The 72089-nt window shown below is 39.9% G+C and overlaps 2 protein-coding genes across 2 annotated transcripts; one reads left to right on the forward strand and one right to left on the reverse strand.

The window, feature by feature from the left end:
• Window positions 1-7045: 7045 nt before the first annotated feature.
• On the forward strand, window positions 7046-54364 carry lingo3a (leucine rich repeat and Ig domain containing 3a). Its single transcript, XM_042483815.1, has 2 exons — window positions 7046-7145; window positions 51684-54364. The coding sequence occupies exon 2, from the start codon at window positions 51735-51737 to the stop codon at window positions 53565-53567; it is 1833 nt and encodes a 610-aa protein (XP_042339749.1). The 5' UTR covers window positions 7046-7145; window positions 51684-51734; the 3' UTR covers window positions 53568-54364.
• Window positions 54365-66222: 11858 nt separating this feature from the next.
• On the reverse strand, window positions 66223-72003 carry nfil3-4 (nuclear factor, interleukin 3 regulated, member 4). The gene is made up of 2 exons (XM_042483952.1): window positions 71905-72003; window positions 66223-67047 (listed from the first exon to the last, which is right to left on the reverse strand). The coding sequence occupies exon 2, from the start codon at window positions 67011-67013 to the stop codon at window positions 66264-66266; it is 750 nt and encodes a 249-aa protein (XP_042339886.1). The 5' UTR covers window positions 67014-67047; window positions 71905-72003; the 3' UTR covers window positions 66223-66263.
• Between the last annotated feature and the right edge of the window lie 86 nt (window positions 72004-72089).

The following is a 72089-nucleotide window of genomic DNA, read 5'->3' on the forward strand; positions in this document are numbered from 1 at the left end:
TAAATGTCTTTCACTCAGAATTGATAAGGGTCTGCTTGTAACAACTGCAGTTTTTTTGTTGTTGTTTTTTAGCAGGCTGCAGTTGTTCAGTAAAAATGACACACTCTGTGCTGCTGATTGGTATTCAGCTTAATATGACTCACTTTTGTAGCTGCATTTGTAATTGTAATTTACTGATGTTGCTGCCTCGAGTGATGGTGCACCAGTTGCAAACACTGCAAGATTAATATTCTAAGAGGACGATATTTTACGAAGACTACAAACTGCTGTGGACTGTGACAAGCAGCAAACATAAAATTCTTTTTCTTTAAATATTTTCTTCTTTAGACAAAATATATTCCACGTACTTCCACGTAAACTGTGTTTCAGCTATTTACTGAAGTATATTTTGGGGCCAGTAATATACTTTTGCTTTGGACCATTTATATCTTTATTACGACTAGTTTGCTCTAAATGCAGGGCGTGAGAGTAGGTGGGGAGAGCGTGAGGAGCTCCTCCACTGCAGATGCAAAGTTACCAGCTGCCTGGAAGGAAAAGAAGCACCACCTGTCTTTTGACCACAATGTGAGCAAAACACGAAGCAGCCTCCAGCGGCAATCCCTGGCCACATCTGGCCATACTTTTTATACCAAAACCTAAATTAGACAACATTCATGAAGTGCTTGCAGTGGCTCCTGAAAATCACAGAGATCTCTGCTTTTAAAAACTTGTTTAACCATCACAAGCACATTGAACCTAAGTTGCAAATACTGTATGTGAAAATATAGTTAGCTAGCTCATGTAAAGTACGAGTTTCATTGATGACATTAACTTAAATATTAGCAAGTGGATTTTGGGCTTTTAAAATTCATTAATCATGATTAAAGGGGTTGGGTGTATTTATTCTTTAAAAAAAAGAAAGTTTTATCAACAATCACTGTTATTATTTTGCATTGGCCTGCAAACCCTAAAAAATATTAAAATGGAAAGTAACTTGCACTGTTTATTTATCGAGACTGCAAACACATATATTTTGTTATAAGTATTCACAGCAAATATAAAGTATCAAAAGTGGATTTAAATTTGTGTTTTTTTATTATGTTGTGCCTCCACGCTGGTAACTGCCATGTCTAAAGGCAATATGTTTTGGGTTTTTTTGCTCGCCTGTCCATACGTATTTTTGTATGTCACATTGTCTTAAATGGGATACCTTAAGGATGCTCTTAGGGATTTTCTTCACATATTTTTTAAAGAATATTTTGGGGGCTTTTTTTGCCTTTATTTGATAGGACAGCTTGAGTGTGAAAGGGGGAGAGAGAGGGGATGACATGCAGCAAAGGGCAGAGGTTGGAATTGAACCTGCGGCTGCTGCCTCAAGGATGTAGCCCCTGTACATGGGGCACCCGCTCTACCAACTGAGCTACTGGGCGCCTCAGAATTTCTTCATATTGAACATAAATGTCCTCTTGGACTCAGCGATGTACTGACTAGACTTCGGTGGTAAAAGGTCAAGGTCACTGTGACCTTGTCTGTTGCATTTGTGTGAATGCGATATCTCATTTACAGCATCAGAGAAATTTGGCACAAACATCCACTTGGACTCAAGAATGAACTGATTAAAATTTGGTGTTCGAACGTCAAAGATCGAGGTCACTGTGACTTTGCAAAACAAGTTCTGGTCCATAAGTCAGAAATTCATGTGCTAATTATGACAAAATATCAACAAAATGTCTTATTAGATGAAATTAATTGATGACATTTTATATCCAAAAGATCAAAGGTCAACTTTACTGTGACATCATAATGTTAAATATCACTCAGTGTGGTAACTTGGTAACAAAAGGGGAGATATTTGATAAAAATACTGACTCGGTGACTCTAATCTTGGGTGTCCACCTTGAAACCGTGTTGGCTGTACAGATCTTCTGAGCTGCCGGAGGGAAGATGTTTGTGAAACATTCACGTTTTCACAGACATCGATGTGAGCTCTAACTGCAGCTTGACTGGTGGCATACAGCTGTGAGGCAGTATTTCTTGTTTTGCGATTTTTACCTCCAGGTACCAGTTAGCAATTACATTAACCATGACAAGTGACCTTTATCAGGTAAAATTAGTAATATCAGCGAGCATAAACTGTAAGTGATGGTGTTTGATTATATGAATATTACTTAATGACTGTCTTTGAAATTAAATGTTATTTATAAAATAAGCACAAGTGATCAGTTGTGCAGTGTGAAATGTTCAGGACTAAATGCAGTAAATACCACAAAGTAAGTGCCATTACTGCTAAACTGTATTTAATGGTCGCACTTCCATAAATGCACCAAATTGCTTTAGATGTCTGCCTGAGTACCACAGCGTTCACTGTACCACGACTGTAATTTTTTTTGGGTACTCAGCCCCTCACACCCACACAGAAAGCAAGTGTAAGCAGTGCTTTCAATTTGACAAATGACTATAGAGCCCTAGAGTTGATGTACAGCCTTTTCAACCTGCACAGTAGGCAGGTACATTGCCTTCATGTTTTATGTATAACGTATTTATCAACACCCACCCCCTCAATACTTCTGCAGAAACCCTCGAAAATATTCAGCCAGAAAAGCCCCTGGAATCCAGAGCCGACTTGGTTTCACAGCTTTCCTGCAGTTTGAAGCATGAAGGGAGGCACGGTGATTATTACTGTGCTGTGGTATTATTGTAAAGCTGCTTCAGAGCTACTCAGCCAAGTAACGTCAAATCGTCCCCCTCACAGCAAAGCTTTTACCTGGAAATGGTGGAGGGGCGAAATGACATTCATGAAGGTCATTGTACCACAGGCTGTTGCAGTCCAACACTTCGGGCTTAAAAAATGCAATAACGAGTGGCAACACTCAGATCCTACAATAAAAATCCACCCATGCGTTTTAATTTTCCACTCGGAGAGTGACACTGTAGCGCTCAGAGACCACACATGCACACAGACTGCAGCACAGGAAAGCTCCATTGTGTATTTTGAGGACAGCAACGCAGACTGCAGATAGGATGAAACATGGCACAGCCTCCATTTTCACCTGGATATGACACCCCTGCACCGCCTCGGGCTCCGATTTATTCTCTGTTAAAAAGCGGCAGTGAAATGTAAAAGATGTGTGAGGATGCCTCGAGGAAGAGTACGAGTCTCCCCGTCCTTGTCGGCATCTGAGCCCATTAAAGAGTAAAATGGGACTTCCTAGCACTTAAGTTAAGAATGAATGGTGTGGGAAAAGTGCCCAGTCTGCTTAAAACTGTAAATATATCTATACGTCTTTTTAGCTCACACATACTTAATATGGTAATGTGATCATATTGTCTCTTCCTGTAGGCTGTGGTATATTTTCTGCGGTCGATAATTTTATTTAATTTTTTTTTCTTGCATGAAAATGTATGTTTGAGTCATGTCTTGTGTAAATAATTCTACATTAATGTTCCAACATAAATCATCCTTGGAATAAAATGCAAATGACTTCGATTAAAAACAACTTCTTGCAAATGTTTATCTAAACGTCCAAGTTTTATCCTGTAATTGTGTTTCAAAGATAGAATTATTTTGGCTTCAGTCCCATCTAAGAGCTTCTTTCTAAACTCACCATGAAATGAAATACAATCTACCCTTCAACGCTGTACACCGACCTCCACTGTCACTGTAGGAAGGGCAGCTGTTGCTTGGTTATGAGTTTGGCTGTAGAGTTGTTGGTTTGATCTGCGACTCTTCTTTTATGTCCCGGAGTCATAGACTGTATAAAAGATGTGGACACTGCAGATGGAAAATGAGGCCATTTTTCTTTTTTCTTTGAGAAAATGACCCTACCTCTCGCTTTATTCATTACATCAGTAATATTCCTAGTGCTTTTATGGTCTCTATTGCTAGTTCCAAGTACAGCATGATGTCTGTTTTGTAAATTTGGTGCCATTTAGGGCAAAATAGCAGCCTGTTCTCACTCCGAACTCATCAAACAGCGCTGCTTTGTCAGTGCTTTTGCCGCATGATCGTTACATCAAAAACCATCTTCCACATCCTGGCGTCAGATGAGAACGCACTTGAACAGAACTGGTGGTGTTGTTATTATACACCTGCAAAAGGCAGGATGGCACCGGGCACGCCCACATGCAACGCAAATGGGCGGTGTCACTTGAGAACACGGCTGGATGGAGCCGGTTCATCAAACAGCTGACTTTCGTGTGGGACTCTGGAGTTCATTTACAGTGTATGTGTGTGTTTTTTTTGTACGTCTTACCATGCGCCTCTGTGACTTTGTTGCCAAATCCTAACCACGGTCCGTGCTGTTGTGTAAACACAAGGTCCATGCTGGTTCATCCGACCGTGTGCATGTGTTGGCATCACTGTAACGGCGCGTAAACGGCTGACGCAGACGTATACCTAAAACGTTAAAAGAAGACGCTGAAGGTCACTGACAAAGTGGCGCCATGTGACGAGTTCGGCTGAGAACGTGTTGATAATAGACAGTGAAATGGGGTGTGCTTTAAGGCGCGTCTATCTTGTGATTGACAAGTCACTTCCACTGAATAATGCCCTAAAATGTAATTTTTAACATATTCTTTTAGATTACTCAGAGCAATATTCTACATACTTTTGATACTTTTGGAATATTTAAAAATTATCTCACTGAGCTCATTTGTATCATTATATTTCCATTCCAAAAACACTCTTCAGTGTCTTGGCTGTGCGTCTCCTCTGCTACTGTCTTGTGGCAGGTGGACTGCGAACACTTTTCTAATATCTGTAAATGAGAAATGCATGCCTCATATGTATTAACACCGTGTCCAGCAAGTGAGTGTCACTCTTTGTCCACACAGAATCCAATAAATATACATTTCTCTATATCATGTAAACAAACGTACGCTACCTATCAGCTGTCCATGGACAAGGTGTTTTTTTTTTTTATCAGTCTGTGTTTGCACTTTTTAAACAGAAAGGTTTTGTGTTGTGATATTTGCTGGAAATTATAAAATATTACCAATAGCAAGTAGCCTAGGTTGTAATTAGCAATCGTCATCTACCAGAAATTTCTGCTTCTTTGCAGTCAGCCACATGCCTCCTTTTTGCAGTTAAAGAGGAGGTATGATACAGATAACTCCTCATTTTAACTTCATGAATCAGTCAAAACGGGGCATTTGACAAAAGCACTTTGTTGCTCGCAGCCAGTGAGAACATTACTTGAGATGCAGTCAAACTAACACTCGTTAGGACACGGTGACCGAGCAAATAAAAACAAAACAAATACAGTAATCCCTTCAAGTAATCTATTTATAAAGATAGTAACTATATTCTTAATATCCCCAGTATAAACTGTAACTTTAACCAAACGTGGTTACTCATACTTTGTATTTTAAACACCTTTTAAACATAGTTACTTGTGTTCCGTTACTCCTCGGCCCGGCTCGTCCAAACACGGTCTCTTCTAGCTCCGAAAAAACAAGATGTCAGCAGCTGCAGTCCCAAAGTCAAGGTCTCAAAAACAGTAGACCACAGGCCAATAGGTGACATCACGTTGGCTTTGTTCACCTCTTCCATACAGTCTATGCCTGGAGCTCCTCGTGGGTTTCTATCTTCAAAAAACGTCTGCTAAAAGAATATAATATTTATATCGTTTACTCTACAGAGACATCCTTTCTCAGATGGTTGTTTAAAGGAAAGTTGGACCAGGTAGGTTGCAGAGAATGTGGGCTGAACACTTCCAAATTCCCCTCAGCTCTGAGAAGCATTTAGCATCTTGTTTTTGGTTTTACAGCCCACAACTTTACTATTTTGCTTCATTCTCACAGCCGCAGGCAGCTGTTTTCAGTGGGGGAAAAATAAAAATTAAAAAGCCAACTGTTCAGTACCTGCCCAGCAGCACACAGGGAACAGGCAATGTGAACAACTAGCTGGTGAAGAAAGTGGGCTCTTCAGCTGTTAAATAACCAGATATTTCCCCTCAGGAGTTCATGGAGAGCAAACCAGAACTACATGAAGAGTGTTCCCCTGAAACACAACTTGACATGAATGCTGTTGTTTGTCCGTGTTATTTGTATAAATAGCCAACAGTTTCACTCCAACAACTTTGTAAAGTGATGATTATTATTAATAATAACAATAATGATAAATCCTTTCTAAAAAGCCAGGTTTGAGATAAAATCTGCAGTTAAATAACAGAGAAAATAAAAATTGTGAAACAATGTTTTAGAATAATCTGTTGAGATAGAATTGCATTATTAGTATTAGTATTATTTGTTCTTTGTACATATTGTACATATCTTTATTGTTGTTATTATTCTATTCTATTCTATTCTATTCTATTCTAGTAAATCAATACATTTATTTATATTTATTTGCATTATTTTAGAATATCATATTTAATACATTTTTCCCACTTGGGTTTCCATACAGTGTGTCCCTGTAGAATATTGTTAGTAGCCTCCACACACCTCCTGAAAGCTAAAGTGAGCTGAATTTTTAAGAGGAAAACTCATTTTCCGTTTTCTCCCCACAGGACGTGAATGCAACACAAAACAGCCCGAGTACGAGAGAGAGCATGAGAGAGAGGGAGAGAAGAAGAGAGAGAGAGAGAGTGGCAACAGCGCAGATGAGCCCCAATGAGCAGCAGCCGGGTCCTCTTTCAAACCGACACACACACACACACACTGACACACACCACGCTCCACATCCCACACACACAAATGCCAGGACACTCATACACATGCAATCCAATAACAAGAGCACCGTCAGTCCGAGCTGCCTGCCGCCGCCGGTGGCAGCCCTCACCGCTTCCCCGAGACACAAAGCTGGCAGCCCGCTGTGAGAGGAGCTCCTGCTGCCTTCTGAGCACAAAGGAGAGGAGAGCGAGGAGCCGGCCACTTCATTTGGGAGGCGGTAGATAATTCAACAGCAGGGAGAGGAGGAGAAGAAACAGAGAGGAGGGAAGGAGAGTGAATGCAGTCCAGTCCAGCTGCTGTTGCTGCCACTGCTGCTGCTGCTGCTGGAGGAGGAAGAAGAGGAGGAGGAGGAGGAGGAGGAGGAAGCTCAGTGTCTTGAGAGGCTGGAGGAGCAACATTATCCTGCACACAGACCCACAGAGAGAGCCAGCAGTGATCAGAGCACCTCCAGGCTTGCAGATGTGGAAGGAGCGCTGTGCAAGTTCCAGTCCTGGGTGAGCCAACTTCACACACACGCACACACACACACACACACACACACACACACACACACACACACTCATCCGGTGGTCCACTTGATGTGCTGACACTTTTACTACCAATCAGAGCGTAGAGATCATGCACACTGGGATAAATTTGTGCTCTTTCACTGTGCTGCTACTGCCTGTCCTCCTCCAGATTTCACTGGTCAAGACTCACTTAATCAGATGACCTGCAGAGCGTGAGATCCCCCCTGTGATCATCGTGACACTAGTTTACCCCCTCAGCCTCCTCTCACACTGTCATGGTGCAGTCCCGGCTGATCGATTTGCTCCCTAACTCAGATGGACATCAGCTTTTATTATCTCAGGCTGCCCGTGCTTTTTTCTCTCGCCATCCTTGAGATTTTGTATCCATGCAAGCAAAGCCACTCTGTGCCCGCGTGTGCGTATGGTGTGTGTGTCTTTGGTTACCAGTTCTCAATTAGGTTTTAATGATCTAAACGGGGGGCAGAAAGGGAAGGCAGCCTTTGATCGATCCCTGCAGTCATCTCAGTGTGAGAGGCTCGGTGCCTGTCGTCAGTGTGACACATCTAAGCCTCTGCCTGTGTTTGTTCAGCCCTCTCCCAGCTCTGCTCCTGCCTTTATTGTGGCTCTGTTCAGCTCTTAGTGCAGTTCTGGAAATAAGCTGTTTTTTTAAGCAGGTCTGAATACAGTTTTGCTTTAATCTTGTTCCCTGTCTGTCATGGTTTGCTACAATCTCGGCAGTTCTTGCATATATTAGCCTACATAAATTACAGAAACGTCTAACTAAATGCAAACTATAATTGAGATTGCACCGCCGACAACTGGAAAAGAGAAATTCACTTGCTGCGCATTTGATGATGGCCAAAAGTGATTTTGAGGGCATTATTGGAAAAATGGCAGCAAGCAGGTGACGAGAAATTAGGGGAGTGATTTATGAGGAGTGACATGCAACAAAGGTCCCTGGCAGGATTCGAACCATTACAATTCATTACAATTCAGGCTCATCGCCTTAAACCCTTTGACAACCATACATTGCAAATACATGCTACTAAATGCAAAATATAATTGAAATTGTACAGTTGTCTTTGTGTTTCTAAGACAATAGAAAAATGAGAAGGGGACAGGAATTCAGCAGTGTAATTCATGGTCAGCTACCCAGATACATTATGAAATCATGCAACTATACATGCAAATTACAATGGAGGTTGCACAGCTTGTCTTTGTGTCTCTAAGACAACTGAAAAAGAGAAATACACTTGCTGCGCATTTGATGATGGCAACAAACTGTAATGGGTTTTTCTTCATGTAATTTTGGGGGAATTATTAGTAAGTTGGCAGTAGGTAGGTGACAGGAAATTAGAGGAGTGATTAATAGGCCGTGACATACAACAAACGTCCCTGGCCTAATTCAAATAGGGGACAATTTAGGCTCAACGGATTTAAACCTTTTGTCCACTGGGACACCTCTTAAATGGGTTCTCTATAATGATTCATTACAAAAACATGTAAATAAATGCAAACTAAAATTGAGTTTGTACAGTTGTCTTTGTGTTTCTAAGACAGTTGAACAATAGAAATACACTCGCTGTGCATTTGATGATAACCACAAATGTAATGGACTTTGTGTAATAGTTAATTTTTAAGTGAGAGATCACAGGAAATTCTGGTCGTGATTAATGGGGAGGGACATGCAACAATGTCCCTGGCAGGATTCACACTGCAGTGATTTTAAGTCATGGTCAACACCTAACAACCCTTAATGAGGGTTTCTAACCTGATTTTAGTCTCTGGAGTCGATGAGTTTCCTTTGAACATTAGAGAGGACACGTGTATTTGGACGTCTCCCATGGTCATCATCGTGCTAAGGACTTGAAATCTCTTATTTGTCATTAATTTTCCAGAACAGGTATTTATATGATAGTCAGGGACTTCAGTCAAAAATGTTCCTCATGGATAGAGAAAAATGGTAGATGATATATGGTATAAACCAAAATTACGAACTTATTGTCTCAGAAAGAACGGCTACAGTGCGGAACCTCACAGTGAAGTATAATTTCAACAAAAGACAAAGATCCCTTTGTGCACAGTTTGGCTCAGGGACGTTACCATTCGCCTTGGAGACCGGTCAATTTAATGATAGGAGGACAGGCTGGGTTTGTTGTGTGACACCGGAGAAATTGAGATTGTGGTTCTTCTTTTTGTGTTTTACTGTCCTGCTTACAAAGATATCAGGGACGTGCTGTCAGTAAAATGACCTCCATTTATGTTGATTTTGTTTTTGTTCGATGACTAATAAAACTGAGTTATGTTTTCGAAGGATAACCTGCGTTTGTGATAGAAGGCGGAGTATTAGGTCTGTTGACTGAGCGGTAAGATAATGTATTTTGAATTGATCACCACAACAGTATTGTAACGGTGTCCCGCAAACCCATGAGGGTTGGGCACATGTTGGTGTGCAGGACACAAAATAAAGAACTCTATCATATATAACGGGTTGGAAGGTCCCACAACAGGAAATTTTGAGCGTCAAACACTAATTTCCTGCATTCTGGTGAAATTTTGTGCACCAATTTGTGCTTTCTTTGCATTAATTTGTGGTGTATATGTCCTTCATTTTTCAAAAGATAAGTCCTCTGCTAAAGTTTTTACTGGGAGGAGATAATTGCATATTCTAGTTATTGAGGAGGATTTGTCCTCTGCAGGACGCAGAGGACAAATCCTCCTCAATAAATCTGAAAATCTAAATCTACACCTAAGCATAAGTCGCAACCAGGCGGTACTTTTAGCATTTTATGTGGCATTTGCCCTCTTTAGATTTTTTCTAACATCACTGGCGTCTTGAACTGATTGGTGAGTGTTGCACCAATCACAGTAATGCATAAATCCACACACCAGCTGGATTGTGCATCTTTTAATATTTGATTGCCGCTGCAGTTCTGTAATTAAAACCCCGACACTTCATCCCCACTGTGCTGCTCTCTTCTTGTGTGCAGTGACTGAGGCATTAGCAGGTTTGTTTACCATCCAATTAAACATTTCAGACTTTTATCCTGCGAGAAGGTTCCGTTAAAAGTTGGTGTGTGCGCCTCATGGGGGCTGGATCTATAGATTTTTTGGTAGATGTTGCTCAGGAGGTAGAGAAAGTCATCCATTAATTGTGGGGTTGTTCGATCCGCGGCTCCTTTTGTCTTGTTGAAGTGTTCTTGAGCAACTGAATCACAAATTGTTTAGCCTACGTGGACACCACTGGTGTATGAAATAAGGGGTTAACCCTTAAAAACCAGAGCAAGTTGGTTTGATTTCTTGAAAATCATGGAGAGAAAGCAACAAGCAACCTGGCAAGATATGGAACAAAAATAAGCAAGAAAATAACCTGAAAATAAGATAAAGACCCAGAAATTGATAAAATATGTGTATTTTTTTTCTGTAACATAATTTTAAATATATTATAATTATTCTGAATGTAGTTTTCTGGATAGTTTAAAAAATTACATCTTTAAAAAATAATTTTCAGGTTTTTTCACCTTTTACTCTTTTTTGCACTTTGCCAAGTTGCTCACTCCCTTTCAACCATGTTTTAAAGTAAATAAATAAAACTGATTTGCTCATGTTTGGAAAGGGTGAAAGAGCTTTTAAAAGGCATCTGAGCGCAGCACAAGAAAACTGATGTTGATCCACTTTTCAAAGGGTTAACGAAGAGCATATTTCCATTTCAATTACCATTTTTAAAATTCTTTGTCTGATTAAATCTCCATTAGTCACGGACTTGTATTTTTCTTGTCTATCACATGTCGTTGTCTCGTGGACCTTCTTGTCGAGAGCCACAGTAGCTGCTTCTGACTAAAAATCAACAGGAGAAAAGCAGCACTGAAGTGAATGCAATTATACAACAGCACTTAATGGTACCCGAGGTGCCACTTAGCCTCCCTATCTGACAGATTTATGTGTCAGTAATGAAATGTCTGCTGACAGGTCTATGTGGCCCTCTGAGTGCATTGTTGAATCAGGCCTGTTAGTCTACTCCTACACTTACCTTCTCATTTCGATGCTTTCTGTTGCACGTAAAGCTGTCAGCCGTGCTCAATAGTGACATTACCTCAGCTTAACACTGCCAATGCCTAGTCTCATTGTTTTCAGCTCTGGAGTATTTATGAGGGCAGTAAAGCGGCGATGCATCCGCTGTCAGCGAGACGAGGGCATCGCCGCTCTTACAGAGAGGGCAGTGCGGAGCGGCGAGGGAGGACAGGGAGGAGATAAAGGAGCATCTGCCCCTGTGAGTGGCTGTCAGATACCTGCAGGCACGCTGACATGTCGGCGAAGATGTCCTGTTCGAATGATCGTTGGCCTTCTGTACGCTGGCCGTCCTCCCACTCACAGACTGCTGTAATACCATTATAGATGTTCAGATCAGGCTGTAACCTTAATGCAGAGCTTAGAGAGTATTTGGGCCTTACAAGTATTTTATTTCCAACCATGATTGCTTCATTTGGCAGTTGTCGTGACAATAGATTTTGGCTGACCTCGTTACCGTAGAGCAGTGGTTTCGAGCCTTTTCTGTCAGATGAAGTGACACAGGCCTCTTGTCACCTCTTCTAAGATGCTGCTTGTTGTGTGTTTAAAATGCGTTCATGAGTGTGGCTTTTATCAAACTATTAATGATTTTAAAAAATGCTGATATAAAAGTAGGTGTTACAATATCTTTTAAATAAAATTTTAGACTTATTAACATGTTTACACGTATTTTGAAAGTCATTTTTTTGTCGGACTAACACAATATTTTGACTTTTTCTAACGTCATGTGAACATATTGACTGTTTTTTTACCAGCCAGGGTACTGTAGCTCTGTTTCCTCGTCCTCGGGATGCTGATTTCAGTAGATATCGACATCATTGACTCACATCAAAACTCATTATTCACATTCATTTGATGATGTTACTTTTTTATGTTTTAAACTAAAATATTTGCGATAGCCTACACATTGTACCTTTAAGTTTGCATTTGTATTACTTCTGCTTGCATCCTGCACTTTCAGTACAACTCTTTGAACCATCTATCGCTTACTTTTAGTGAACTATTTCTCTGCTTATTTGCTGACTACTTTTGATGTACTCTGACTTCCAGTGTGGTATCCAGGTCTTATAGCTGCTGATATATATGGATAATGCTTTTTAAATCACATCATAATTTCTATTAAATCAAATTAGTCAAGCTACTCCACAATCTTACCAAGTAACCCCCTGGCAACAGTATAAGTAGACCCTGCGGTACAAGTATCCCTCATTTGCAATCTTTGCCTTAGAGAACGATCAGCGGCGTGACATTAAAATGTGCATGAGTCTGTAAAAGAAATTCAATATTACTTCGTCAAATTAGACTAAATATGTTTTTTTCCGGAGCTTAAGTGGAGCCTAATATCAGAGTTTTTATTCCAAAGCACGCTGTTGACCTGTGGAAAATAGGCAGAGGCTCTAGACAAATTAGTATGGCAGTGCAGTAATGAACTGCACACTGCAGTTTGTCATTGTAGTGCCATTTATTTAAATGACTCTAATGGACCCTCTAGTAACTACAGCGTTTTGTTATGTTTTTTTTTTTTTGCAGGATCAAAGCCAAAGCAATACGTCAGCGCAGAACAATATAGCAGACTAATAAAAGTGCTCTGATGTTGAGACGTCCATTTATCTTCCTCTGAATGTGCTTTTGCTTTTTTGAAGATGATGCAATTTATGCCAGCTCCCGCTCAGAAAACATTTTTGCCTATGATTCAAAAGTATATGAGCCAACATAAATTTGTAGTTGCAGAGGCTATTTATAGATTATATGGCAGAGTGCACGCACCGCCATAGTGCTACAGTATCATCCAGCGCGAGCACTTATCCAAGACCTGACCATTAAACCGGGATGGCTGTTACACTTTTCCCATCTACCTCAGAATGCTTTTCCTCCGTCCTCTTTTTCTCGATGTTTCATAGAAGTCTTTTCCAAACTAAATTGGCTAATTTAAGCCGATGATAGGTCCTGTGTGGCTTTATCTGTCCGTCTCAGGAGGGCTGGCGCCGCGGCACAGAGGAGATACAGAGAGGAAGCAGAGGGGTGAAAAAGAGGAGTTTTTGCTCTTTGGGTGCTGCATATTTCATGTTTTCTGAGGTCTCTGGGTGAAAGAATGTGTGACGAGATGACCGCAGCATTACATGAGCACTAAAGGGGAAGCCTCATGAGTGTTGGTTGGCAGTGCTTTTAAATCTAAAAGGAGAGCAGAGACTACACTGCATCTTTTGCTTCTTGCATTAAGTCATTTTGTTTGCACCTCAGGAAGTGCAAAGCTGCAGTCCTGTTTATGTTCATTTTACTCTTGAAAGATCAACAATTAAAGCCTTTGGTGTGAGCGGGTGGATATTTGAAGTCATGTAACGGACAGAAAAGTGCCTCCAACACTGAGCTGTGTTATGAGATGAAGTGCTGGATATTTGGGGAGTTTATATACTTGTCGCTCTCTCCGCCTCATTTCATTTTATGTATTTCTATCGCTGCTGGCAGCTTGAAGTGCTGCGATCGTCCAGCCATAAAACAATATTCTTCAGTATGGATTGACCATCACGACTGAGAGCGCGGGTGAAAATGGAGTTTGAGGCTCCAGTCTGTGCCCTCATCAGGAAGGTAGCATCCTTACCAGTCCGAGGATCACATACTGTGTGTGCATTGTTTGTAGTGACACAAGAAGTGACTGATTTAGACTCGAGTGGGCAACAGTTTCTCATGAATAATCTATTTCAGTCAACACCAACACGACAAAACTTCCTCTTCACATCAGACACACGACTCTACTGTTGCACATACGCAGTTATTGTTGCACTCACGACTGTTCCCCCTACAACAATGAAAGGAAGGAAAATTACTCTGAGAAAGGGGACATGAATAACTATACAATAATACATACTGCAGTGTGTTTTAACCTGGGTCCCATTTTTCTTTGTTTTTGTGTTCAAGTGGTTAATAGGATTCTCAGTTTTTGGAATCGGTCCAGTATTGAGTGAGAACGCTGCAACCAGCAGCTTTTCGCTTCATGCAGTCTGTTTGTCAGGGCACGGTCACACATGAGTGAATGCAGGCGAGTGATATTTGTACTGAATGAGGGCAGTGCCTGATGTGATGCACACAGAAAGCTGGCTTGATAATAAATATCCCAAAATACGTGACTGGTACATTGGTACACTCATGTCCCATACCTGTCTCCAGACTCACTGTCAACCAGACAGCATCTCTCATGTGGGGCACTTTGTATTTTTAATGGCCAATTTCATACAATATCAGCTGCTTAGAAACGGCAACAGTCAGCCTCCTGCACACACTCCTGAACACACTCCTTTGCTATTGGTTCAGGCAGCAACCTCGCCAGTCAGAGTAAAGTTGAACTTTACGCAATGCGAAAATGTGAATTTGCTTTGCCACCAGAAGCAAATGTTTTATTCACCCCTTCACTCTCACTGACTGGAAATGAACTGAGGGTGAATATTCACCAGTGTCAACATCGCTCATGTGTGACTGTACCCTTATTGTGTGTAAGCAAGTCTCGCTTGTGGAGAAGTCTCATTCTGAAGTCTTGTGAGAGTTGATAAGTTGCAGAAAGACAATTTCAAACTCACAGGATCAAGCAAAAGACAATGAAAAACATGTTGTTCCTCTGTAGGGATCCTTTTCATAATGTTTTTAGACACTCAAAATAACAATGCAGTCACTTTTGTAGATGCACGCTGAAAGTGTGCTATTGCTTCAAAGGATTACATTGCAACTGGTTCAGCTGCTGCTGGCTGCAGCTGTCTTTCTCAATACTGGAAACATTTTAAAAAAAATGTTGTTCCATTAGGACTGCAACTAATTATGTTTTTCTTGGCATTAAATGCATAGATTATTTTCTCCATTAATCGATTTGTTTGTTGGTCTATAAAATGTCCATCAGTTTTTCCCCAAGCCCAAGATGACGTCCTCAAATGTCTAGTTTTGTCCATAACCCGGAAAATATTCACTTCAAAAAGCTGTAATCAGAGAACTTTGGCTTTTCTCTTAGAAAAATTTCTCAAATCAATTAATCGAATATCAAATTAGTTAGCCATTGATTAAAGAATTGACAACTAATTGATTAATCGCTGCAGCACTTCACAAAAACATAAGAAAATACAGTCAAGTTTGAAAAATACCAAAGTTCCCTTGACAGTGCTGTAAAAGACAATGATGTAATAACTAATATAGAAATAAAGATGATAATTTAATTCTACACAGTCAAAAATAATATTATTGAGATCACACAGCATAAATGAATAAGATTAATTAATACAAAGATGTAATATGTATTGTAATAATTTGCAGTAACAGTTAGAAAATACTAAGATTTCAAAGAATTAAAATTTAGGGTTTTTTTAGTGTGTTCTTTGACAGCTGGAACAGATTCATCATTCTAAAAGAATAATTTGTGAATCTGACATTATAATGGAAATTTATAGAGAAAAAGTGAATTCACGAAAAGAAAAATTGATTTCTAATTAATTATTTCAACTGACTTTAGGTGTTTAAACATATTACCTCTTTACTAATAAACCAGTCCTCAAAACACACAAAAACACAGTTTTCCCAGAAAACATGTTTATTACTCAACAGACTCAGTAAACCTACAGGGAAAGTTCCTGCTGTGTCACAACTATCCCCAACCTGAACCTATCCCTGCGAGCTAAATGACCAAAGTAAAGGGCATTTGTACTGCAGTATATTCATTACATGCAGCCCTATTAGCTCATGTGATCCCTGCGGTATCCAGCATTATCTGCACTGACACACCAGCAACACCACAACACTCAATCCTTAACTAACTTGTCTTCAGTCATAGCATCACGGCAGCGTCAGTTAATCCATTCATTATGATTCAATTAGATATAACCTTAGCTCTCTTTAGTTCTTCAATCTGACAGATTGTTTTCATCCTCTCAATAAAATCCTAAGAGCTATTTGTCTCCTTCTCCAGACGGTTTTGAGAAATCTTCAAATGAGCATCTACCCAGATTGTGAGAGCGGCGGAGCTATTACGATGTTAAGACGGTTTGTTTTATAATTTATCCTTTCATCTATTTCACCCGTAACTCGCACCATTAACTGCATTTACATTTTGTCAAAAATACATATTTTTAAATGATACTTGTAGATAAAAGCAGAAATTTTAGAGGTTCTTTTACTCACTAAATCACTAAAAACGTTTTCTATCTTGTATAAACAAAGTGATGGATACCACGTTTCTACCTTCAAGCTCGGATATTTACCACATTTGTAGCAGCTGAGCCCTGCAGACATGGCTTACTGTATTTCAAACCAAAGAGAAGAACCAGCTGTGTCCTTGGGGTTGACTCAAGTTACACACATCTTCTGTAGCATCTCTCCAAGGGCCCTGCACACGAGATAGCTCTTTAATCAGCTCTCTTCAATTATGTAATTATGAAAAAAAAAAAAGATTAGATTAACACTTGACATGCAGCGTGCTTTTGTTGTAAGAATGACTCGAAGGTCTGTGCTACAACACGCACACATTTCACTTTCATTTTTCTGTGCCTCAGCCCTGAAACATTGCACGCTTTTGTGGCTTTTAGACAAAAACCATCCTGTGATCAGATTGAAATACAATTCAGATGCCTATAGCTGCACACACATGCACTCATTACCCCAACTAATAATTGATTTTTAAGTGCTTGACAATCAAATGTAGCTTTTTTTTTTCGCATTATGTCCCTTCAGTCCTGAACCTACTAATGACTCTGACTCTCATGAGGTCTTTCCATGTTGTGGTCAGATGCATTTGACACTGTGCAAGGGTTTATTAGGCACATGATTAATTAATCAGTCTTCAAATGGCTGCTGTTGTCCTCAGCAGTTAAAGGAGCAGTGTTTAAGATTTAGGGAGATTTTGTGGCATCTTGCAGTGAGGATTGCAGATTGCAATCAGCTGAAACTTCTCCTGGTTAGAATTTCGATAAGTTTCCTCTCCAAAACAAACAGACTTGGTGATTAAAACCGGTAAAAACACTGTAGAAAGTGGTTTTACATTAAAAAATCTGTCTTTCTGATGCTCTTGTTGTAGAGGGGTTTCTACGGAGGCCCGCCACAATTAAAACATATATTGCCATATCTTGGTTGAGTAACTCTGGGCACAGACTGAACAGCAGCAGAAGGTCAGGCGCAGTGAAAGTGAAACTTAAGCATCCATTGTGCTTTGTCTGAAAGTTTGCTTTCACTCACTTCTGCTGCAGCTGCTCCTCTCATGCGTTGATTTGATCAGCACAGACCGGATCTACAGATCAATAATCCAACCCATCTCCTCAAACTGCTGCTGAGGCGGAAATAACGGAAATTCTGTCTGTGCCGCATTTACTGACCTGCCAAAACATCAGAAGTTAGAGAGGTGACATAAAATGATAACACACATGGCACAAACATGGCAGACTCTGTGGACATGGACCCGCTCCCTATGTAGAAATAAAAGTCTCATTACAAGGTAACAAAAACAAAACAATTCTCATTTTCATGTCATTATACACAAAAGAAAACATACTTATTAAATTATATTTCATTTCTGTCAATGTACCCCCTAAAGCTTACACACTGAACCTTTAACAGCATGTTCAATTCAGCTGACACATTCAGTCAAATGTTTGCAGGGTGACGATGATGCATTTAACTCAAGATTAATATGATTATTTGCGCAAAAATGCCGTCCGTGCTTTTGTTCAGGGAGCTCTCAAATATTGTCTGTTCCCCTCACTCTTCCTCATTAAGAAATTGGTCTTTGAACCTCGTGAACCTATTTTAAATATCCCAGTGAGCCGTCTGTATGAATGAAGATTAAAGATTCATGCCTTTTTGCATCTTCATATCAGCCCATAACCCGAAACGCCCCTCTATCTCTCCGCTCTGTGGATCACACTGTCAGAACGCGAGCCGACTTTTATCTTCTTTTCAGCCGCTGAACATAAATCAGATAATCGGTTGATCAAATCATTTTCCTGAAGTGGAGATCAGTAGAACTGAAGGGATGAGAGTGAACTGCTCAGTGAGGCAGTATTCTCCGTTTGACTTCGCCCTCTCGGTTTGTCGCTTTGTGTGTTGCTCTTTGGCTCTTTTTACTTTTGGAAGATCGCTTGTGTCCTTTGGTCGCTTGGTTGCTTTTTGGAAGAAGAGAGGCATAAAACTTGAGAGATTTAACTGAGATTTAAAGTCTGTCCGTGTGTCAGTGCAAGTCAGTGACCTTCACCATTTAAATGAGTAGTTCATAATTTGGGAAATATGCTTTTTGCTTTTGGGAGGAGAGTTAAGCCCTGTTCGCATGGGACTAGTTTTCCAGGGCAGTGGTGCCCCCAGAAATTTTTCATATGGATAGACAGATGGGGCCACTGAAATCTTGGGGTGGGACACTAAAACCAAAAAGCTGGAGCAGAATTATGTTGAATGGATTTATTTAGTGGAAAACTATGTCCATATGACAGTTAAGTAATCACATACTGATATACTTCGGTTTCTTATTTAACAGTCAGTAGTAATATCTGATGTGTATTGACTGATAGCGGTGCAGTTAACATTTTAAGTTCCGCAACAGTTTTAATGTGATATGTCACTGTACATGTTAGGCGATTCATTGTTCTTCAAACAGGCTGGTTGTTCTTTTCCTGAGAGCTTTATTTTGAAGGATTTCATTGATTTTAAGGACCAAACATTTAATGGGAACAAGACTTCTCAAGTTTAGGAGTGTTTGGGTATTCACAGAACTCATTTTCATTCAGATATCTTGAGGTGAGAGTTATAGGGAAATGGTCGTGTCAGTTGTCCACACAAAGTTTTGCCTATTTGGAGGGTTATTTAGCTCCCTTTCTGACAACTGATGCTGACGTACAAATGGATGCCTTGTTTCTCAAGAAATGCATGCTTTTACCATAGTTCAAGACAGTCCAAAAACATCAGTAAATATAGGACTTTAAACTAGGGCTGCCCCTTGAAAGGTGGACATTTGAATCATCAGTCGGAGAACCTCAGTCACCTGAGATTGCTTCTAGTCAAACAGTAGTTCTTTGCTAGTCAGTTTGCAGTCTACTTTTGAATTCATTTAGGTCCCCAGATTTTGCTGCAGAGTGAGTGCTCTTTACTTCTAAGATACTCTTTGGTACAAACAGTTGTGGACACGATGCAGCATCCACTGAAGGAGTGACTCTGTACCGTATGGTACTTCTCTTTTCTGACAAGAAATAGAGAATTTACAGATTACAGCAACTTAATACGACAGTCTCTGGCTTTTGCTAATATCACGTATCAGTAAAAAAGGATTTTGTTGTGCATTTGCGATCTGGCTTTAGCGCTGCTAGCTTATTTACTGTATTACATGAATGCCACTGTCACACTGAACGTCCCCCTTAGCCTCATTCAAACTTTAAAATGTATTTATATTGGAAACAAAAAAGGGATCATTGAATATTTGTACTGAATGGCCAAATCTGATTCGACTGGCATAATTTTAAGTTGGGTACAGCCCTGCTGTATACCCTATGACATCACAAGTTTGATATCTTTGGTGTATGGCTTTTTTGAGAGAGAATCTAATGTTGCCAAATATTCACTGAACTTTCCTATGTAATGTAAAATAACACATTCAAAATCTTAATTCAACAATTGTATCAGTATCCCTCTTGTCCCCCAGTGGGGATGTCACTGTATCAGGAAACCTCATTTCATGTAGAAATCATCCCACCATGTCTGTGTTTCGTGCACGAGACAAGCAAAGTCTGTATTTTAGTCATATACTCCCAGATACTATTTCAGAGCCAGATGAGCCTCCTGATTTGCACCTAAAGTTATGTCCAAACTTTTATTTATAATTGCTGATGCACCCTCCTATTTTCAACAAGGAGAAAGGCAGAAAAAGGTGTGAAGAAAACAAAAAACTTTGCAAAAAATAAGCTTTGGCCAGCAGCTGGTTAGCTTAGCTTAGCACACAGACTGGACATAGAGAAACAGCTTGCCTGGCTCTGTCCAAAAGTCACAAAATCCGCCTACCAGCACTTCTAAAGCTCACTGATTAACACATTCTATCTTGTTTGTTCAATACGTGCAAAAACCAAAGTGTGAAAAGGACATTTCTCTGTTTTACCAAAGGTTATGTGCCGGACTATTTTTTGTGTTAGTCACATGTTCAAGCAACTTTAGCGCACAACAGTCTGCAGATTCTCCTCTCTGCAACACAAGCTGACAGGCTGACATGCAGCTACTAAACTACTGCGAGCTAACTGCTCTCTGCCTAATGCATGCAAAAGATAATCTGCATCATCATTTGAAATTTTGAGCACCAGAGGGATGACATTTTATTCCTCCTTAATATACGTCTTAATAATGTGGAGGTCGCTCCGAGGTCAGAAATGTCCTGTTGTACTTACTGTGTTCATTAGTGCTTTTGAGCTTGTAGCTGGAAGGTGTTGAGACCATCTGCCAGCTGACAAAAAGTGTAACACATTTCTTCATTATGAGGATGTTAATTTGAGCCGGGTTGCTATTTTCATGTGACCTTTTTAGTTTGACAAGGAACAGAAGTGTTTTCACTTTGGATATTTCAATGTTCAAGTTGGCAGCTGTGGATGCTGATTTCAAAGAAGATGACGTCATGATTATTTTAATTACAGAGCGTGTTTATTAATTCCAGTCCAGTTTGAGTGATATGATGACAAGCTGATATCGGAAATGGCATATTTTGTGTTTGTATTGCTGGCCCAAAATCATGAGGCGTTTTATCGTGCGGGCGTGTGTTGAATTGAGTCCGTCTCCTCATGTCGCTCTGCACATATTTTAAGGCAAAAGCCTTTTATCAGCATCCCTCTTGAAAAGGATGTCAAAGCATTGAAGAAAATCTCCCCCTCGCTTTGTTTCTGCATCATTTGAACTAATAAATCAGCAGCTGTATGTGTCCATGTGCAGCCGTGACAGATGGGCGTGATAAGATTGTGCTTAACAGACTGTGGTTCCTCTTCCTCCCTCGCCTTCTTCCTCTTGTCTTCCTCCCTCTGTTTTTAGGAACAAACAGATTCGGTTTGCTTGTCAAAGGTGTTTGATCAGAGTTAGCTTGCTGAGGATCTTTCCTTTGAACCGACACCCAGCTGTGGCCAGTTTCTATCCTGTTGTTGGGGCATTGCAGAGGCTACACTCTGCCCGTGAAATAGCACTCTCTGTGCGCTCACTCCATTTTTATCTGTGGAGGCGCTTGCATGCTGTTTCGCAGAAGTACGGGGTTATGCTTGTCAGTATAGATCACAATCTGTGGATCTATGCGTCTATGAATATCTCTGTGCGCATGCATATGTACATGAGCTGTGTATTTCCAACGCCCTCCTGTCACATTCCCTCAGCCTGACAGGTGAACTTCCCGATCTGTGCCGTTTGCAACACTTTGAGGTGAAGAGGACAAGCTGCTCCTGGACATCGGGGTTATGAATTTATCATGGCAGCCCGTAGACACGCAGCGAGACGGTGTTACACGGGGCTGACGCTCCCCTCGTCTTCACTAGCCTGTCATTGGTTAAGGATGAATTATTCATCTTTTTTTTCTCTTCTTCGAAAAACATTGATCGCCCCGCCTGCATGACAGTCGGCCTGCATGACAGCACACTGTCAGAACTCACCTCATCTCGTTCAAAGACAACCCTGCCTGCGTTCCTCTTCCTCTGTCCCATGAAGTGTACAACCATAGCTTTCAAAGAATTTTCTCCACACCCTCCCACTGCTTCTGGCTTTTGTCTCACATTGAAGCGTCTCATCAGAGCCACTTTCAACGGATCTCTCGACTGTCTCGGTGTCGGGGAAGGCGGCGGCTGCATGTCAGAGTAAACACTTTCAGAAGAGCCTGTGAATAATTTGTGCATCAGGATGTAGCTGCGGTTGTGTCTGTTTGCATGGACGAGGCTTTTTTTTTATTTTGGTGCGTTGCAGTGTGTGTTTCTGACTCTATTCAGCATGCTGTTTCATCGCAGCACATCCGATGCTGAGTTCCTGTGTGATGTCAGAACAGATCTATGTTTAATGCGCATGCAGGGCCCAATTACTCGCTGCCCATAGCTGTACCTAGAGACTTTAAAGAGGCCCCCTTTGCATGCCAGATGATGTCGTAATCCGCCTCGGACTCGGTTGGCGAGATGTGCATGGCATGGCGAGCTCCTTTAAGGGCACTGATTGCTGATTTGCTGTTTGCTTTGGGGGTAAATTCCCCCTGCACTCTTCCCCTGAAGAGTTATTTGAGGCCCCTGTTTTTGGTTTCTTGGATTTGAGATTCTCTGTGAAGAGCAGAGGGAGCATCAACACCCCTCCTCTTTGGTGCACTTCATCCCTCTCTTCCTTCTGGAGGCCTTTAGGGAGAGCAGCTGAGTCACTCTCTCCTCCCTCTCTTCATCCTCAATCTGCACTTGCTCCTCCCTCCTCCACCTTCCTTCTGTTTTCTCTCACTAAGCCGTCGTCACAGCAGCTGACAACCTGTGTCATTTGCCAAGCTTCACTTTTAACTCCCTGCAGAGCTTAAGCTGTGAACGTGTATGTGTGTCAGGGGTTTTTTGGGTTGTTTTTGTTTTTTTGTTTTTTTTCATTTAGCAGAATTTTTTGTGTGTGTATTTGTGATTTTTACTGTCAGCCTGCATGTCCCCTATTAGACGCTGCTATTAGTCAGAGTTGTAGCATGGACAGCAGCGGCTCAACCGTTGATGGAATCTCTCTCGAGTTGAGATTTACGCCAGAGAGATAAGAGAGTGCGGCTGTCAACCAACCAACCAACCATCCGATGACACACACACACACACACACACACACACACACACACACACACACACACAGTTGCAGTCTATGTTCCTCTGAAGTGCTTTACTTTCGACAAATCCATTTCCAAGGCTCCCCTCCTTCCATTGCTCTGTCAGGATGTATAATCCCTCATCACCTTGCCTAAACCATCTCACATCCCTGCTTTCTGTTTCCATCTGTCATTCTGTTAAAAAAAATCCTCTCCTGTTATTTTTCCTTACAATTTTATTTTGCACAGCCCGCTGCTTTCTTGTGTCTGATAAATATTTAAAGGGTTTCTTCTCATTATTCGCTATTTTGTTGACTCCTTTGTTGTTGTTTTTTTCCCAGTGGTCAGCACCTTCATGCAGGCTGCTCCTCTCTGCCTCCCTTCAAACACTTGACTTCTTGCCCTCCTTTAACAAGGTGCTCATTGTTGTATTAGGTCATCTCTCAGAAGACACTGCTAGTTCTATAGCTGGTAGCTATAAACAGGCATCCCCTCATTATTTAAGCCTTTGAAACCAAAGCAACCAGAGCAAATTAATGGCTTAATGTCTTTAAAGAACATGGCAAGAATGCAATGAGCATTTTAAGAAGAAATGACCCAAAAATAGGCAAGATAATAAAAAAAAAAAGAACAAAAAAATTATCTGAAAATTAGCAAAACAACAAGCAAAAACAAACAAACAAAAAAGCAAGAAAGTAAAAACAAACAAAAAGGAAATAAACCGGGGAAAATATTTATATATTATATATATATTTTTATGTGTATTTCAAATACAGTTCGCGATTTTTTCCTGGCTTTTTTTTTTATAATTATTGCAAATTGCAGGACATTTCTTGCCAAGTTACTCATTGTCTTTTTCCCATGGTTTTGAAAGAAATCAAACCAGTTCACGGAGGGTTCAAAGTGAAAAAGTGACGTCAGTCCAGGTTTCAGAGGGTTAACCGGGAGAATACATTTGTCAGTACAACAAATGAATGATTATCTTCCCTTATTTCCCGTGAATGCAGAGCCCTGAATGTGATATTGATGTTCTGAAGTTTAATCAACAATTAGCCGCTGTGGTGTGCTGTGAGACTCTTTCTGTGTCTCTGTGCCGTGAGAGTAGCAGATTCAGTGCCAGCCTTGTTGCTCGAGATCCTATAATTGCTTCAGAATTCTTCCTGTAATTAACACTCTTGGATAATTACACCAGAATCCCAGACATCGCTATTCTCACATTATTAGGCTCTAGGCAGCGGGGAGGAAAAATACGCACGAGGATGCAGACACAGTATGTAATGCAAAATTAGATATTTTACTGCTGGTTTCATTCATGTAAAAGCAGCAGAGAAAAAGACAAATAAAGAAAAATCACCTCAGTGGACCTACATTTTAGCCTGGGTTGTTTTTGACAGTGCCCAATTCAGAGCTGTCTGTCTTGGCTGCAGCGAGATTAAAGGAGGAGAGACGGGGTAGTGGACCGGGCAGTGTGGCAGCGCCCAGCGGCAACCGGATTAGAGGGTGGGACGGTGAAGTAGGCCATACAAACAGGCTCAGCTGAAATATGGACAACAGACCATAACATAGACCTAGGACATTTCATCAGCATGTCATTATGCTGTAATCCTGCGCCGGCCCTTGGACTGGCTGCGTGTGTGTCAGACGGGGACAGTTATTGGTCGGGGGCACTTGTGGATATTGCTATTTCCACCTTGATGCAAAATCACAAGACTTTGATCACAGATGTGCCCTATTTTGTCAGAAATTGGTGCTTCGTGCCAAAAAAGAAGAATCCAATTTGATGTTTATCTGCATTTAAGGAGAAAAAGATTTGGGACAAAGCTGTGATGCATTGTTCCTTTTTTAAAAAAACAGGTTGACATTTCATTTTCAGGACTTTGATTTATGTTGTTTGTATTCAGTATAGAAATGCATGAAAGGCAGGAGAGACGTGTGGTGGTGTGGGTGTTGTTCAAAGCTTTGTTGCCAGGTGTTAATTGTCTGGAAAAAAAGTTTGTCTTTGAAGGAGATAAAACGTTTCAGCTCATGTTGAGCAGAGCTTTTCCAAATTTAATGGCTTGTTCTGAGCGAGAAGAGGAAAAAACATATTCAAAACAGTTTATTATGTTTTGCTTCTTTTGCCATTTGAATAAAGATATTTGAATGATCTTCAACAATAGTCTTTGAAAGCAGAAATTAACCAAATGAAAACTGATATTGAGTTTACTTATTTCTGAAGCAGCATCAGTTTTCAGCACAGATGGACGTTGACGACCCTCAGATGCAGAAGGGATTTAATGACATGAACAACATGAAATGACATGATACACAGAAGCTACTGTTCCTCACTTTTCGGTGAAAATGATGAACCTCTCCGGTTCGCAGCCAGTGAAGACAGATGGAAATGAGAGGGGCGAAGGAGAGGTCAGGAATGTCGGCTGGCATCATGTTGCAGTTAGAAAGGCTCAGAAAAATCCAGTCTCAAGTTTCTGCACAGCTTTACTGCCTTATTTCACATTTTAGCCTCAATTCTAACTGACAGAAAAAGTAATATTGAGCTCTAATAAGTACTCTGGAGAACTCTCTGCACAACTGCATATTTATGTCATCTCTTTGTCTGCCAGCCTGTCTCCAACTACAGTGACCTTCTCACACCCTTGACTGACTGTTCCTTCATATTATTGCACTTGTTTGAAGACTTCCTTTTAAAAAAGCGTCAGTGTCTCTCTCGGTCCTTAAAGGAATAGTTTAACATTTTGGGAAATACACTTATTATCTTTTTTTTTAAAGCGAGCCAGGAAGATTGATACTATTCTTGTGTTGGTTCGATAAATATGAAGGTTTCTGCAGCAGCTGGTTAATACAGCAGAACTAGAACTAGAGCAGTACTAGAAACAGTTAAACAATACATTAAGTGTAAAACATCAAATTGTGTTGAACAGATGGCCGCCCACCTAGAGCCTGGTTATTTTTGAGGTTTCTATCTCTTAAAAACAAGTTATTCCTCTTTGCCAAGTGCCTCCTCAGGGGAGAATTGTTGGATTTCTGTAAATTAAAGAGTAGGATCTAGACCTGCTCTATATGAAGTGTCATGGGACAACTTTTGTTGGGTTTTGGTGCTATATCAATAAATTGACTTGACTACACAGAGGTTTGTGCCAGACTGTTTTCTTGGCAAATTGCAGTAACTTCTTGGAGGCGACAACAAGACTCCAGTAGCCCTTTTCCAAACACATGCGCTGGCTTGGCTTGACTCCATTGACTCGGCGTGTCAGACTGGTGCAGCAGGGATTTGCGTCTTGTGATAACCCCTCCAAATCCGCTACATGTCCTGTGTCCTGTTTCGCTGTGTCGTCTATGATGCAGGATCAGGGTCAAGTGTCGTCATTAACCTCATGAGCCACACCAGTGTGGTTCTTCACATTAAAGCCAGGGTCCTCATAGTCATGAAATTCCTGGAAAAGTTATGAAATTAGAAAAACCTGGAATAGTTTGGAAATAATGCAATTTTTCAGAAGAGTTTTGAATAGACGTTCTGACTATTGTTTCAATCATATTCATAAAATACTCAAAACATATCTAAAATTATTCAGAATATGTTGTGTGAAAAATCAAGTGCTGCGCTGCGTGAACATTGATTGGATTTTTGTTTTTCTATCCCCCAAAAAGAGGCGTGACCTTAATGTTTTGTGAAGTAACCGTGTGTGCCAGTGTGGTGTATTGGCAAATGCAGCTAGTTGGCGACAGGAATGTGTAACTTATGAATAAAGGTAGCAAGTTCTAGCAGGTTACTTATCCCCAGCTGCCCGGGGAATGTGTGTTCAGAGGCTTATGAACCCCAATTTAAACTACTTAAAGTCATGGAAATGGGGTGAAATATTACAGAAATGTTCCGGAAGAGTTTTGAAAATTCATTCGTAAAATGTGTGGGTCATCTTGGGCATGACTTTGCACATTTCTGTGTATTTAAACTGGTCATGGAAACGCGAATCAACATAGCGTGGTTTGATTTGGCGCGGCCAAAAGTGCCGGTGAAAAAGCCAGACAGGAAGTTACTGTTCCCGGGCGAGAATTAGTCCAGGACATAAACCTCTGTAAAACCACATTTTACACTTCGTTTATTAATACATGAAGCAAACAAGATGACCGAACATGTTTGGAAACATTACAGGTACTATCCGAGAACAGATACTTTGGTACTGCGAAGTAACTGCGTTTCCATTAAATGATGCTCTGTGACTTCTCTCATGGTAATGGCGATGGATGTTCAAAACATTAGCATTTTTTTTTCTATTGCAGCCACCGCACTAGCCGTCATTATTTCCAACCGAAGGCAACGTAGGCTTGTTATGCGAGTGTTTGACACGCCTGAAATATTTTTTTTCAAAATTGATGTGTTTCCATTAGGCGTATTTTATATTCACAGTTTCAGTTTGTCAAATTTGAGGGCCTACTGTAATGTGTTTTTTCCAGTACACTAGGTACTGGAGATGTAATTCTTCCTGACTTGATGGGGCAGCATATAAGCCTTCAAGTGTTGTAGTCTGACATTAAATGCCAAGGATGCCCACCAGATAAGAAGAGCAGATGGAGCAACAGCTCCGCTTCGAATTTTCAAAAAGAAAAGTATTTTCCCTGATTCCAGTGTATATTGTTAATTCTTTGCAGTGGGAGTGCCCTGTATTTACACTCTGCTCCTAATGCCAGCAGTATGACGAGGCTCTGAGTGTCTATCCTGTGCTAGATGCTGCATTTTTGTTGTTTTTTCTTACTTTTACTTAAACTGTGGGTAAAATGCTGCCTCCGTCACTGCCACTCAGGGCAGGGTAATCACTGTGAAGGAGAGGCAGGACAAACAGCCTACCACAAAGACAAACCATCACATCTTACATGTACATTAATAACAATAGAGGAGAAATGTGATTATTATTGAGCCATAGGAGTGGTATCAACAATTAGTGGTATAGAATAGCCAACTATAAAGGTCAAACTAACCCTTTAAATCTTAACCCTTGTTGGCATTTGTGCTGGTTTACCTCATCTCACCTCGCTTTGTCCTCCTTGTGTTTCATCCTTTTATACATCCTCTGCATTCACCCTCCTCACTTTTGCTGTTTCCTGCTCACCTTCAGGTCAGTCTGATGTCAAAACTGTGGGTGGCCGCTCTGTTGCAACGGCCGGCCAACATCCCCGACAGCCAAAGTCACCTCCACAGTGTTCAGTATGTGTTGTCACTGGACAAGCTGTGGGTGTTTTCAGCATTTCATTGAACCTGTGTACTTGCAGACAAGTGCGATAAAGGTGAAAAGCCTCTGCCGACTGCTCTTAAACATGTCGTGTTCGAAGTTTTAACTTCTCTTCAGAACTTCTTTTAACTTCCATAGCGTTGTCTGTAGCAGTCGTGTTGAGCTCAGCGCGTGTGGTCTGTGAGCTGTCATCTTGTCTGTCATCATCAATCGTCTTGTATGACTGTAACTGTCCTCCAAAACCGTCAGCATCAATCCGCTAAAGGACTGAAGGACATGAGTGAGTCACATTTTCAGCTTCAGTTATTTTCATGCTTCAAATGCGCTTTGAAATATGATGAGTGAATTGATTCGTTTGAATTCGTCACAGATGCAGCTACAGCCAAAGTGACATGTCTCGGATATTATAAAGTTTATCTCTGACAAAGCAGCTGTAATCTAAAGTAACTAGAGATCAGATGACTGATGTGTAATGTGAAGGGGATCGCGCATATCAGTGGGTGTATTGCTGAATAGGCTCAACAGGGCTAGTTCCAGGGGCCCAAGGGCCTCAGGGAGCCCCTAAGCGAGAGCCTCTGTGTAAGGTCACTGTTGTTAACTTTGCAATTCTGTTGAAAGAGCTTAGTCATCATGTCAATACCAGAGCCCCTCCTGAAAATAAAAAAATTAGAATAGCCTAAACATTCAGTTGGAAGTTGCCACAAGACATTTCAGTGTTTTCTCTTTATGTATCTGTTACTTATTCAGTCTCTCTTTCAAACTGTGCAGCCTGGTTTATTATAATGTTTTTTAGCGTTTCTCAAGATGAGACGATTGGTAATTAGTGATGGCACGTCATTGCATCTTGCCAGTAAGGAGCTAAAATTAGTGCATTCACTCGAGTGCTGTGTTTCAGTCAATGCCGATCAGAGTCAACGGCGATAAATACCCGTGTCTACTGCAGAGTCATTTGACGCTGGTGTGAATGCCGATTTTACGCATTCCCATTGAATTAAAAAGCCAGATGTTAGCGTTTTTTTTGTACATCGGAAATGAGGCTCAGTCTTAAGAGGGCCTGAGTGCTTAATGCAGTATGGGCCCTTCAGCTTTGTTGGGAAAAACAACAATTGCAGGTCTGCCCTGCCGGAGATGTATTGTATCATAATCCACCTGTGCCCAAACCCACAGGTAATTATCACCAGATCTTGCCCTGATCTTGATAGAAAATTTAAACTTAATTTTGCCTAGCATTTTGTTTCCCGGGCCCCAAACTTTACAGTTTAGGTTCACTCATTGCTTTTATTGCATGGTATTCAGATGCAGCAGACAAAAAGCCCTAAAACCCACTGTTTCCTACCTGCCCAGCACCAACCAGCAGGCAGACCAAGCTAATAATAAGCTGGTGAACACATTTTAGCATTTAGCATCAGCATTCAGCAACTTATGTGCCAGATATATTAGTCACCAGTTGGTGGAGACCAAAACAGAGCTAAAATGAGAGTTAATATTGTACTCAGATTCGTCAGGTGGACAGAAACACAACTTCAAATGAATACTTCTGTTGCTCTGTGACTGCTGGATTTTTGAATAGGCATCTGTCCGCCAACAAGTTTGTAATTAAACTGTAAATTTGTTGTATTCACAGTTTGTTTTTGCGCCCAACTGGCCCTAAAAAATAAGACAGATGCTTGTTGCACTTTGGTATCCATAGCCAACAATGCTATTTACACCTGGGTGTTTATTCCTGGGTGTCCTATTAACATTGAAATATGACATTAAGAAGAACAGGTACAGATAATCAGCAAAATGCCAAATAGCGGCCCAGATAATCTGCCAGACCGACAGTCTGTCAACCTCTAATAAACACTTGGAAAATTAATTTATTGCAGGTTTAAGCTTCAATAGTTACCAATATTTCTTTGATCAGGTTTGGTGAATGCACTCGCTGGAGGCCTGAGCACAACTGCTCTTTGGTCGTGCAGGTAAAAGCTTAAAAGGCTCAAATTGGGGAAAAACTGGTGCCTCAGTCCTAAAAGTCTTTTGCTAGTGAAGCTTGGAGGCTGTCTAATGAGGTTTTTGACAGTTGATGTTAGCCTGACAGTGTCTCAGTCAGCTTATGTCTCCAACAGTGCGGACGGACAGCTGTAGGATCTAATATGATGTGAAATACGAAGACTCTTGGCTATCTGCTCCATCTGTCTCTCTGCTTAAAACAAGTGCTGTTCTCACCTGGGACCTTTGGCAGTACAGAGGGTGATCTGCCCGATTCCATCAGTGCCTTTTCAAAGATGTCTCTTCCTGGTTTATTACACGGACATAACTTTCTCCACCTCACTGCTGTCGAGTGATGAATTATGAATAGATGCGAATTCAACAGCACTGCCGGCCAGGCCTGAGGATTACTTTCAATTTGCACACCGCTCCCCTTGCTGCCTCACTGGCTCGCTCCGCTAGTCAGACTTCTTTCTCAAGGGACCTTCCAGGGCAGTATTAGATTGCCGCCTGAAACTCTAACCCCGCCAATCATGTAAAAAGTTTTGAGAAATGAGTCTCTATGCATGCACTGTATATAGTTACACAATGGGCACTCCTGTTGCTGCCCCTGCGTTTGACTCCTACGTGAGTGGCATCGTTTCTTACCCTTAGATAACATTTCTCACTTTCCCAGTGGAAAGAAGAGGACGGAGTAGTGCATGTGTGGCCCCTCTCAGATACTCGTTGACTCCAGATAACCGGTTGTAATTGGCCTGGTTGATGAGCAGGCGGCAGGCAGTGAAAGGGAAGTAGAAAGGACAGGGATCCTTTTAATGAAGCCAATGAGAAGGACATGGAGAGCCTGCGGGCTTCGGGAAGGATTAGAGCGGGCTCCAGCAGATTTAGGCTTATGATGCTTCCACAAGTCTCTCAACCTTGAGGGGCTGGAGAAGGACAAAGAAAGTTTCGAAGTCAGAATATAACATCTTTTCGGCGATTGTGATGTGCAATACTCTGTTAATCTCCTCCTGCTATACCGTGATCTTTAGCTGCTCTCTGTCCAGAGATGTTGGTAAACGAAAGGATTTTTCTAAAGGTCAGTGTCCCCAAGATACTAACCTTTTAATACACAACTCACACACATTCCTGTGCAGATAGAGGACAGCGTGTGTGTTATTGAATATGCATGCCTGTCTGTCTGTGTCTGTGTCTCTGTGCATTCATCCGTTTTCATGTGTAAATTAGAGCACGTAAATGTGTGTGTGTGTTTGTGGGAGATGATGTGAAGTGCAAAAGGACTTTAAGCGTGTGATGTGTGATGCCCGCCTAATATGTCCCGTCTCTGCCTCTCTGGATGTGGCGGGGAGCGCGACGGATAGTCGAGCCAATTGGCATGAAAAGAGCTCGGGCTGAAGTGATGGCTGGTGACACGGCAGACAAGCCAGCCAGGCAGGAAATAGATGCCAGCAGAGATACTGATCACACTCACCTCCACCTCTTGATGACTTTGTCTTTCTGGTCCTTGTCTCTGTGCCATATATCTGAGTGAAAACTGCAAAATGATTGTGTGATACCGATAAGCAGGCGTAGTTGTGCATTTGCGGGAGAAAATTAGGTCACATTCAGGACACCTCTGTGTTTACAGGAGGTAAAGTTGGCTGCTAACACAGGAGCTGGTCATTTGAGCTTGTGAAAATGATTCTTATTAACCTTTGATCTGCGGTTGTATTCATGCTCAGATGGAAAATATTTCCGTAGGGGTAAATACCTTCACCAATGAGGTTATGTTTTTGGTTTGTGGTTATTTGCTTGTCTGTTTGTCTACTACGTTTAAAAGTGTGGCCATGAAAGTAAGTTCACATTTATCATGCAACTGATTATATTCTTTCTCACATCCAAATTTGAATTATCTGCAGTAAACTCCTTCAGAGATATTAAATAAAGGTTTTCTAACTTTACGCTTTATGAGAAAAAGAAATAATATCGACCCTGAAGTAGAGGACAATGGGATTAGGATCCCGCATGTCCTGCAGAACCCAACACAGATTTCATGACAATGGGTGGTTTTATCTTTGCGACGGTCGGGAATAGGCAGCCCGAAAAACTTGCAGGATCTGGAGATTAATTAACACGAGGGACGGATATGGCAACTAGTGAGGTGGAGAAGAAGATAAAAGCAGGACATTATGATACAGAAGAGCAAGTCAAGTTGGACATTAGGAGGATTTTTTTCCAAATGCGAGTTTTGGGAATACCATTAGAGGACGAATGAAAAAAAGAAAAATGCCTTGCCCTTAAGCATTTCCACATATATCTTTATTTTGAGATGACTTCTTGTAACTAAAAAAGCAGTTTATTAGCCACACCATTTTATTCAACACATCTCCATTCAGCCCACTGACGTGTCGGCAACCAGTGTCATCAGGTCCTCCAGAAAGAAGGGTGGTTATTTCTATTCATTATTCTATGGGCCATACATATTTAAACCCAGCAAGCGTTGTCTCGTTAGGATAACTGCATATCAGAAATGCAGCATTGTAGGCTAGACAGACGTGACAGACATGCAACAATGACTTCTATCACTGGTAGCTTAGCATTTGTTTGTTTTTAACACAAATAAAGTGGCATCATATACCTCAATGAAAGTTTGGAACAATTCTGCCAAAGTTTTACCATTTTATAACGTATAAAGACGTAAAGTAGTGGTTACGTTTGCATATCAGAGTAGACTAGACTATTGGTCTTGGCAGAGGTCCACTCTCTCCAATTGCCTGTCTAGTTTTGTTTAAGACTGGAGTTTGCTCCTTGATTTATTACTTCTGGCTTTCTTTTATATGGGATAACTGTGCTGAAAGTACCCAGAGTTTGTTTATTTTTCGGTAAGCATTGACGCCAGATGATGAATTGTCACTATTTGGGTGTGCTGTGTTTGAGTTAATTGGGACAGAGAGAAAACAACAGAAGTGTTCTGTGTTAAATTGCTTCTCTATTTCACCAGCGTAATGGTAAAGAGAGAGAGTAAAGAGAGTATATACAGTAATAGGTTGAACAGGTGCCATGCATACTGAAGCAGTAAAGGCAGAGGAGTTGACAACCAGCCATTTACTCTAAAGTTATGAGAGTCACAGTGTAATGGATGTTTCCAAGTCATTACATTTAGTATTTGATCAGGGTGCTTTCAAGGACACAAATCCGGTTGTTTAATGGCTCCTGACGCCTTCAAACAAGATTGTGTTATTCTATCAACTTATCAGTTAAAGCCAGACACAATCAGGCCAGCGACCTAATAACAAATTGTACTTTATTTCCTTTCTTTTTAAAAACAGCCCCAAATGATGCACACAAGGACAAATGAACATTTTGATCTATTCACTGAGCACAAACAATCCGTCCGTTCTACCAATTTCCCCAATTATGTCGTCTCTGTCCTGGTGGTCTGTCACTTCTCATCCCTGCTGAAGCCCAAGCGGCTGCCTGGGGATGGGGGACTGCTGGTTGACTGACACAATCTGATCACGGGGGCTTACACAGAGGATGGACATTTAATACACTAGCAGCCAGTGGCAGCCTGTCCTCATGGCAAGCTGAAAAGACAGACGGGTGGATGACCAGTGTCGTCGTTCCACTGTGACACCCATGTCGTCCTGTCCAAAAGCAAAGGACAGCAGAGCCACAAGTGTTCCAGATGAATGCATGTTGCTATATTTTTTTTTTCAGTTTTGTTTCAAAGTCATGGTTGTTATTTAAAGGAACAGTGTGTCAGAGTAAGGTGGGTTTAATGGAGAAATGGAATAAAATAAGTATATTTCCATGAAATGTAGAATGAGCTGGTTATATCTACAGAGAGAGCTGGTCCTCGTTCATGGAGAACGCCATGCTGCACTGCCATGTTGCTACAGTATCTCCAAATGGGTAACTGACTCTAAATAGGGCCATTCGTGTTTTCACGGCAGCCAGCGTATTTAGCAGCCCCTCTACGACAAGTTTGTTGAAAGAGCGTTGATTTGTATTGTGAAACTACTTTACTTAGTATTCTAACTGGTTTTAATCACCTGGTTTGTTTGTTAGGTCGAGACCTAGGTGGTCTCCACTTAAACACTTGAACACTGGTGATTTCTGAATGGGAGATGTTTCAGCTGGTTGCAATCTGCAATCCTCACCACTTGATACCACTAAATACCCCTAAATCTTACACACTGTTCCTTTAAAAGAAGTAATACTACACACTGTTCATTTCAAACAAGTGATACAAACACTTTCAAAATGACGAATAGAACCGACCTTATGCTGCCCCGCCCTTTTTTTTCTCTTCCGCTTCTATCAAAGTTGTATCTGTTCTTCTGGTTTAGTGCTAGCAGTATGAGTTGAAGTTGTAAACAGAGTGAGTGAACTTCATTCAGGCTCAACAGAAACAAAATAAAACAAACTAAAACTGTCTTAGTAGGTCTGTCCACTTTTCCAACAATCGACAGCTCTGGTTTGGTCCAAATAAATCCTAAATTCGGAGCATACATTAGCTGTGAAAATGCGCTAGCTGATCGGCTCACACTTGATCTTTGGAGGCAGACAAAAAATAACCATAATTAAATGACAAACCCAAAAAATCGTACTCAGTCGCTCATTGATATATTGTCCAATTGCCCAACCCTCGAGGTTTCTCAAATACTTTGTTTATAATCTTTGGCCATGCACTTTTATGTTGTGCTGCAGAATTATATGCACAATACTTACATAAATAGTTGTCTCTGCAGGCTTAAATAGTGCACAAATGGAAGCACCTGTTTGACTACTAAAGGATAATAAAGCTGGTGCCACTAAGCAAAGTTATCACATTTCGACTATAAAACAGACATAAGATTACAAATTGATGGGATGCTCAAGCGCCCAAGGTCAGACAAAGAATAAGGTCAATAAAATATTTTCCAAAAGGTTAAATTATTATGCTATTTGTATTGCCTGGAGTTATTCAGAAAGCTTTATAATTTAATGTCACTTTTAGCTCAATTTTCTTTAAGGAATATTATATCTCATATCAAAATGACTTTTGACTTAATAGAAAGCACTCAATGCTAAAATATCAAATATCTGATGTGAATCATTAATGACTATAATTGGATTTTTTAATCATCATTAGTCTATTCACTGTAAGCTCTCAAGTCTCATGAGGCCTTGAAATAAACAAGCACAGGATAAATAAGTCTGCCACCCATGTAATAGGCCTAAATTGATGGAGCACAGTAATGAATTAATGTTACAGAACGTTGCTAATGAAAGTGTGTTAGGTCATGTGTCGATACCAAAACACTGCTTAGGGTCCTATACGCCTCCACTGGCATCACAGAATGTGTGTATGCGAGCGGGGGAAGATGTGTCACCCTGCATTACAGTGACGGCCTTTGGCCCCTCAAAGAGTGGCATCAAACTTAATGTTCTTTTGAGCCGCTGATCCCTTTGTGTTAACTCAAACTGACCGTGCTAGAGGGTTTGGATTGTGTTTGTGTGGGAACCCCAATATTTGTTTTAACCCAGCTGTGGACATGCCTCAGTACAAATTGATAAAAAAGAAACCAGGTCACACTCTGCAATGATTGTGAGTCTGTAAGACATCCCAGGCCCACCTGTCCTCTCACATTACTTGTATGAGATGTTTTCCATGAAGTAGCCTTGAAGGGGACCTATTATGCTCATTTTTACGTTCATACTTGTGTTTTGGGTTTTTGCTAGAACATGTTTACATGCTTAAATATTTGAAAACACTTTATTTTTCCTCATACTGTCTGCACTGAAACACTTGTAGTCACCCTCTGACTGAAATGCTTCATTTTAGTGCTTGTCTCTTTAAGCCCTCTTCCTGATAGAGCCCAGTCCACTCTGATTGGTCAACATTTAGGGTTCTTTGGTGTTTGCACTCTCGGCTGTGTTATTGTTTTCCCTTGGAGAGTTTCACCAGCTGCATCTCTGCACTGTCATTGTAGTCAGAGAAATTACTGTAACAGAGGATAGCTGCAATTTCTACCATCCATAAAAAATCACCAATAAAAGCTTATCGATCATAATCTTTCTAATCAGCCATGTTCCACCAAGAATACGATCTCAAATCTGAGACAAATTGACAACATCAGCAAACAAAGATTACGTTTCCCTAATGTTGCCATGTAGCTCCATGTAGCAGTGTACTTGCAGGAATGACTGTAATCGAGAATATTGGCACCTTCTACAATGATTATTGGTTTGTAAAATTACCTTTGACTGTTCCTGAACCAAAACTTTACAACTGGACACGTTCCTGCTGTAATATGATCAAAAGTCTAAGAGAAAGTAACAACACTGGCTGCTAAGATTACCTGTTTCCCAGAGGGGGAAATGTAACGTGTTAACATGTAGCTACATGTAGCATTGTACTTTCAACTGGTAAATGATTATTCGCGATTCACTTTCTACTGCAAAATATAACCAATAATATATTTTAAAACAAAATCTTTCGGGAATATGTTATAAAACAGAGGAAGAATTAACCACATTGTCTACCAAGTTGACATGTCTCCCTGAAGTTAGCATGTAGACGGGTACTTGCCGTCTGGGGGTGACTATGGAGTATAGCAAGATCAAGACTGTGGTCTTAATCTTGACAACTGGCCATGTTCCAGGATGAATAGGGTGTGAAATTGAGGAGAGATGTAAAACTTTGGGCCAACGAAATTACATATTTCCCCGACATTAGCATAAAGCTACATGTAGCAGTGCAGGCGACGTAATGTAACCAGTAGCACACCTGGAGTAGATGACCATATAAAGAAGTCTGTGGCAAGATGAGATCCGCTTTTAAACCGAGAACTCAGAATGGTCTGACGCCTGAGGCCTTTGCTCACAAGGATTATTTTTATGTTATTAGTTTCCTTCTGGTTGTTGCCACTTTCACCTCGGCCATGTGCCTGTTTGTGTTTCTGTTAATATTTCTTAGTTCATTGATCGCTTATAATTCCCAGAACTTGAACACGTCCCAAAGATACATTCTGGTCCGTTGTTGTTACAGTTATTGATGAAACTGGTATCCTCTGTAATGAATTTGCCTCTGTCTGATCAATTAGTGTCAATACTTGATAGTGAGTCAGTCACCTTGTTCTCCTATTAACCTGAAATTTACTGATTTAATTAAGACTGATTCAAGTGGAATGAGGTTTATTATCGATCCTAGGATACACTTTAATTGGAACAGGTATCGAACACAGATCTGATTCAGCCTACTCAAGCTGATGCTTTAGAAAATAGTCAGAACACTTTTTCATGGTGAAACAATTATCCATAAGTATTATACAACCTTTGCAAAAAATACAGATTTAAAATTGCAAACACTACAATAAGCATAGCCGGGTCTAAAGATAGAGCAGCTTGGAAAAATAGAGCGTACATTACAGTGAATGTTACAGCACTTAACACTTTAGTTGAAAAGTTTTATTTGAAGGAAAGAAACGAAGAATTACACTGCAGATTTTCCTGGCGTGTTGCATAATAATTTGATTTTGAACACAGCAACTAAAGAACAATTCATCCCAGAGTTCCCCCTGACGACCAGATGATCTGATTAGATTTTGGAGCACCTTCCTGCATAAAACTGTAAGTTAATGAGGACAAAACAAAACCTGTTATGACTCTAAGGTGCTTAAAAGAAGGGAAATTCATATCGACATTGCCCTTGTTATACACATTTGTCATTAATTTATGTGATTAATGACCTCATTAGCACAGATGTTATTTTTAGAACGTGACGCAGATTATTGTGAGATGTGTGGCGGCTCACGTGCCTCATGTTTGATGATGTTTTTCTCTTCGTATGTGTTTGTTTTTATAAAGGACATGTTACAGGGTGACAGGAGGTTATTGTGTCTATAAAAGATGGAGGACGTGCAACACACAGCTCTTTGTAGTCATATGAGTAAATGGAAAGAGGTAGGTTGTGTAACATAATTTTTTATTTTTTAGACCTTGGTTGAAACTGAAATGTAGCACAAATGTTTATGCATAGCAAGCATGGGTGCGGAAAGGTCGTTGCTGAGGCTGCTGCAGCATATTGACGAGGCAAGGAACATGACAGTCTGTAAATATTTAGTGATTTTACCACAACTGATTGGATATCTGAACATTTGTTTTAAGATTTGAACCCCATATGATGAGGTGCCTGCAAGGCTATATGTGAAAAAAAAGTTGTTTTAAATGTGCGAATTTAATTTATTCACCCGATCTGACATGATGTCGTCATGTCAGGTCAAAGTGCAAGGGGTTAGGGTCAGTTTATGGGTCAGCTAAACTTGGGGAGAGAATTTGTGGTAGTGGGAGCTTATAGCTGTTGCCAAATGTTTGATTTGTGTTTTTCTGCAAACAACAGATATGTAACAATTGTAGGGTATTATGCAGCGGATATGTTGAAACTTGAAATGTTATTACGTTACATTTCAACCATACTGTTGTTAGGTTTAGGCACAAAACCACTTGTTATGGTCAGAAAATATGTTTTACTTTGGCTGAAAATGCCGTCTTTCGGTGGCACAATCACAGCTGGAAATGCCGCTGATGTCTTGCTAAAGAAAACCAGTTTTTGTTTGTTGGTCTCAAACAGTTGTCTGCAGCTGGCAACAATGCGACCAAATATAACATGAAGTTAGGCATTTTAACATGGAGGTCTATGGGGATTTACTCTGTTTTGGAGCCAGCCTCAAGTGGCCATTTGATGAAGTCCAGTTTTTTGGCACTTTCACTTTGGCCTCATTTTTCAGCCTCGGAGGTTTCCTCTTGGTGCACACACAGTCATGTGCGCACATTTATGGCATCTCCCTTCAGCCAAAATATTTTCCATATAAATGATTGTAAGTGGAGAATCAGTTACTGTATAATTGTATGACTGAGGTGTTGTTTATCTGCCATCGGTCATGTAGCTCCATGATGTTTATCAGTGCTATTATAGGAGATATGAGAGTATCATGTGTTGGTCCCTCTATGTCTTTGGGGCTGTCGTTGCTCCAGGTAAGGTCAAAGTCTCCATGTCAGTGGGACATGACCATGCAGCATAACATCCTCAATTATTTAGCTCCTGTTCGTAGAAGCCTTTACATTCATAAGCCCTGAAACAGTTCTCTCTCATTAAAGATTCATGGCACATGGCAAGACACATTCTTAATCACCCTTTTGTGTCCTTTAGTTTCACTGCTGCTCATGCTTTGCATAGGACAGAAGCACAATTTAAGAATCTCACTGTTATCCATTATTATAATTAAAGTCCCATTTGGCAGTTTTAAAAAATAGTGTTTCATATGAATCTGCATGTAATGATGGTGTTATGGAAATTTCCGACATGTGTGATTAGTTAACAGCGGCGGTTCTATTATGCAGGGCCGGAGGACAAAACCACATCAAAGAAGTGGACTGTTTGCGCGTGACGCTGCTCATCCATCTTTTTCTGACTTCTCCGGTCATCTCAGTGTCTACAGCTGCTGGTCTAATACATAAAGTATATAGTAATGTAAACACACGCGTGCATACTTCACATCGGTAACCCCAGCTTCTATTCTCCACCCAGCGACTGGGTGTCCTTGCCTGTGGCGGGTGGCACAGCCCTGCCCGCACTAACGATCCATCACCAGACTGCAAGGTGGATGTTACAGGGTCATAAAAGGGAACAAGCAACTTCTTTCTCTCTCTGTCTCTCAGTATGCATGTTTCTCTCATCAGGTGAGCGTGAGTGTGTGTAATGGCCTGTGTGAGTATGCGTGTGTTCCCTGGACCATGCACCGCCAGGGGCTTCAGGGTCTCCCTACACGGATTGATGGACACTGACGATGGCTTCCCTCGGTGTACATGAGTAATGTGTTTTTCTCTGGTGGGAACACACACACATACACACACAGTTTGCGCTTATGTAAAGCGCAGTGAGTGGGCATGGTTGAAATCAGTGTGAGCAGCCATTTGAGGAGCATTTGTGGATGTTGTGCCTCTGTGTGCCTTTTGGAGAGCGCTTAGCTACTCCTACACACTCTCAAACATGTTTCCTGACCTGCTCATTTGTCAGCTGTGTCCTACACCTGCAGCATGATTATCGGTCTGGCAGTTTCACCCTCTGTTCTGGAAATTCCCAGGACCTTTCTTGCTATAGATAACACATGTATATCTATCTATATATAGAGAGAGAGAGACAAAGACAGAGAGATACATGTATTTGGAGGCTCTTATATAGAGCTGTTCAGGGATAAAGATGCTTGTGAACAATACTATACATCATGGTGAATTTTTAAATGTCAATTTCCATGACTTTAAAGGATAAAGGATCAGCAAATCCCATGAAAAGAAAAAAATCCAACCAAAAATGTATCCAAAGCAAGATATAGCTCATTTCTTTGTGCATTAAGGCCTCATTGTTGTCCAGAAACAATTATAAACACATCAATCAGCCACACCGTGACTGTGGCTGCAATGTTTCTTCATTATGATTAAAAGGAACACTGTAATTTATTTTCAGTCCATCCCACATTCACCGTCTTGCTGCCGGAAACACTCACTGCAGCACTAAATGTGCTTTAGTCCATGGCTGAAAATAGTCCCAAACAAGAGCACTTTTTTCTTCTGTGAGAGTAATGTTTGTTAAAAGCTACAGTGCCCATAGATTTCTTGACGTGTTTTTAAATATTTACATCTTAAGTAGTGCCTTGTCATGCTGATGCTTTGTAGCATAGTGTAAATTTACAGTGCTCCCATTAAAAAAAACAAAACAAAAATAGCAGTTGTGGCAGTTGCTTAACATCTCCTGCGGTCAGCTTATCACTTGCGCAGTATTGTCATATTGCAGTTATAGCAACAGCCTCATTCGGGAATTCTGAGATAGACTAGAGCTTGGCAATATGGCGAGGAACGTTATCACAACATGACAGGCAGAAATCATGTTTGCAGATGTGATAATGTATGAAAGTTTTATTCATGTTTCTTTTAGTCACATTATGTAATATCATTTTATGAAATTGCCAGTTGCTGTGAGTTTTGATTTAGGGAAAAAAACACATTTGGTATTTTGGTATTGTTATGGATGGAGAAAAATGTATTATTTTCTTAACAATTAATCAATTAACTGATTGTTAATTTGACCAATTATCGATTAAGGAAAGGGCTTAAGATTTGCAAGCCTAATAGTCACCTTCTTATCCTTATACATCAGAGCTCGGACAGTCATTGCTCTGCAGTGAGCTTTATGCATACATTAACAGGGCGTGTGCGTGTTTAATGTGTACGATTTGGCCGAGCGTCAACGGTGCCCACTGTCTGATCCATTCCTAATGCCCTCATGTCGAAACATGTGGGGGCCTCACGATCTATTATTTTGAATAACGGAGAAGGACAGCGTTTGCATAAGGCCCATTAGTGTAATTCACTGTCTTTCAAGCCCCTAATGGCAAAAAGAGGCAGGAGAGGAGGTAGCGCTGGAGTAAGGGTAGTCTCAGAAATAAATGGTGTAGCCATTTGTGCAGGGGAGAGGTGGTGAGAGGAGGAGGGGGCAGAGAGGTGGCAGAACATTTCACTGAGCCCCCTGCCCCTGCAGCTCCACAGCCCACTTTACTGTCTAAATCTGACTCTGTTGCTATCTAACCTGTCTTTTTTTTCACTTGAAAGCCACACTTCTCTCACTTCATTTTTAACTCACTGGGTATCTGCAGTGTTTGGACGGTAATTGGGCTGCGGTCAGAGAAGACATGAACACCGGGTCACCCACTCTGCCATCTGTACTTTACAGACTGTGAGCCCACGCTGACTGTAGCTGCAGAGAAAGGACACCTGGCAACCTGAGCAGAAATGGTTGACTGTAATTTTTAGATGATTGCTTAACACTCAGGCAGTTAAATGATTATACTCCAACTGTAATTAAGAGGACATCAGTTTAGTCAATTATCATCGTTATAATATTTTCATATTTATTATTAGAATTATCTTATATGATAATGTTCTCTTAAATAAGACTGCAAGTCCTATTTAAACCATCTATAGTGCATGGTCTAAAGTGCATTTATAGGGTGAGTCCAACTCCACTTTTGCTTGTTAAACAGCAAATAATCTGGGTGCAGAGTAAGTTGCAAGGGGTAAAAGGGCAGTATTTAGCCCCTTTAATTAATCATAAGTGTGTTTGGGTGTGACATTAATTCAGCTAATCAGTATCGTCTCCCATTTTTCCATTCAAAGCCCAGTGCACTATTATTTACACGGTAGATTTTGCACATTGGAGAAGCGAGTGGATTTCTGTTGAGAGTAATGCAGTGAGAGCAGTAATGTCACTGCAGCAAATATCCTGGGACATTTAAGCAGCAAAACTAGAAACTAGTTATAAACATGACAGAGAAAACTTAACTTTCAGCTTCTGAAATCATCAGTGTGCACAGTTTCATTTTTATGGGGAGTCAGGCAGCAGCTCTACAGCTCTGCTCTGCCTTCTAGTATGTCCACATTTTAGAGAACGCAAACAATATTTACCTTATTAATTATGCATTATTTCACCCGCCTACAACCCATACGTGTGTGTAACAAGCATCTTACTATCTGAATAATGCGTTTTTAAATAGTAGAAAAATACTCCACCATTCTGACTAAACTTCATGTTTTTCTTTGTTTATAGCGCAGTCACTTTCTGCTCCCTCAAAAAAGCAATACGCAAACAACGCAGCTGCTTTGGTTTGAAACAAGAAATGACAGTTACAATGCTCTGTGTGCACTGTGTGTTGGGTGTAAGATAGTGCTTTAGGCTAAATGCACATGTTTAGGAGGTGAAGTCATTTTCACCATCTTAGTTTAGGGTGCTAGTATGCTATGCTATTTTTTTGTAAAAGAAAAAGAAAAACTCATAAATACAAATGTAAATTGACACTTTTCTTCATGCAAAGCAAAGCAGCTGTTTCAATATACCAAAGTCGCGAGGCCACTGAGTCTGTAAATTACCAAAGTCATTATAGCATCTAACAATATCTAAAAAAAATGTAGCAACACTTCCAAAAGTTGCTGAGATATTTCAGTCTGAACCAAAATGGAGGACCAAAAAAAAGCAGACATCCAGCAGCTTGCATATGATCAAATCTGAAACTAGTCTTTAAAAAAATAAAGATTAAACATGAACTGAATGAAACAGTGGCTTGATTAAGGACAAGCTCAGGAATTCTCTTTTGGCTCCGCTAAAGTTTAATCTAGACGAGACGGCGCATTCAGGAACAAGTGACATAGCAGCACTGGCAACTAATCATCGACTCTGTTTGCATCAGCAGCTGCTATTTACTGTACGACATCATGAAAAAAGGGGCATCAACAACAGCTTCTCTCTTTAATGAAATTTTAATAGCATCATATTCCCAGTTGTTTCTATCAGCTCATGAATAAAGACTGTTGATACCATGGCAATCACTGCACACGAATGCCATTACTAGACGTGTACTGAATATTGTAATTTGGCTGTTTCACGCAGCAGTGAGTTATTCATGTGCACATGAGATATTACGCTTTTCTTCAATAAAATGACTACTGTTCATACTGTAGTATTCACTAATGGAAATAATAGCTTCCACTCCAGAACGTGTAACAGAACATTGAATCATATGACAGAAGAGGATTTCTGTACTGTGGCTTTTATTAAGGCAGAAACACCCTTTTAAGTGTTTGAATGCTTCAGGCTACATGGATTTGTTCCTTGTTGCAAACATGTCACCCAAAATTTGTATCACAATGCAAGTGTTAGCTGCAGATTCAAGCATCTCAAAAGCAGACAAAAAACAATAGGCCTTCACTTTTGATTTGTGTTCGCCTCCTGTCTTTCACTGCCATGACAGACCAGTTTGAGTCTCTCTGTAGTAGTGGAAGACATCCCACGTGTTGGCAGTGCTTAAGCAGACTGTTGTGATTTCACAGAAGTATATTTTGGGCTCCAACATGTCTATGTTATGTTAGTGTTTGTCACAAGTTACAGGTCACATTTTCTCTTAATTGTTCTTTTCTGGGAAAATTCATTTGTTACATATAAAGAGGTTTATGGTATGGCCCTAAAGAGACACTGGCTCTGCTCAAATGCCTTTTTCACAGCGGGCAGTTTGACATGTCACTGTAGGAAAAGCTCAGGTGTAAATGAGCAAATTAAAGTGGACTGATTATGCTCATTTCCAGGTTCATTCTTGTATTTTGGGTTTTTGCTAGAACATTTTATTTTCCTCATATTGTCTGTGCTGGAACATCTACAGTATATTCACCCTCTATCTGAGATGTTTTAGCTGCTGTCTCTTTAAACCCGCCTCCCAAAAAAAGCCCTGTCTGCTCTGATTGGTTAATGTTTCTGGGTCTTTTGTATGTTAGCATGTCTGCACCACTGTTGCAGTCGGGAACTGACTGTATAGGAGCATAGCAGCACTTTCTAATGTAAAGTAGGGATTTGCTTGATTAGTAGATTAAACAATGCTGCCCTAACTAGTCGGCACCAGAAAAGCAAGTTGGGTAAAAGTTCTTATAATTAATTTTTTAAGACCTTTACCCTGTGAAAAAGCTGTTCCCCAATGATTTATTTCTTTTTCAAAATAATATTATATTCAACAAATGTTATTGCTGCATACTTAAAATACAATCTGGTTACAAAAAAAATGTGATTAACTCAAATGGCCCTTATACACAGTATTTCTATGGACAATGTTTAAATATATTGATTCAATTGTGCTTTGTTTTGACTGTTTTCGGTGTGTTTTCTCACTCAGTAAATCTTAAAAAAAGAGTGGTCCATAAGAAATTAGTCATAAAGAGCATCTCTGCCATAAATAATCACCAGTATAGCTTCTGCACATCAAAAATAAATATGATCCAAAATCAGGGAGAAATTATCAACATTTGCAATCGTGGTCACATGTTTCTCTGATGTTAGCATGTAGATACATGTAGCAGTGTAGGTTAGGTAATGTAAACACTTGCAGCAGCATGCCTGGAAAAGATGACCATCATGACCAAGTATTCAGAAAAGTTTAAAGCCTGAAGTTTTTTTTTTACTCGCAGGGATTACTTTTAAATTGTTATCATTGTTATTTTTAACTTTGGCCAATTTTAATATGAACATCCAAAATTGTAACTTTATGTAAATGAGAAAAAATGTGCACAAGCATGATAGGTCCCCTTTAATGATGGCTGAATTTCATTTAGCTCCTTCAGTATCTCATTTGAGGGCCCTGTCGTCATATACTGTATATAGGGACTCACTGTACCACTGTTTAACAGGAGCCATTGCTAATGATATTACCTGTGTTTTTCCTACAATGACAAAGTCAAAATGTCTGCTGTGAAAATGGTCAGCCTCCTAGCTCAGTATGACCAGATTCTACACCCTTTAAGTAACAAATCTGTAAAACCTTCATGAACTTTAGGGCCATAACAAACCATCTGATGATGCTTGCAGTGTCTCTTTAATCCCTTTGACCTCATAAAGTCATTACATTTAAAATTTGACCGTTTGACACCTGAGATGCCCAAATGTATAAAACGTGTGCATCTAAACAGCAGAACACTTTTACCAGAAAAAAAAAATAGATGCTTCAATCAATTCCCCTCCTTGTGTATAAATATTGAGGCATCTCCAGAATAGAACATCACTTCAGGCAGTGTTTTTTTTCTAATAGAAAGTACTGGATGAGTAAATGTTGCCTGGCAACCATATGATAAGATAAAGAAAACTGACCTCTTGCCTAATGCTACTGGATGTGTGCACAGTATATACTGACAATGATTTCATATATAATGCATCTGTTTGTGAGTTACAGACAATAGCAATCTGTCTTTGGTCACTTTTTGGCACCAGGTGACAGGAAGCAGGACCACCAATATGCAGCAAAGAAGACACAGCGACTGGTTAATATTAGTTATCTGTGATATGCATGAAAAAGAAACAGCCGAGATATCACCTGAAGAGCTATAATCACGTGAGCAGGAGCTGTGGAGGCAGGTGGCTGCTGGTGACATTCAGGTGAAGTCAGCGTGCAGAGGCGGGAAACTTGCTGAGGCGACTAGTGGACAGGTATGTTTTAGCCAGGTATGGAGAAAGAGAGTGAAGCAGGGAAGGGGAGAGATGGTGCAGGCGTCTCCATGACAACGTGAGACACCTACAGTATTGTCCTTTCGCAGCTGATCCTACCATTGCAGTTTATATCAGAGCTGCATATTGATTCTGCCTGCAAGACACATAGCTGGTGCAGCTCGGCCTGGTGAACATCCTGTGACTTCACAGACAAGCTTTTACATAACTGAACTTAACTGAACATTACTCAAGTACAAATGCAATGAGAGAAATGAGCGAAGGTGTTTTTCCAGTCACTCTTTTCTCAGTAGAAACAGCTCCTTCCTGTCAGCAGCACCTTTGATTTTTTGTGGACGGAGGTTTACAGAACAAAGCCGTGCAAAAGCCGTGCTTCATTCTAGCAGCACAGATGCTGCAGAAGCAACACTTACTTTATTTTAGTGATGTAGTTCTTTGAAGCTTTGAGGGCTTTTATCAAGTCTGTATGGAAACCTAGAATTGCAAGGGCTGAAAAAAATAGATCAGTATCAGGTAATATGAAAACTTTCTTGTTATATCAAGACATTTTTCACATTTGTAGATATTGTCGTGTTATAATAATATGTTTTCATGGTATAACAAGAAATGGTTGTAGTTGTAAGATGAAATATATTGTTTGTTTAAAAAAAATCTTGCTCTAACATGAATATATCCTGTGAAATTGTGAAAATGATCTTCTTATAACAAGAAATAGCAATACTCTTTTTTTGTTAGAAAAAAAACTTTTCTTGTTTTACCAAGATATTTTTCACATTTTTGCAAGATGTTTTTATGTTATAACAAGAAAAGTTTCCTGTCATAACATGAAAACATCTTGCTATAACATCTTGTAAAATTGTGAAAATTATTTTCTTATAACAAGAAACTTGAAAACAACTTTTGTTATAACACGAAAAGTCCCTTGTTATATCATGAAAAACATTGTGTTATATTATGAAAACATCTTGTTGTTACATAATCGTATCTAGAGAGAACATGCCGTGTTTTTCTGGCCTGGCAGCTCTGTTTCTGAATGTCTGTCGATTGTCTGTCTTGTTTGTAAAATGTGTGTTAAGATGGCTTGGCTTCTGCAGCCCAAATCAGCCTTTGCTCTGCCCTCTGACACCTTCTTCAGCCGAGAGTCAGCAGGGAAGAGCATTGCTGTGCTTCTGGTTGGAAATGAAAGAGTACAGCAGTTATTTTTGACATGAGCCTCCTAAAAACAAATAGTGGACTCTTGGACAACAGCAGCTCTGTGTGGAGCTGCCTTTGCCCACAGGGGAGGATCATGCTGTATATACTAGAGTGCACTCGTCTCCGTCCACCTGCTGTTGACCTGTGGTGCATCAGCTGACCGGGAGCCTCTGGGCTTGTTCGTGAATGACTGCTACCAGATATGGGTCTGGAAACGCGACCACGTGAATGACTTTTTTAAAAGTGGACTGGGGGGGCGGTGGGTGTTGGGCGATGGATGGAGTTCGTGGATACTATTACAGTCACTGACCACCTGCTGTTTATGGAAAAACATTTTTTAAAGTTAATATGTTCAGAAATATCTTCTCAACTTTAATTGTCACTGATTTAGAGCTTCAACTTCTGATTATTTTCTTTGTCAATTAATCAGTCAATTACTTTTTCAATTAATTGATTAGGTATTTTGGCTATGAATGATGACGTCCTGTAATGTCTTGTTTTGTCCATAAACAAAACTTATTTTATTTACTGGCATAGAGGACTAATGAAACCAGAAAATATTCACATTTAAGAAGATGGAATTTAAAAAAAAAAAAAAATCCACTTTTTTTCTTAAAAATTACTTAAACCACTCAATTGATTATTGAATTATTTGAAAATTAACTTAATCGTTGACAACTTGTCAGTCACTGTAAGAAGTGGAAGAAGAAGATGTAAGAAGTAAGACACCAGAGTACAGAATATAAAATAAATGATCAAGTAGCTGGTGTAATGAATGGACTTCATAGAAGCAGATTAGAACAAATATTACAAACACCTGGAAATAGTACGCTCTGTTTGCGGCACCAGCAGATGTGATGATTTGCAATCCAGTAAGCAGCAACAGAAAGTACATTTTTAACTATGAAACTTTAGTTTTTAAAATATTTGCATCCAATAGGTGGAAGAAAGTCCACTCAATGACTAACAGAGGTTAAGATCATGACATCAGTGTGCATGTGGTGTATTTTGAATGTGAACTTTTTTTTAAACCTTAACCTCCAAAACACCTACTTTAACAAAAGTGAAGCATGATTCATATACTGTATGGCCAATTTCATGCCAAAGATATGTTCAGACACCGACTTTAGTGATGTTAAAGGACTGATTTTACACTTTGAAGCCAGTTTACAGGTTTTGTAAACAGACTTTTTTCACAAATTGCATTGTTGTGCTTTGCAGAGTTGTTAAATTGCTTCATGTGATGTGTCACTAGAGTCAGCTCTGTGTCAGTGCTGAAGACTGAAGTTTGAAAATGAAAGTATCTGGAGATTTGGTGCTAAAAAGAAGTGAGTTTACTGGAGCTCTGTCCCTGTCTCTGGTTGAGGCTAGCAGCTGAAGGTTACACAAGCCCAAATATATAATCCAAACTGGCAACATTCTTGCATTGTGGGTAATGTAGGCACCAGGCTTTGACAAGGAAGAAGAATGTGTGGAATGGATCAATTTTGATTCTTTAAAAAATAAAAAAATATGGGAGTGGAGTAACAAATTGGCAAAGTACTAAATTTAGCTATCCCTGAGCTACCATGTGTTTTCCATTTATAAAGCATTAACTAAAACCCAAGCACTGCCTCTGGGCCCAGACAGAGCTTTAGTTTTTCTAGTTGGTCCTTGTTAGACCACAATGAGTGACACAAAGTGTGCAGACTGAAAGGCTATGTGTCAGACTGCTATGTCTGACCCATGTATTCATGCGTGGGGTGTTGGCAGCGTGCATCGTTGTCTACCACATTGTCTTTTTTGATTCTACTAATGGGTTTGTGCAAATCCTAAATATTCATATTAAGTGTCTTTGACTCATTTTTGACCATGTTTTGCTCGTTTTAAGCCTGTCTTCTGTCAGACAGTTTCTGCTTGCAATGTCAGATAGTTAATTTCATTCAGTGGCAGACTGGTTAATGGGAATATTAATCTCTGAGCCAGGGTGAATTTTAAATTGGAACACGTGTAGAGGTGAGGGTTATTAAATGAATTATGAAGTCATCTGTAATAGTAGTAGGCAGGAATTTTAACACCATCTCTATTTTTAACAGTCATAGACTTTCTTTTTAAATGATGGTTAGTGGCTAAAAAAAGGGGAACAATTGACATTATGCAGCAAACACTTCTTAAATTTCTCTTATATCTTCCTCTAAATGTTATGTTATGAGGAAAAAACGAGAGAACTTATGAGGAACTTCAACAACTTCAATAGTAAAATCAACATCCCGGTTATAAAAACTGGTGTTACAGGAAAATCCAAAACCCAGCAACGGCAAAACATTTGTGATGCTGTAAATGCTGTGTCAGCAGCAGTAGTGAAGAAAGTATTCAATAAAAGTGCTTGTACCACACTTTATAAGTATGTAAGTAAAATCAGGAAAATATTCAAGTATTAAAAGTAAAAATACTCAATGCAGAGTAATGTAAATAAAATCAATAAATCCAATTAATTAAAATAATTCAAAGGAACAGCAGTAAGTACTCATGTTATAGAAGCTGGAATCATGAAATATTTTTACAAGAAAAATGACTTAAACAATTGTCAAAATAGTTGCTAATTATTTCTCCAATGAATTGACTTATAGTTTCAGCTCCACTTGTTTATTTTCTTGAGTTTTTGTGCAAAAAATCTTACTTGTAAAGTAACTTAAGTTATCAAATATTTTTTTTGGAGTAAAAAGTGCAATATTTCCCTCTGAGATGTAGTGTACAGGAGTACAAGTAAAAAGTGGCATAAGAATAAAAGTAAAGTAGAAGTACTTTTAATTTGCACTTAAGTACAGTACTTAAGTAAATGCACTTAGTTACATTCAACCACTGGTCAGCAGAGGGACACAGAAACCGGAATTACAGTAACTGGGATTGATTGTATTTCTTTAGCCTATGAATTTAGTAATATTCACCATATTATTTTAAAACATAAATGTCACCGTGATTATATGATATACATGCATTCTTTATAGTCTTCACATTTAAAACTTACGGAAACAGTGGTGTGTGGTTACAAAATGAAAACAAATCATGGATACAAACAAAAATAAAAGAAAATTTGTGGGTATATGGTTTCCTGCATGAGGCCCAGTATATCACCGAGCACATTCTTCATGCCAATCCAGTGACATAACCAGCACCTTTTGTAGGTTGGTGGCCTCCTGATGTGTAAACCGCTTAAAGTCACGGTGCACAGTGTCCTCTCAATATGTTTTAACGCACCGGCAGCCTCAGCACTCAGTAATGACAACGTTATGGGATATGTTCTCTGGAGTTACTTTCCATCCGACTCGCTGGTATTTCACAATGGGTTTATAAAAGGATTACTGCTCTGCTGCCAACAACTACCAGCAGACGGAGGGGTGGAATCGTGCATGTGTGTGTATATCCGTGTGTGTCATATGAAACCCATAGGCAGGTCAGGCTCCTCTCATGATAAGCCTCATGCCTCAGAGACTTATGCAGATGATGTGATGGACGGAGCTATTGTGATGCACTGAGTCGTAGCCTTCTGCTACGGCGAGTGACCTTGTTGGGCAGAGACACTATAGTAGGACATACGGTGCTATAGGATCCAGATTGGATTGTTCAGCGACATTTTTGTATTTTATTCAGCCTGTTTGCACGCAGGTGGAGTTTATTTGTTAATATTCTGTGTAAATGGACCATTTGGGTGCATTTTCAGTGCTATTAACGGCTTTTGAGAGGCTGCAATTGTTTGCCTTTTTCATGCATTTTAAGATGTCTCACATGAGGACTTGTGAATACAATAGATTTTCAATTTTCCCATTTCCCTGTTTTCATTTACAATGCATGAAATAACTGCAGAGCAAAACAACCATCAGATGTAAAATTGACTCATAGTTTTTAGGGGACATTTTGTGTGTGTGTGTGTGTGTGTGTAGTGGCATATGATTTTGAAACCTGACTGCGTTCAAGGCACAGTCGCCCATTGGAAATCAAACTGTTTCAACTAGATACAGATTCAGTCCTTTGAGGATTATCTTGGAGCTCAAGCTTTAATTTCACTGCTGTGCTGGGTCAATTAGAGTTTATAATAGTAATTCCACTCATTTAGAGTGTTTGATAGCTGCTGTAGAAGGGGAATTGAGTTTAATTAATTTGTCTCACTGTCTGTCTCTTTGTCTCTCCCTCCCTTTCATCCTTTCTGACCTCCCATCTGCTCCCCCCTTTTCCTCTTTTTCCCATTCTTTCTCTTTCCTCAGGTGTCTGGCCCAGTGATTCAGGAGCAGGAGGACGCTGTGGAAAGCAGGGCCATGGGGGTGAGCCTGGGCCAGGATGAAGGCTGGCTCTTGCCTTTCTTGTTCTTGCTACTGATGATCATAGTGTCGCCCACCCAGGGTCAAGGGTGTCCCCAGCGTTGTGAGTGCATTGCAAAACACAAAACTGTGTCTTGTTATGGTAAACGCCTGTCCGCGCTCCCAGACAGCATCCCACTCGACACCAAGATCCTGGACCTGAGTGGGAATAAGCTCCGCTGGGTAGAGCAGGGTGACATGCTTCCATATACACGTCTTGAGAAGCTGGACCTGAGTGAGAACATGATCAGCGTCCTGGAACCGAATGCCTTTTCTAGTCTCCAGAACCTGCAGTTGCTGTCACTGAGGGGTAACCAGTTGAAACTGGTCCCAATGGGAGCTTTCTCACGTCTGTCCAACCTAACTTCTTTGGACCTCAGTGGGAATAAGATTGTAATTCTTTTGGACTATACCTTCCAAGATTTGAAAAGTCTGAAAAACCTGGAAGTTGGAGACAATGATTTAGTTTATATTTCCAACAAGGCCTTTCTGGGTCTGGTGGGGCTGAGGGAGCTGACTATCGAGAGGTGCAACCTGACGTCTGTGTCCAGCCAGTCTTTGTCTTACCTGCACAACCTGGTGACTCTGCGGCTCCGCTACCTCAGTATCTCTACTTTAGAGGACCAGAATTTCCGAAAGTTGGGGAATCTGAGGGGCCTCGAGATCGATCACTGGCCCTTCTTGGAGCACATTTCCCCTCACAGCCTGCAGGGCCTTAACCTATCTTGGCTGTCGATTACTCACACTAACATCACCTCTGTGCCCACCTCAGCCCTCCGCAGTCTGGCTCACCTCACCAGCCTCAACCTCTCCTACAATCCGATCTCTGTGCTGGAGTCCTGGGCGCTGCGGGACCTGGTCAGGCTGAAGGAGCTGCATCTGGTCAACACTAATCTAGTGGTAGTGCAGCCATATGCGCTGGGCGGTCTACGGCAAATCCGCCTCCTTAACCTCTCCACTAACGGCCTGGTGTCTCTGGAAGAGGGAGCCTTTCAGTCTGTCAACACTCTGGAGACGCTGCGTTTGGACGGGAACCCTCTGGCCTGCGACTGCCGCCTGCTGTGGATCCTTCAGCGGAGGAAGACCCTCAATTTTGACAGCGCCTCCCCAGTGTGCATGACGCCAGTGGAGGTGCAGGGACGGGCCCTCAACGCTTTCTCAGACTCGGCTCTCTTTGATCACTTTACCTGCCAGAAGCCCAAAATCCGCAACAGGAAACTGCAGCAGGTATCCGCCCGCGAGGGGCAGGTTGTGTCATTTATTTGCAGAGCAGAAGGCGAGCCGACACCGGTGATATTCTGGATCTCTCCTCAGCGCCGCCGCATCACTACAAAGAGCAGCGGCCGCCTAACTGTGTTACCAGAAGGCACGTTAGAAATTCGGTACGCCCAGGTGACAGACAGTGGAACCTACATCTGCATAGCCAGCAATGCGGGTGGAAATGACACCTATTTTGCCACACTTACAGTCAGCGGGTTGCCACTTGATGCAGCCCTTATGGCCAACCGCACATACTATGCTGGGGACCTTAATGACACGAATCTGAATGACACCAGAGTCTTCTTGAAGTTTACTCTGGACCTCAAGACCATCCTCATATCCACAGCTATGGGCTGTATCATGTTCCTGGGGGTAGTTCTCTTCTGTTTCATTCTGCTGTTTGTGTGGAGTCGAGGGAGAGGGCAGCACAAGAACAATTTCTCAGTGGAGTATTCTTTCAGAAAGGTGGACGGACCCGCTGCAAGTGGAGGACAGGGTGGGGCACGCAAGTTCAACATGAAAATGATTTGATTATTCGGATCTGTTTCACTCATTCTTCTCCTGATACTGTTTACAAGCAGTCTCAAGCTAAGGGGACGCGACACCGAAGCTTTGTGCTCGCAAAACATTAAATATGGTTATTTATAGGACATTTTATTGAGACAAGTTTTGTTAATGAAACTGTATATATGAGGAAAAAAAGGATATCTGCATGGATTTGATACATTTCTATCACAGTGTTGTGTGTGTTTTCACATTATTGTGCTGAGGAAACCGGGATTGAAAAGGTATAAAGATGTCTCCGAATCTTGAATAGACTGTTAAAAGACCAAGCTACAAAAGCACTCAGTCCCACCAGTCTTTAACCTCGACAAAACTCTTGCCAACTCCGTCCTCCTTTCGTACAAGGAACTCCATCCTCTTCATCTTTAAAGGATGTCGCCTCTCTGCTCCATCTGAGGTGATCGAAGCTCTCTATCCCCAAACGTGAATACATTACAACAGGGTGGTGCTCAATGAATGCCAAGGACTTGCCAATACGTATTTGAATAGTTCCAGCTATATACTGCATATTTAGACATATTTACAGTCAGGACTTCAGAGCACTATTCTGACAGAAATATAGAGGCTCTGCTTTTTTTTTGCTGATGGTGGGTTTGTACAGAATACATTAGACATTAAGAGACTCTGCAACACTGCCAATTTGACCGTAAAGCACCATGTAATGTGGTAAAGAGAAGCTGCTTCTCATTGGAAACCACTTAAAGTTGGTCAAAGCTGTTTTAAAAAAAAAAAAAACAGGACTCTACAGGTTAGAGGAATACTTCACCCCACAAATGAATATTTATGTATCAATTACTCACCAAGTGTTACATTGAATTCATTGAAAAAAATAATCATTTTTCTTGCGTTCCTCCATGCTGAAGAAAACTGAGAAAATCTTGATGACTTGAAGTCATAGGGGTTCGCCCTTGAAAAACAGCAAAACTATACCAAAACATCAGTTTAAAAACTTTCACACGACTTGTGCTGTATAAGTTTAATTTATCCAGACGTATGCTCAGTTCTGCCCAAACAGACCTTTCTGACGGGGAGCTGACCAGAAAGTGAAGCTCTCCTTAAACCCAGACTTCAGCGGCAAAAAGTAGTTTTACCTCACTGAACATGGGAGCTGCTGGTCAACCACTGCCTCAATCAGTTAGTTTGTTCATGTTATTGTGTGTCTGTGGCGTTTTTAAAGTGTGAGTTTGGATTCCCTAATGTCACACTATAACACAAACAAACTGCCAGTCAAAACAGTGGTACACCAACAATTCCTGTGTTCAGCAAGGTAATATGCAAATGGTCATTTGGGGATGAAGTATTCCTTTAAGTTACAATTAAAGGACCCAATGCACATTCATGTGGTGACAAATCAGAACATGCAGATGCACACCTGCTAGTTAGATTTTCCATCGTTTATTCAGTAAGCACTATAAACGACTTTTACCCTCTTGATCTGAAAATAACTTTGTGTAAATGATGAAGGAATGTACAGAGTTGGCTTCTTACTTTGAATAATGTGTATCATTTGTAAATTTAGCATTTGTTGGGGTTTATTCATCCCAAAGTTGATCGCACTGTATAGGTAGGATATTATACTGTATACGATGTATTATATATATTTTGTATATCATTGACATTGGAATTCTCGTGGTTGTTTATAGTACCGTTGAGTGATCAATCCGACTTTTCTGTTCTACTGTAATACTACTGTTCAAGTGTCTTTTTCAAATCCAGTCTGACCTTATCATGTCATCAGATCCCCGAGCTCACGCTACAAATCCTGAGGGGCGTTTTACATCAGGTTTCAGTTCACTCGACTATTTCTGGCTGTACGTTCATGACGGTGGGCAAGCTTGGCTGAGCAGCAGGGGGAGGAAGTTAAGTGGGTTCTCCTCAGGACCTCGATGTATTTGAGACACGAAGGGAGAAATACAAAGGTGATGAAGACACTTGTAAAAAAAGGTCATAATGAAACTGATCCAGAGAGGAAAAAGAGTTGAAAGATGTTGCCGCAATAATACAAGGGGCTGGATACTAACATGTAACTGTGTATGCCTCCAAGGATAGCTGCAGAGCTTTTTGTAAAAGTTGTAAAAGTATAAGTGGCTATGAAGGTGATTGCAATACATATATTGAAGGATACAGTTTATACTACATAGAATGTAACTGAATGTTTTTGATTTCTTAAAGCAATCTCAAAGATTTGCATTTAATTAGATGTCTGTTAGGTCGCTGAGTGAGGTCACACAGTAGTTATTCAGCTTATGGCCCACTGATGAAAGCCCTTACATTTTCAGCATAGTGATCATGGCTAATAGTGATCAGCAGTTTATATGGATCAAAAAGTTTGAGACAGAATCATTCCGATACAAATGCTGTTCAAATAATTTGATTACAGAAATCAAGTAGTCCGCTTAAAGTGTTCATTTTTGGTCTTTTTATAAATGACAACACTTGAGCCTGTCTGCTTCTAGCTGGCAGCCTGAGGCTGATGCAGTGTGCACACTGACATCATTACGGGAAAAGGAAAGATTTTTTTCTCCTTCAAGCTTGTGACACACTGCCAAAACAAACCAACGAGATGCAGCAGCAAAACTTGGTGTACCTCGTGTGACTTTGTGAAGTCAAACAAGAAACACTCATCACTGAAATGGAGATAGAAAAAGAATGCATGCAGGAAAAATGTCTGTGGTTGATGCCGCCCTTGTCAAATTGATTAATATTAGTCAGATAGCTGTCAGTTTTATTACTCTTGGAAACCTGAGCAAATTGACTTGATTTCTTTTTAAAAAAACCAATGAGAGGAAGACAATAAACAAGGAAGAAAAAATGAGAAGAAATTAATTTAATTTAAAAACTTTTTTAAAAAAATGAAACAAACAACAAAACAACAACAAGGAAATGACTTGGAAAAAATGCTTTAAAAATGTCACATAGTTTTTTAACATCCTTAATAATAATTTGCGTTTTTTCATAGCTTTTTTTCCCCCAGACATTTTCACATAGCTTTTTTAAAAATAATTTTCTAAATCTACTTCTTGCAATTTGTGAAATGTTTATTGCCAAATTGCTTGTGGCCTTTTTCCAATGTTTTTCAAGAAATCGCACCAATTTGCTCAGGGTTCAAAGATTTCAATTTTTGTGAAAGGTATCTGAAAGCAGCACAAAAAGAAAAAGAAAATTCATGGAAAAAAAAAATACAAATGTCATTTAGGTAGTCTACAGGAGAGATAAAGTGAAAAAAAAATCTGGTTATAACAATCATCAGCTTATAGTGATCCGTTTGACAGACGTTATTGCTATAAAAGGTTTACACTGTTTTTACAAACTGAGTGTCTATGGCGACATTCCCAGGAAAAATCCCAAGCGATGCCATTAATCCGCTGTCACTCACACAGAAACATACATACACACACACATACCATTCAGGCCGTGGTAACGCTTTCATCCTGCCAGCTGCAGTGCTCATAAAGCGAGCTGATATAAATAAATTCACCAGCCCAGTTTCAAATCTAAAGTCTGCCAACAAACACACTGGAATTACCTCTTATTGCCACAGGTGCTGCCAAAGCGAAAAAAACCCCAGATCTTTTAGATTGTAACTTTAACAACAATGGATTTAGTAAAAACTTACTCTTAAACAGTATGCATTTTGATGAATAATAAATAAACTCAACATGAATCAGATCCAAGAAGCTCTTGATACAGCACGAGCATAGACAAAGACACACCAAAAAATTAAAGAAACAGAACAATGATTCCCCCTAATAAAGTGTAACTCACATCACACAGCTGTGTCTAACACTGGAGCATTTAAAGGGTCTTGATCTTGCAGTATCTTAACCCTCAAACACCCTGGAGCCTCCTCACGTCTGCATGCAGACAGCGAAGGACTTTGAAAGTACCTAAACCATGACAATGGTTGAGTCATACATTTATGCAGTTATTATTATACATGATGGCATTCAAATACTTCCATTTTGAATATTTTGTCACAAAAGTAGCCAATGCATTTACTGTTAATGCAAAAAATGTCAATGTTGGGCTTTACAAAGCAATCTGTGGTAGTTTTGATTTAAAAAAACAAACTGGAGGCATTAAATTCAGTTTCCTTCATAACTTCAGAAAATTTGGAGAGAATGAAAAAAGGGTGCACTGCTGATATTATTCTAACCTCAAGGTTTATCTTCTGAACTGTGGGTTAAGACTTGGGAAGTGCCACTCTCCCACTTTACTGCAGCTCTAACTGTGTTACTCTGCTGCTACCTGTTGGCTAGAGATGGTACTGAATCCTTCACTCCTTAGGTTCAATATGATTTGACCTCCCAAACCTTTAGACTTTATATTAAGCAATTTATTCCTTTTCCTCCAGGCCAGCTCTGAACATGATGGAATATGATCCTGATCCAGTTGTGCTGGAGGTAGAAATGATTTTTTTTTATACTTAAATGACTCTAATTGAACTTTATTCACACAACAAACCCCTCGTTTCTTCTGCAGGTTAAAAGGTAGTCCAGTATTACTTCATTTAGTGTTTGTGTTCATCCTCATATACGCTGCACAAAACATGTTACGAATTAAACTCATATTATAAAACTATCAATAATGAACTGTAAATCAGTTAGTTTCTGTAAACAGCTGATGATAATTTTTCATTGTCCTTTGCTGAATTCATCCTGTAAATATGGAAACCATTGTGTCTGGAAATTGTGCTAGACTGTTTTGTATTGTATTGTTTTATAAAAAATGAAGCACACTGTTTATAAAGCATGCTATGGTATCCGCTGCGATTATGTCTTTGCCCTGTCCCATTTTTTATAGCAGTTTTCATTATGTTGGCAGTCTGAGAAGTTGATTGAGAGTCTACAGAACACCTGTGACCCCGTCACTGTGAAATTTTGTGTTGCAAATTTTATTTTGATCCTTTTTTTCAGGGGTTTGTCATATTTACATTTTTAAAAATCAGTTTAATCATATGGATGGATGTCCCATCCGCACTTTACATTAAGATATACTGTCACAATTCACAATATATCAAGGTACTGCATATATATATGTATGGGGAGCATTATCATTTTCTATGCATTCATCAAAACACAAAATACAAAAATAAAGAAAATTTTGCCAGCGGATAAAAACTGCTTTGCATTAATACCTGACTGTTGACTCATTTAGCTGTAATGACTGACTTTACTGCAATCTGTGCAACTTCTTTCTTTTTTTTTTCAATGAACAGATCTCCAGAGTCTTTCAGTGGGTGAAGTGAATTTATAGTGTACTACTCTGACTGCTTACAGGCAAGGTGAAAGCCAAAATAAAAACCAGTACTTCTGGAATACTTTAGGGAGCAAGTAGAGCGCAACAGCAAAATGTTCAGTGTCGTTAAATGTTTCTGAATTATTTCCAAATTTATAACCTTTAAAGACCACCTCTACTCAAAAATAAGTTTTGCTTAGTGTTACTTTGCCTGGATGTTCAACCTTTAGTGTCCATGCTGATGTATCACAACTATTATGAAAAGAAAATTGTGCTATAATATGCAACTTGTGCAGTTGTAAGTGGCATCTATTGGTGAGGATTGCAAATTGCAACCTGCTTAAGTTTCTCCTGGTTAGAATTCCTTCAGTGTCAATTGTTTAAGAGGTTTTTATTTTTTTATTTTATTTTATTTTTAGGTAACCTGCACACTGAACCTTTCAATTGAAATATGACTAAAGGAATTTTTTTTTTTACATTTGTTTTCTTTCTGACAAAGATGACTGGAAAAAAAAAAAACCTGACAACAAATGTTGCCTAATATGTCTATCCAAAATCCCTGGTGAGGTTTCACTTAGTCACTGTGAAGGCCACAGCATATGATTCATGCATCACGCATCATTCTACATCATTATTGCTCATTTAGCAACAGATCATGCTGTGGTTTCCATCCTGCAGCAGACATCTCAGAAATGTTTTGCCAAAGTATTAAAGTGATAATTTAGAGTAACTTCCTATTGATTTGCAGTGACCCCTTGTCTTTCAGGAGAAAAGTGGATTCATTCCATGCCGGGAAAATGCACCTCTGACCCCCTCACTGCGGGGGTCAAGCATTCACGCCTGAGCTGCTCTCTTGGTGTTCGTCACCCTTGCACCCACCTACAACCACTGAATGACTCATCATATCACTTCTGTTCCGCACCTCTGTAGACCAGCATGCTTTTTGCACCTGCTCATTACTCCAATGTGTGTTTGACTTTGTTACCAGCCACGTAAATTTTTACCTTCTTGTGATGCAAATCAAATGTGCCTGCTCTGGATTTTTAAACCTGTCATGATAGGATTTTAGTGTCTTAAATGTATCGGCAGCACACCTGCAGGGAACCATTCGCTGACAAAAGATTATGGCCACTCTCTTGTATTATACTGTATTGTGTGGAAATGTGTATTACATTGCAGCTCCTCCTAAATGCCACCTCCTTGTTGAGAGTGACACCGTCTAAACAAGACATTTAACAAAATTCTAAAAAATATATAAATAAATATAGTTATATATTTATAATATATAAAATCATCGTATTCAAATCACACTGAGTGATTTCGTTTTTCAGTTTCTTCAAAGTAAGTGAAACCCCCGCCCCCTTTCACTGCGGCTGTCTCTGCAGAGGAGGTGATGATCTCAGAAAAAGAATTAACATGTTTTACCAACATTTCAGATGAGATGCAGAGAGATGCGTCACCAGCCAGGCACTGAAACACCAACATCAGGCCGAAATTACAACATCAAGCGCTCAGATGGGCTCTGTTGCCCTGCTTTTTATCCATGTAATAACTTATTTCATTTACTTGGAGTAGACAGCAGCAGTAAAGTGCACAGAGCTCTGAAAGCCTCCCCCTCGAGCATCTCTTTCATTTGGTTAAGAGAGGAAATGATGTACTCTAACACAGAGACGCTCGACTTCTGTTTCACTAAAGCTATTTCCAGCTATATGATGGGAACATGATAGGTGATTGAAATGATGTAACCCAGTGTCTGTGTGTGTAGTTATCACACATTTTGTGTTGCCATGGTGTTAAAACGAGGTGATCTAAATAGGATTGTAGTGGTTAGCAGTTGCTGAACAAAAAATTCACCTGCAAAGAGAGTGTGCATGTCTTTTTATCAGGACTTGGCCTGCTTACAGAGAAGCTGCGAACATCATTTGAATCTCATCATCATCATTTAAAGGCTGTTTTTGTTTTGCTTTTTAATGTTCTTCTTTTGATTATACTTTCTGATAATTCATTTAAACTCCCATATGAAACCTGATGATGTTTAGAGCCCCAGGTTTACCCCATTCTCATGATGACTTAGGTGTGCCAGGATCACCTTGGTGAGTTGAATGTCATGTAGTTCATCTCTTGAATTTGGAAAGTTGATTTTTCTTTTCTGAACTTTGTGAGTCATTAGCTTCAACCCAGATGGTTCAGTGATGACTTGCTGCGAAGGAGTGACAGACGTGAACAAAACGTAAACAAGCAAAGGTGTTGTTATTTCCATGTTTGGATGTTTGGACATAGAGGACAAATGACAATGTACCATTAACACTGGATTTATTTCATGCTTTAAAGACACAAAATGCAGGAATCAATCGCTTTTTAATTATAAAATATTTTATAACTCTCCACCTGACATGTTTTAAGACACAAAGACCTCTGCAGTTTTGTTTAAAAATTGGTGAAAATCTGTAGCAGCCTATTGACAGTGACATGACTTGGCACCAAAGATCAGCCAAGTGCAGATTAAACACTCATAATATTATAAAATAATCATACTATATATAATATTCATGTATGTCAGCGGATATAAGAACCTTTAACAAGAACAACACTGGATCACTGCCACGGCTTCTCATTATAATTCTGTTTAATAAGGAACATAATGCTAAGAGCTCATTGCTCTGGGCAGTGCAGCCCCGAGGGAGTCTGTGTGAAGTGAGGTGCCAAGAGGGATTTCAACTGTGTTTAAATCAACTTTGAGTTAATGCTATTCTACCACTCTGGTAATTCTATATTAAGAAATCAAATTAAGACAAAGTGGGATCAAAATCACATATGTTGACCTGTATTTAGTCTTCCTGTACAGCAGGATAACATTTAAACATGTCTGCAGAGGGACATGGAAATGGCATGTTATTTTACAGTTACATATTGTATTTATTATAATGTGGCTTCGTGATTTCATCCCAGGGGTCTCTGGCACTCTGTCAGGGGTCTGCCATGCAAATGAAGAGTGCAATACTGGAACCTCTCAGTGTTGAAGTAGGTGTATTACTGGGTGGATGGGTAGGTTTACGAGGATGTAGGGGTATAGACTACTCTTCTATATTTTTCAATGGCTTTTTGGCTGATGGGTGGGTGTACTGCCAATGGCCAGAAAAGGGGTATATATCCCATAAACCTGCATATACCATCCACTACACACTGCTACTAAATGAATTGATGTCAGTTGCATTGTTCTTATAATACGCGTTATATATATGTGTTATTCTTATAACTTGCTCTTGTGTTGCACATCCACATAAATTAGACAACTGAGGCATAAATCCTCAGTATGTTCTTCATCTTGTAAGGGGTTCTTGGCTGAAATAAAATTGCGAACATCTGGCTTATAGAATCAGGTGACCACAACAAAAATCAGGTTTGAAACACAAGCAGCTGAACCAACATGGACATAGAAATTCTTATTTAACCTCCCTATCAATGCCAGTACCCTACACATTCAGCAGAATAAGCCTATACATTGCATAGAAAAACACATCTCTTAGACTGACAAGATTTTTTTTTGAAATTTTATAAATCAAGTCTTTGTTTATAAAAGAAATCACATACAATGATACAAACAAAACAACATCACAGCCAAAGGAAATCTTATGAAAACGTCAAACACAGGATGGGTCGGCTGGCTAATAATTCAACAGGAATATTTCTGCATGCAATCTGGGCATGTTAAGTTGTTAACTGATTTGGGGAAAAAGTTGTGGATCACATAAGAAAGTGTTTGGGTACGAAGGTACCTAAATCACTAAGACAGTGCCTATTTATGGGGGATCGAACAGAAGCACCAAATGTATCAAAACGCCAGAAATATATATGTTTCTGGCTTATAATGTTCCAATGCAATTTAATGTTCAAATGCAATTTAATTTAAAAAAAAAAAAAAAAAAGGGTTGCCAGGGTCACAGCGGAAATGAAAGCGACCTCCTGCTGACTGACACCAGGTGATATGATTAAAGATGGCCACCACACACCCGTGAATGCATCAGCAGGCCGTCCCACTGTACCGCAGTTCACCGGCTCCAAATCAGGAGGAAAATACTTGAAATGTTGAATACTTTTCTCCTCAAACGCTCTCGGCAACAAACCACCACGACCAGCTTGGCCTCCTTCGCACCTGTAAGTATATTTCACTCCGACATAACTGAAACAACGGTTTGTCTAAAGAAAGTAAGACGTTTGTACTGCTTCCGTGTTAGCTAGCTGTTAGCACGTAGTTAACGCTAACTACAAAACGAATTAACTCGCTGAAAACTGTATAAACTGAAGAGGGTTAAGAGGGAAAGGACAGCCATTATGAATGCGATGGCGTAATATAAATAATTTAAGGGAGAGAAATAAGTATTTTGAGGGCAGTCGTATTCTACAGTAAAATAGTAACTGCTAGCTAACGTTAGCTGTAAACACTCGTTTCTACGGTAGCTTTGCCATCGTGCCCTGGCACCAACACCACCTACAGTTTACCTGAGAAAGGTGAATCAGATAATTTAAGGACACAATAAAGTATTTGTTAGGAGCTAAATAAAAAAATGTGTTGTACAGTTTATTTGAAATTATCTACAAGGCTCTGTGTATTCCCAATGGTAGCAGTCATATGTTTTTGATACTGGTCAAAGTCAATGGATTTGGATTATATAAACAAAAAGTTAATGTATACATGGGAACAAATATGACTCAAACACGCAAACTCGTTTTTCAAGTTAGCTCTGTCTCCAGTGTGTCATGGATTTGCTTAAGGGCATGTTTAATAGCCATGTTTGATAAGCACATCGGCTAATAAGTTATTGCATTCCTGGCCATAAACGCAAACGTTATATTGTAAAAACATTTACTCAGTGCTCAGCTGCTGTCTTGTTTTTGTACTGGCACCGACTGTTTCTTTGAGTTTGTCTTCGAGCCAGCAGGACTGGCTGCCTGCCTGGCCAGCAGCAATGTTGCCATCAATGCTGCCAGGCAAACAGCCAGCAACCTGCTGCAGCCTGGAGTGTTGATGACTCACAAATACACTGAAAGAAACAACAGATGCCAACTTGAAGAAGAGCGCAGTAAGGTACTGTCTCTGTAACCTAATGCAATAGTTTTACTTTTAGTCTTTGGACAAAGGGACTGCTATTTTTTGGAATACTGTAGCCCACAAGCCTGCAGTCTGCCCAGGGCTACAGCAGTGTAGGAGTTGGCCTCTGTAGTGAGACACTGCTTTTCTCCTCTCCTCTGTTGGAAAAGTAAGCAACATGGTGATTGAAGCATTAGTTTCTGGGTTATGGAGGAAGACAGGAGGGCTTTTTGACCTTTATGAGCCATGCAGGGTGTCAGGTCTGTAAAGAATTGAAGATTTATAAAAAAAAAAAAAAAGTGATATAGGCTGTATTCAAAACAACTTAATTGGAGTATTAAAAGTTTCTAACACATTTTGACCACAGTATGGAGGAAAGTGACTACCTCTGCCCACACGGGAAAATACATCGTCATACTTCACTGTTTCCATTTTGAAGGAGGTTGTAGCCGGTAGTTTGTTAAGGCAAAGTAGTATCAGTCTTGGGTAAAGTCCTGTGTTGTCTTTTCAAATGTCCACACATATTCATCGTACTAAGTGTTTTGATCTGCATTAACACCTGTTTTAAACTGCATTTCACTGTATGAAAAGGAGGATTCTACATTAATTCTAATTAAGATTATAGTTGGTTAACAGATGTACATTACAAAGGCCCAAGGACACACATCTAGTTCTGTCACAGCTGCGGTAAACATTCATGTATGTAAAAAAAGAAAACTCATGTTTTTGTTGCTCGCAGTGGTTCACCTGAGTGGTTACATAGTTATTAGTCCTTTAAAGTGAGAGTGGTAAGCTTAGATCAGTGAGTGCCGTTATCATATTCATAACCCATGATTGAACACGAAAGCATGTGACAAGCTCTATTTTTGTGATACAGACGGGCGTGCTGTCAACCAGTACATAAATGGAATATATTCAACCGCCGGCTAATGTTCTTCATGTGGCTGTAGTGCGAATGATCATCATCCAACATAAAACCAGTGTGTCTTGTGACAACAAAAAAAGTGTGGTGCTTTGCTCGCCTTGTGTGCTTCTTAACAGTGCTTCTTGAACGCAATATGCACCATTAATTCACAAAAATAGAGCTCTGTAACTGTTCAACCGAAAAATGTATAATTCTTTTCCTCTTACCTGTACTTATATCTATCTAGATTGTTTTGGTGTGAGTACTGAGTACTGAGTGTTAGAGATAATGACCATAGAGATGTCTGCCTTCTCTCCTATATAATGGAACTAGATGGCACTTGGCTTGTGGTGCTCAAAACACCAAAAAAATACATCCACAGACTTTGTTGTGAGCAGATAAGAACTTTTTTTCTGTCCAAACTATACTTGACAAATGTATGAGTGTACAGAAGGAAGCATGCATCAGTTAGCTCACCAAGCACACCAGAGCTAGCTTAACAGCTCAGCCAAGGAAGACGCCATTAACCCTTTGAAATCTGGATCAGCATAAATTTTCTTTTGCTGCATTCAGATGCCTTTCGCAAGTGTTTAAACTTTTAAACTCTGAGTGTATTGGTTTGATTTCTTTCTTTAAAAAGTGGGAAAATGCTCAATTTGACTCAAAAGAGATGTCCCACAAAGTTCACAAAATTGGTAGATTGGGAAAATTGTTTTTAAAAAGCTAGAGTAAAATGTATAGAAAACTATATTTATAATGATAATAATTATATATATTTAAATGTTATTATTATTTAGCTTACTCTGTTCATTTTCTTGTTTGTTTTTCCGATTGATTTTATCTTCCTTTTTGCTAACTTCTTGTTAATTTTTAGGTAATCTTCTCTATTGCTGAGTTTAGTTCACATTCCCTTCTTCCCATTTGAGAGAATTAAGACTATTTGCTCATGTTTCAAAGGGTTAATGTTTACACCTTGCAGTGTCACAAGCAAGAGCCTCTCGTCCATGAGTAGATGCACGCTAACTTCTGAACTTCTGTGTGTTAATATGTTTGGTGGATGTAGCTCAGAATACAAATTCCTGCATGTAACTGTCTATAAGGTTTGTGGATTATCTTGCGTAACCAGGTCATGATTTCTGACATTACGTTTGTTGAGCACCAGAAGCAGGGTGCTATCTACAGTAGTATTGTTATATTTGAGAGAAGCCGACATCTCTGCGGCCAGTATCTCCAGCACTCAGCAACTCATACCAAAACAATCCCGATTTATAAAGAGCACTGCAAGTAAGAGAAAAAAAACAGCATATTTTTTATTAGAACAGTCCCTTTTTAAATTCGGTGTCAGCTGGAATATTTGACAGTAAAGGGAAATTAATAATTTGTCTCTCAGTCAATCAGTCTGTACAGCAGATATACCCTCTTTATTGGACAGTCAGTTGGACATGTATTGTCTCAGTGGTGAGTAGTTCCTGTCCTCTCTGGCGTTGACTTTGCGAGGTGCAGCAGGGCTGAATAGCACCCCTGGGACCTGCTGCTCCTCCTCCCCATCTGAGGCAGCTCTTGTAGAAATGGGCTTCAGTAGTGGAGCTCTAAAACGGGATGAATTGGTAGGCAGGAGATTTTGAGGGAGGGCAAGAGGAGTGAGGAGGCCAGGGCTGGTGCTACTGGACGTGCTTAAATATGAATAGCCCCTCATTGTATGGAGGGCATAAGCAGGGATGAAGACAGGCTGGGGTGGATGGTGTCTTGGCATAACAGACGAGTCTCTGCCACCCCAGTACTCCCTCTGCAGAGACTGGTGTTGTGTACTGGTAGCAGTGGCAGGTTGGGTGCTGCTGTGGATGTGGTGTTGCAGTTGGTTACTCTGGTGAACAGTGTAGGCTGCAGGGTGGATCAGGCCAAAGCGCAGCTTGATGGCCATCAATTCAGCACTGAGCCTGGTGTTTTCTTCTTTCAGGGCCATGAGATGATTCTCCAGCACGTAGTCATTCAGCCTTCTCTTCTCCCGGGACCGTTTGGCTGCCTCGTTGTTCTTGCGACGTTTCTCCCAGTAGAGGGCGTCCTTCTTCTCCTCAGGTATGAACTCCCTTTTGCGACGGGGTCCTTTACGTGCCACCTCATCCTCCACTTGTAGAATATGGCCATTTTGGCGTCCTTGAAAAGGTGATGACAGGGACTCCATTGTAGATGAACAATGACAAAGAACAAACCAAGACCTGAAATCAAGAGAAATACAGCATAGTTTTTACATCTGTGTGGGAGGTTGAGTAATACAGGTACTTCCTTGTTGTATAATGGTAACCTCATCTGATTCGTGTTTTACCTTGTCTTATCTTGGTTTGTCTTTGAAAGCACCATACTATTTCTGAATGCAGTGAACCTTCTACACGATACCCACAGCTGTTGGCTACGATAAAAACTAATGAAAAGTCAACAATAAATCATGTCTAAGTTTATTCCTTTAACAAAACTGCAACATGATGACTGTCTGCAACTGAGTTATTGTTAAATGTCATTGTAAAATATGAAATTGGATTGTTATGAGATGATTAATACTGTAGAGAGTCTTAGATTATGGAAATCTAAGCACTCTCCTGCCCTTCAAGCACAAAACCATAAATGGGTACACAATGCTGCACACGTGTTTTTTCTCTCCCAAAAGCTGCATGGGTACAACAGCACAACTAACTCTGTCTTGTGCCTACAGCACACCAAATCCCCCTTCTGACCTCATCACACGTCCTACCTGTCTAGACCACATGAGAAAATGTGTGAGGGGAAACAAGCAAACAAAAAAGAATGTGTTTAATAATTGATACGCTGGTACATGCAATTGTTTACAACAATGTAATATACTCCATGCTGCAACAATCATACCTTTTTTCATCCAGTCTTGCTGTTGTACTCAGAATTTAGATTTAGCATTTAGCATTTAGATCCGTTAAGTAAGAGTAGTAATAAATAGCACCTTCTGAAAATACTCTGTTACAAGTAAAAGTCCTGCTTTGAAAATGGTACTTAACTAAGGGTACTCGTGAAAATGTACTTAAAATATGAAAGCAAAAGTAAAAGTAGCATTAATTTTCCTTTCCTGTCAAAAAGTATCTCAAATTCATACTTAAGCACAGTATTTGAGTAAATGTCCTTAGTTACATTCCACCACTGGGATTTGGCAGTGAAAATGTGATTCATTGAGCTTGTCATATAGAAATTATATACTGCAGCTTTTCACCATTAAGTTCATTTGTTAGCTGAGTTAAACAAGGCTTTGTGTTTCTCACTCTATCTCCCCCATATTCCTCTTTGATGGACTTGTCCACCTAGTCACCACTTCCCCTCTTCTCCGTCTCTTTTATCTACTTGCCACGCTTCACCCTGAAACTTCAATCTACATTATTGGAAAGAAAATGCAGTCACTAAAGGTTTGTCCATTTTGTTGCACCAGGCAGACGGTAAAATCAAACAGGAACTGATTGATCAGTCTGAGAGGAATAATGGCAGCTTTTAATATAGCCCCTTTCTTTGCACTGGTTTGTAGGTGGTTTCATGGGAAGCTGTGCAAAAAGGATGAGCATTGTGTTGAAACCACAGTCAGCCCCCTCCGTGCGTGCAATCACATGCAGAAACGCATACGCTTACACACATGCCTTTTAACTCATTGATGTTTTTTTCACACCCTCACAAACAACACTATATAGCTGATAAATTTCAAATTGCGGGGTACTTTATGTTGGCAGCTACATGTGACACCTCATAAATGAGCCGCGAAATAAACTGTCAATCAGGATTTCACACATGAGACCTATAAGCTCAAACCATAACTTCACAGTCTATTGCCTCAAAAATGATCATGCAGTGTGATGTTCAGTTGTAACTTCTCATTTTTATTTCTAGCATTCACACTTAGAGCAACTTCTCAGCATATTCACTGACCATGTAGTCATTTGTTGACGTGCCAGTCAGGCTGAGACAGAAACATCATAACAAAAGTTTCAAAGAGGCCAAGCACCCTGACTGTGGTGGTGAGAGCGCGTACATCAGGTTAAAAATATTCAAGCCTGTGCCCAGCAAGAACGTACGCCCAAAACCTCTTTGTGTTTGTTTGTCTGGTTGAAAAAACGTACACCTGCATACTTGTGTGTGACACAAACAACTAAGCATTGTATACTCTGTGCTAGCAGACCCCAAAAAAGCAACAGCAGGAAGAGAGAAAATAATAATCATACAGGGAGATACAAAGAGAGAAAATGAAAAAAAAGAGAGGGTTCCTGAGTGAAATCTCTCTTGAGGCAGAGCCTGCTCACGACTCTGCTGCACATGTGCACCTGTTTCTTATTGACTAATTATAGCCGGCCTGCTTTTTAGTAAGGAACTCTCAAACTTCTTCTTTTTGTCTCTATCCGTTTTCTTATACTTTACCATCTGCTGTTGTGTTGTTAAGCACCCTGGCAGCTATTGTTGAAAAAATACCCATAGGAAGAGAAATTTGTTGTTCAGTGTTTTGTGGTTTTCTACCTAAATGTACCATGTTCAAGTCTTTCTCAAACTGCCATTGTGGAAATGAGAGTGAATGAATGCTCTCCTGGGGGAATAAAAGAATCCAGCCGCAGTCCTTGGCTGGACTTTCTGTTAACGCATAAATTCCTTGAAGGGCAGTGCTAATACTGCTTGGCACCATCTTATTCCTGTATACTTTGTTTATAGTATAAATTAATAACACCATAAAAGCATCACATCACCTTTTTAAACTCATGCTTGTATATGGAAGTTAATCTGTAATCAAAGTATTTACAGCATCATAAAAAGAGGAAACAAATATCTGAAATATTCTCACCACCTATAGAGAGAGGAAGACACCAGTGTTATCTCTTGAAAGGGAACTGTAGTATGTTTAGAGCGAGACACTATGTCCCCATGTTTTTGTGTCTAAGTGACGAATGGAGAAAACAATTTTTTAATTCGGCTCAGTATTGAACAGCAAAACGGGCTGCAGAGCAACTTATCAGGGCATTTATGCACCAGCACTTTATGTCCACCAAAAGTGCTTGTTTCTGACAGGCTCGGACTATTATTCTAAGGGTCTACACAGATAGAGCTTTGTGTTAAATACTAAGATTATTTTTGTTTTACCAGAAACTCCTCTAAAATCACTTTTGTCAGTCCTACCAGACTCCATTTAAGTAAACAGTAATTTTTGTGTGCGTAGAGCCAGCATTTTTTCACATCTAACAGGAAGAATTAAGGGTTTTATTCAACCAAACCAGAGTTGGCGATTGCTAAAACAGTGGAAAGACAAACTAAGACTGTTTTTTGAGTTTTATTTTGTCAACTTTGACTGATTTTACAATGATAAAATTTCTGTTTTTTTTATATGGAGTCTGGTGGGTTTGGGGATTGTGATTTTACGTTTGTCGGGTTAAACAAAAATGATCATACTCTTGTAAAAAATGTCTATCACTGTAGTGATACTTCCAATAATGTTGTCAGACATGATAATAATATGAGTCTGTCAGTGGTAAAAACAAGCTTTTTTAGTGGTCATAATTTGACGCTGCATCTCCATTAGTCACTTGGACACAAAAACATGGGAAATGTTGGACAGTATCATTTAAGTTTTCTAAAATCCTCATTTTACCATCATAAGATATATATGGTGCTTTATAGTAAAGGCAAGTTCAAGATTCCTCATCATTCCAATTATCTAGTTGTAGGATTGTTTATACTTTTTTTGGACACACTTGTATTGTTTTTTGTTTGAGAAGAGTTGTAGAATTTCAAGTAGGCCAAACAACTTGACATGGTAAAAAAAACTTTAATGGCTTTCACGAAGAATAGAGCGAGAGTGTATGTTTCTCAGTTTGAATATGGCCGCTGCAGCCTGCACGATCATAAATAGAAAACAAAGCTTCTCATGTGGTGTTAGCAGCCCATCACAATCTCGGGCCTGGTACATGTGCGTTGTGCAACCAGGGCCAGAAATATACTGCAAAAATGTTCCTCTCTCATAATTCATAACTGAGTAGACAAAGTAGAACCACCTGTGTGATGCTGTGAAAGCACGGCAATTAATACCACCGTACTTAACGTGTCACCTTTAAAAAAATAAATAAATAAAAAATGGAAATGTTTTTGTTCAGGTTTTAGCTATTAGTATGTTGACTCAACTCTATGGTTTTTTGTTGGATATTGTTATATATTAAAAGGTATTTTTAATATTTCTCGCCCCTTACCTACAGGATAGTCAAAAAAGAACTGCATGTTTACAACAACATTTGTCTGAAAAAATCTGAACATTATCAGCTGTCTGAGGGATTTATTGCAGTATTGTTTGAATATAACATGATAACATAGAGTTGCTCTACTTTTTTAAACCCTGTGTTGAAATGACAGATTTGGATTAATAATACATTTTACATAAAGACTTTTGTGCTCAGAGCTTCATCTAGAATCATCGACATTCAATGATTTCCATTGAATTTAGATCATCTTTCAGGTATAATTAAAATAGTTACAAGTTAAGGACCTCTAGAGTCACACTGTTATCCGAATTGATTTCATATATTTTTACAATTTTAGCAAAATATTTCTCTCCGTTTACCAGATGACAAAATAACATTTCAAGCATCTGTATCGGGAATAACCATTATATTATTTGTATTACATATATCTTTGAAAAGTTCACATACCTAATCCCAGTTTTGGCCAATTTTTAAAAATTATCATCACCATTTAAAGGATTTATGCAGAAACACACCATGTGCACAGCTTTCCTTCTACTGTAAATTATCTTGATATTAAAAGATACAAACACTTTCTCTTCCTCAAACAATTCTTGATAGATAATCGAGCGACATATTTTGTTAATATTTTGAATGAAATTATTTTGTTTTGGTAATATATGTAAAAACTTTTTTTTTAAAAAAGCAGGTGAAAAGTGTGTATTTTGGCAAAATGAGAAATGTTTGTGTCCAAATGTTTACACCGTTGACCACCATTTTCTCCCCTAAATCCATCAGCAGTTTACATGCATGGTCCAAACCAATTCAGATGTGAAAAATAGCTTGCAGCCTTACCTTCAACTGATGTGTGCAGAAATTTCACTGTTGCAGAAGTATCAACCACGTAATTCAGAGTTACCTCACTCTCAATATACACAACTTAGAGCACTTTTTTGAAGCTGTGTCATAAGATTAATGCACATCTAAGCAGAGGGGGGCTCATAATGTCTTCACCCTGTCTCCTTCTTTGGTTCTCTTAC

This window comes from Plectropomus leopardus, chromosome 3, assembly GCF_008729295.1.
Source record: "Plectropomus leopardus isolate mb chromosome 3, YSFRI_Pleo_2.0, whole genome shotgun sequence".
NCBI lineage: Eukaryota > Metazoa > Chordata > Actinopteri > Perciformes > Serranidae > Plectropomus > Plectropomus leopardus.

Bases quoted from the DNA above. Each gene is read 5' to 3' on its own strand.
- nfil3-4 (XM_042483952.1), bottom strand. From the start codon at position 67,013: ATGGAGTCCCTGTCATCACCTTTTCAAGGACGCCAAAATGGCCATATT.
- lingo3a (XM_042483815.1), top strand. From the start codon at position 51,735: ATGGGGGTGAGCCTGGGCCAGGATGAAGGCTGGCTCTTGCCTTTCTTG.